The following is a 59,209-nucleotide window of genomic DNA, read 5'->3' as shown; positions in this document are numbered from 1 at the left end:
ATATTTTGGGATGTTACAATTATTTTAATTTATAAAATAAATAAGTTTAGCTTAGTAGTATTTAGAGAATAAAAATGAAAATGTAATTATTTTAATTTAAAATATGGGTTACTTATAGGATAAAATTGAAAAAAAAAATGTACCCAAAAAATAAATCATCTTCATCTATAGATATAGATTCATAACATTTAATTAATATTATATTTTGAACAAAATAATTAATAAAATTTAACATAGCTACAGTGACAAAATATTTTCTTTTTGAATTTCCATAGGTTTAAAATTTCTTGGTTTCTAAAATTTTCTTACATTGAAATTCCAGCTAGTGTATTAACTGATAGAAAACAATAGCTTGACTTACGCTATTCCCTTTCAAGCTTCTGTGCCCACTAGATTAGTGATATATCCTTACACCCCGCAATCCATGCTTTTGGAAAACTTTACGGATAGATAATTGGTATGAATATATGCGGATTTGTTAGTGAGTTTGAATTTTCCTCCTCAGACCATTATAAAATCAAAACGATTCTAGAACCGAATCAGATGCAAATTTCCATGGAAAATAACGTGCAGATTTTCTTCTTTTCCACTTAGAAGATCGATTTAAGTCTTGCCAAGGAAAAGGATACGTTGTACACCATAGTTGTAATACTGTGCAACTTACTTTGAGATTCTAAACTATAATTTTAATACCATAATGGCACAACCTAAACATACATTTTAAGTGACTGATATTTTGGAACATAGATTAATATTATCAAACAATCTCTATCCGACGCATTAATTAATGATTGCAATTGAGACTAAAGGTTATATGTTCGAGAAAGGACATATTGAATTACTTACAAGAAACATGGTTAAAAGGATAGAAGAAGAAGGAGTTTTAAAAACACTAGTGGAGAATCATCGATTAATTTTCTTCTTTTATTTTAACATCTTTTGTAAATATATAAAATAGTTTCATTAGGTCTTCTATTTGATCAAGACATTTTGCTTAGACATTTTGTTTTGTTTTGTTTAGAAGGCTTGGTGCCTTAATTAAGAGGGAAGATGAGCGCATTATTAAACATATTCTAGAATATTAGCATCTAAAAATGGGTTTAGAAGAGTTTAGAAGGGTTTGAAAGATATCAACGTCAAGAGAAGCTCTCCTACATTGAATGTGGATGGTTAGTTAGAGGAAAGACTCACATTCCTCTCTCTTTCCATAGGAACCTTCTAGTCTCCTTTCAAATACACTCACTATAAGAAAAGCGTGAAATACCAACGAACTATTACCGACATCCTTTAAGCCGTCAGTAATTTTGCATTACCGACGGATTTATCGACAGACTAGACTGAGTCACTTATTGACATATGTGCGTCGGTATTGGGCTGGTGACATAAATTACTAACAGATCATGGGCCTCTAGTAATGTTCTCGCTGATTTAGGTTCGAAATTGAGGGTTTTCCTTCCCCAAATTAATTTCAGATAATTGCCTCCCTTTCTTCCCACTTTGTTGTTGTTTTCCCTTTCTTTCCCAACCATTGTCTCCTCTCCAATTCTCGGTTAGAATATCGTAGCATTCGAGGTGGATAGTTGATTAGTTCATTGATGGCGCTTCCTTCACGGTGCATCATGGTTTGGGGTTCTTTGGCTACGAATTCACAGTGCAAAGGTATAGACATTTATTGGCAAATATATCCTTTGGTAATTACCACATATATATTTGTCGGTAAAATCAACGGATATATCCTTCAGTAATTACCAACGGATCATTACCGATGACATATATCTCTCAATAATGGTTACCACACTATTATTACCAACGAAATAATAGACGTCGGTTATCCATCGATAATACATTTTTACCGACAGATTATGACTGCTATCGACGAATTATGGTAGTCGGTAATACCAGTGTTTTTAGCGGTGATTAATGTATTTTAGCCTACTCCTTCACTTATAAAATGGGAGATATCCTTTGTATTTTATTTAGAACTTGATTGAATGTAAAGTCGCTTTGTCAAAATTGTAAGACTTCTCTTCTTGAGTTCTCACTTTATGAGTTGTCTTCTCTTAGACTTCTTCATGCTTTTTCCTTGAAGGTTGGCCTAACCTCCTTATTAGATGAACCTTTACGAAAATCGCACATCATTAAGCATCAACATCTCTTCATCTTATATTTTCTGCTTCATTCATCTCTTCCATGGAGTTCACCACTTTTGAAGAAGTTTCATCAACCAATTTGGAGATCATTATTTATTGAAGAAACCTCCTCAAAGTATTCTCCACCATTATAATAAACAAAGTTGAGACAAAACAAAAATTAACAAATCTTCATCTTTACATTAGTCTTCTTTCATAATGATAAATGGATGATTGCTACCAAATTAAGAAATTTTAGACGCTACACGAACTTACTTCTAGAAATAGGCTTGGTGAGCATCTTAATTGAATACTTGTACCAATTCTTTTGCACTTGGATTCTCTCTTATGTGAGAAAGAAATTATACATAACCTTCACATATGCTTGGTTTAGTTATGATGAACTCGATCTATAAGAAAATTGATTGCACTAAGACTAGCATGTAAAATACTAGCTCTTTAGGTTCTACTAGCACATAAGTCTTTCCAAGAGTAGAATACATTTTAAGCTCATAAGGAAAAACTTCACAAAAATGAACTATTACACAATATTCTCTTAGTTCCAAAAGACATTAAGAATTATAAGATATGAAATTGTATTGCAGATGTTGTTGTATCTTCATTATTCATAGTGTAATTCGTAGTTCTTCAAGAGATGAGTGTTCTTGATCAAAATCTATGGTTTTTCATGCTTTCCTTACATGTCCATATGTGTTTGTATTGAGTGATATATGTTTTTCATTTTGTCTTTAAATTAGAGTTCAAATTTGTTGATTCTTCTTGAACCTTCTATGTGTGTAGTAAGATTATGGTTGTCTTAATAGATTATAAATTGATTAAATTATGCAGTATTTTGTGTTTCAAATTCTTTCTCTTTTACGATTTTATGAACCTTCTTTGTTTAAACACTTTTATTTTCATTTTATATAATTAAAATCTAAAATCTATAAAGTATTTGAGTCTTGTTGAGTTCTTTGTGTTTTTTTGTTATATCTTTGAGTTTATGCTTGCTCTTAGTTTCGTAAAAAGTTCTTTAAAGTTAGGTTTCTAATGTGTCTCCTTCATCTTTTCTGAATATTTCTATTCTTAGGATTTTCTTCCTTTATATATTGTTCTTTGTCTTTGATCATGAGAAACTTAAAGTCCAAATCAAATATTATATGCTAGTTGTTGTTGGTTTTGAAGTTGATAAAAAAAGAAAGGAAAATTCCCTCTAGAAAATTGAAAAGAAGAAAAGAAAAAGCAAAAAGGAAGGGGAAAAAAATTGAAAATAAGTGTGACAATGCATTTTAATCAATTAACAACAGTACCTAATCAATTAAAACAAAACTAAAATCAATTACAAATTGAATATATTCTTGGAAGTGAACCTTCACGCTTATATAACCTTTTTTGGTTAAATTTGTGTGCAGTGGGGATCTTGCCTTGAATTCATTGTTCCTTCACTTGTGACACTCAGACTAGTCGTGTTGACTAGATGAATTAGGAGTGCTGAGAATACTCGTTGTAAACCTGGAGAGGTAAAACTCGTGTAATCTTTTAGAGGATTAGAAAGGAGAGAAAGGTTGTCTTGAAAGTTGGTGGGCTCTACGGCATTAATTAGAGAAAGTGTAGAATGAATCTTTTGGTGTTTTGGATGCATTTTTCTATCATTTAAGTACATGACTAGGTGATTTTCCTTTTGTAGAATTTTTGGTGGTCCTATGTGGGGTCCACTTAGGGTACATGTTGGGTTTGGGTTGTTTTAATGAAAAAGAGGGGTGTACCTAGTAAATGGTTGACTATGATTTATGATTAGACTTGGTTAATGAAAAGAGGGGTGCACTTAGCCAATGTTTGGTTATTCTTTGTGTTTGATTTATGACTACCTATTATTGTGAGATATGTATGGCTTTTTGATGTGGTTAAGTGAGAATAAGCATTGTTGTTTCCTTGTAGTTTTGTCGAATGAGAGACTTTTTGTATAGTCATATGTTTAGGAGGCTGGATCTTGCGTGGAGACAGAGATTCGAGTGTCACCCTTCCTCTTGCAAGAGGAAAGGGTTGGATGTCTTGCCCAATGACTTTGACTTATGCTGAGTATAGTGTAGTGGTACATGTAGTATCAGTGTTTTTACTCGTTAGTCCTTAAGGAGTTAGGGAGATAGGTTTGAAGTCGCGATGAAGGACAACTCAAATCGCCTTGTTTGTAGGACAAAGTTCAAGGAAACAAAAAGGGTTTGTGTATGATTTAGCGGTTATCTTATTACAATGATGTAAAATAATGTGATGTCATGTCTTGGATTGTGATTATTGTTCTTATACTTTATTGTATGTTTTATGATAAGTATTTTGGTTGCTCACCCTTTCATGTTGTGGTTATGGTTTCCACCTACGATGATCGTACCTGTTTGGGAGTAGATAGCGTTGCAGATGAGACAATAATGGAGTAGATTGACGAGAGTGCAAAAAATAATTACTTTACGAGATTTTTTACATTTTACTTTTCGTACACTTAATTTTATGTTTTTGTAAAGGACATGTTAGGATTTAATTTGCGTCCTTTGGACATCGTTTTAATTTGTGGTTATTGCTTTCACGTTATATTTCGTAAAGCTTTTTTTTTTTATTTAAATGACGAGAACATTTTTATATGATTTATGTCGAATGACAATTATTATTTTATTATTCGTGTCATTCCACTAAGGGTGTTACACATGTCATCCAATCTAGGAATGGGATGTATATGTTTGATGGTAATGTTGTTGAAGATCCTACAACTTGTACACATTCTCCAAGACCCATCTTTCTTAGGGACCAACAACAGTGGCACTACAAAAGGACTAAGGCTCTTTTGTATCCACCCTTTTTTAATAAATCATCAATATGTGTCTTTATTTCCTTGGTTTCAAGAGGGTTGGTCCTATAGGCAAGCCTATTGGGAAAGCTAACCTTATGTACTAAATCTATTTAAGGGTCTATTTCCTTAAAAGGTGGCAAACCACTTGCCACCTCTTTAGGAAACAACACCAAATTCTTTCAAAAATGTTTTCCATCCTTTAGGAAGAGAGACAAGTTCATAATTTATGGAAGTAAGTGCCTCTTTGCAATAGAGAAGAAAGAGAGATTGCCCAAACAAAAAGAGTTTTGGAATTTTCCAAAGTTTGGTGGTTGACCAAATTCTTTGGAAGGGACACTAGCTTCCAAACCCAAATTCTTTTCTTTCCCTCTCTTTTTTCTCCATCCTATTTATTTTTCAAACATAGTTGGTACTCTCTCACTTGTTGAGGCTTCTAAATACTCCATGTACTCTAGCCTTCTCTTTCACCTATAAAAGGAGAGACACTCTTTTGTAATCCTTAGAACTTGATTGAACGTAAGTCTTTTTGCCAAAACTGTTAGACTTCTCTTCTTGAGTTCTCACATATGAATTGTCTTCTTCTAGACCTCTTCATATCTTTTTCTTCATGGTTGGCCTAACCTCCTAGAGGGACATCTATCAAGACCATTCAACACCAACATCTCATCTATTCATCTCTATTTACTTTCGCTACTATCATTGGTCAAATGAAGTTCATCCTTTGAAGAAGATTCATTAACCTAATTGGAACATCATTTATGTTGAAGAAGAATCCTCAGAGCAACCTCCATCATTTGATATGAGAGTTATGATCACTATCTTGGAAGTTTTTAAGAGATAAGTGTCTAAAAGTTCTTACCCATTTTGTTTACCAATTTGTGTTCTTGGAATTTCTTGTTGTTTCCTCTTTTCGAACATGTCTAATATGTTTCTTGACTCATGAGTATGTGTTGTATGTCTTGTATCATGGGATTGGAAAATCTTTTTAGTCATTTTCTTTGATTTTATGATGCTATTGTTTTGTCCTAAGTCTTGTATATCCATATATGTCATCACATCTTTGTTAACTTAAAAGAATAAAATGAAACATTGAAAATTTGAAGCCTACCCATTTTATTAAATCTAATGCAAAGAGTGGTATGAACTTCAATTTTCGAAAACTAACTTCAATGTACTAGAGGTCCAAATGCAACATTCTATATGTCAATGGAAAACTCTTTTGAATCTATTTTCCAGAAGAAAGAAAACCATCTCATTTAAAACTCTTAAGAAAAAGTTATGGATAAAACATTGAAAAAAAAATACTTACTCATAAAAGTGGTTTTCAATATTACTCATTCAAATCTTTTAATCATTATAAAATAACACTATTTGAGCAAACTTCATTTTATATTATTCAAAAATTAAATAAAAAATTATGAAATATTTAGAACCCTTATGGACTTGGTGTACTCATAAACCAAATAAAAGTAAGAATTCTTGTATAGTATTTGAGCCAAAATTGATCATTTAATGCATGCATGATGCATGATTTATCGCAAACAAAATCTTGAGTTTTGTTAAATATAAAACAAAACTTTCAATTAAGCCTAAAATCATTTGAGGAATATCTTTTGACATAGTTCATATATAAGGATGCGATTCACGACACTATGTTGTTAAAATTCAGTTGAATTGTGTGAAAAATTCGTTAATAATAATTCAATCAAATTAAAAATAATTTAATTTAATTTAGTTCAATAAAAAAATTGAATATATTTAAACTATTATATAATTTAATTTAGTTTCACTAATCAACTTTAAAGTTTAGTCTTACACCAGACCAATAGCATAAGTCTTTCATTTTCATGGAACCAACTGTTCCTTGTCTACGTTGAAAAAATCCCTCCCATCAAGATGTTTCTCTGCTTTCTTCTTATGGCATTTTGATACACAGGTTTGTTCATATTGATAGTTTTTCCTTTCACTCGTAATGAATGTGAATTGAGTTTGTAAAATTTTTCACTCTGGTAGAGCCCACAAAATTGGAAGCATCTATTTAGGTCAATTTACGCTTCTATCTCTTTTCTTATCCTAATATTTTCTTCTTTTTCCCATTCTTTTCCTAATTTCTACGCTTAGTTTCTTCTCTACCTCATTGCTGTGTAATCTGTATTCGTTAAGGTTCAGCACTTAATTTATTTTCGGTTACTGTTTTTGGCGTTAACGTTTTCTGTGTCGCTGATATTGTGTTGCTTTAGTTTTGTGTAATTGGAATTCTGATCCTGACATGGATGGCAAAGGAAGTTCTGCGGAAAGGGAAGAACAGAGAAAACAGAAGGGAAAAGCAGAGACGGTACCGTTTCGCAAGTTGTTCGCGTTTGCAGACTGCGCAGACATTATGTTGATGGTAGTTGGAAGCATTGGCGCCATTGGAAACGGTTTGGGATTTCCTCTGATGACATTACTGTTTGGTGAAATAATCCACTCCTTCGGATCTAACCAGAACAGCTCCGGCATAGTAGAAAAAGTGTCTCAGGTGAACAAATTTCTCCCTAATCATGTTTATAGATTAATAAAAAAATTACAATTTTATTATAAATATTTTAATTTTATTAATTTACACAAACTTTAATTTTATCAATTTAGTTTAAATTCTATTAATGATTCAAATAATTATTCTAATTAGACAAATGTTTAGATTTGAGTAACTGTATTCACACGTGACATGTATTTATTAAAAAAACATTAATATGATGTGGAGTTGATTTTTAAAAAGACTTTTACTCTGTGGTTCACTCACTATATTTTATAAATTTAAAAATTATTGTTGAACATAACTGTTAGAAATATTATATTTTTTATCTTTATCTTTTATCTTTTATCTTTCGTTTGTTATTATTTCTTATTTGTATTTTGGGCTTAGCTCATATTTCTTCTTTTATCTTTCAGTTAGTTTGTTATTATTTTTTATTTCTATTCTATTAAAAATAGAGAATTTTATGTGTGTTTAACATAAGGGAGATTAATCCTATATATAATTTTCATTATATTTAACATGGTATCAGAGCAGGTTTTCTGATCCCTTCCGGTGGTCTTTGCTGTCTGTCGGCGGTCGGCCGTGCTGTCTGTCGGCGGCCGGCCGTCATGGCCGCCGGCAGCCCCTAAAAATTTCATAAGATTCATTTTCTCTTCTTCTTAAATCTCAGCACCCAGAATCAAAGAGACAAGTCTCTTGGGAACCACTGCCTCCTCTGAACCAGCCGCCTTCTCGCAGGCCACCGTCACAGTTCCGACCGGTGACCAATGGATCTGGACCGTCTCTTCAAGCGCGACCTAACCTTGGCGGTCGCCGTCTTTGTCTCGTCTGCATGCGCTGTCACGCGCATCCACTCTCCGGAAATAGATCTCGAACGCGTGTTCATCACGCGCCGCCTTTTCAGCGTAGGTATCAAACCTAGTCGTCTCACCGAACCTCCCTCTCTCTGTTCAGACATTCCAGAGCAGCCATTGCTGCCATCGACGTCTGTCTTCTTCTCGCCGCATGCTTCCACATCTTCGGACCTCCTTCTTCTTTTTGCGTTTTTTTGTGCTTCGCCTCTGTAGTAGAGGGTTTCGCCTATATATTGCTGTTCTTGCCTTGTTCTTCCTTTCTTATTGTATATGCCACACAAATCTGCTGCGTTTATTGCGTCCTTCTCCACTGCTCTCCTTCATCCACTTCTGAAGTTGAAGTGTTTATTGCCTCCTTCTCCGCTGCTCTCCTTCATCCACTTTTGAAGTTGAAGTGTTTATTGCCTCCTTCTCCACTGCTGTTTGTTCATTGAGATGTGATAACCCATCTCTGCTTGCCTCACACTCTTGAAGACAAATCATCTAGTTCAAAATCAAGTTCAATTATTTCAAGCTTGGTTCATACAATTTGTATGCTCCAGGTTGAGGGGGAGTGTTAGAAATATTATATCTTTTATCTTTATCTTTTATCTTTCAGTTAGTTTGTTATTATTTCTTATTTGTATTTTGGGCTTAACCCATATTTCTTCTTTTATCTTTCAGTTAGTTTGTTATTATTTCTTATTTGTATTCTATTATAAATAGAGAACCTTATGTGTGTTTAACATAAGGGAGATTAATCCTATATATAATTTTCACTATATCTAACAATAACAATTATTAAAAGTTAAATGTGAGTTCAATTATTTTAATTATTAATGGAATTTAATAAAAACAGAATTAAAGTTTAAGTTGTATTAAGAATATAATGTTCTAATTATTATACTAAAATTAAAATATAATTGTACTTAAACAATCCTTTACTTTATCGTTTATAAATTAACTTATACAGCATTTAGAAAAATTGTTGATAAAAAAATTAGTTCCATTAAAGTTTATTCCAAGCTCTGTGCTAGTCATGGTTTGGTTCATGTTAAAATTTCCAGGTTTCTCTCAAATTTGTGTACTTGGCAGTAGGATCTGGGGTGGCAGCTTTCCTTCGTAAGTTCTCCCTGTTAAAAAATTATACATTTGTATATGTAAAATAATATTTTAAAAAACTTATAACTACCGGAGAGATTGCTTTTACTGTTATTTTTTTTAGTTTGATTAAGTTTTTGTAGTGTGTTTTTAATCTCACATTGCTTAGTATTGTGAGATGGTGTTTTTCACTTTGCTATATAAGAAAGTTTATGTAAAGTTTACAAATGTACCAAAACAAATACTTCTTAGTGTTGTTTATTTTTCTCTTCTCTTTTTTATTACCCTTGTTCCCAACAATTGGTATCAAGAGTCCATTTCTTAGTATGCTCTGTGGTTGCAACAACGTTTGATCTTTCACATCAAAAAAGATTTGGTCAGAGTAAATTTTCTTAGTATGCTCAGTGGCTGCAGCTGTGTCTGATCTTCCACATTAGAAAAGATTTTTTCTCTTGTTCTTGGGATCTCAGTTTAGAGAACTAGTGGGGGCTTTTCTTCAAAAGCAGTACGAGTAATAGCAATGGACGAAGGCAAGATGAAGATTGAAAAGTTCAATGGTGCAGACTTCGGCTTTTGGAAGATGCAAATAGAGGACTACCTGTATCAGAAAGGCATGCAATAACCTCTCACAGGCAGGAAACCAAAAGCTATGAAGGAAGATGAGTGGAGCTTTCTAGACATAAAAGCTCTCAGAGTCATCCGTTTTACGTTATCTCGTAATGTTGCTTTCAACATTGCAAAAGAAAAGACTATAGTTAGTCTTATGGCGGCCCTTTCCAGCATGTACGAAAAGTCGTCAACCGCAAACAAAGTTCACTTGATGAGGCGGTTGTTCAACCTACGGATGACAGAAGGCGAATCAACAACACAACATATAAACGAACTCAACACAATTACAATCCAGTTGTGTTCAGTTGGAATCAATTTCGATGAAGAAGTACGAGCTCTAATACTTCTTTCTTCCGTACTAGAGAGTTGGAATGCTACTGTCACAACTGTGAGTAGCTCCTTAGGAAGCAACAAGTTAAAGTTTGATAATGTTCGTGACGGATAGAGACGGGTGAATCAACAACCTCTTCAGTATTGCATACAGAGTCAAGAGGTAGAAGTTCAACCAGAGGAACCGGACGCGGCAAATCAAAGGGTAGTCCAAATCCAGAAATCATCAAAGCTCTAACAAATTGAAAACTATCAAATGTTGGAATTGCAGGAAGACTGGTCACTACAAAAATCAATGCAGGAGTGTCTCGAAGAAACAGGAGGTGAAAGATGAAGCAAACGTTGCTGTGACCTCAAGAGGAGGTGATGTGCTGATATGTTCGTTGGAAAACAAGGAAGAGTCTTGGGTGTTAGACTCTAGAGCATCCTTCCATGCAACCTCACAGAAAGAACTATTCGAGAATTATGTTCCTGGAAACCTTGGTAAGGTTTACCTTGGTAATGAGCAATCATGTGAGATTGTAGGTAAATGTGTAGTAAAGATTAAGTTAAATGGGTCTGTATGGGAATTGAAAAATGTCAGACATATTCCCGACCTGACGAAGAACTTAGTCTCAATGGGCCAGCTAGCCAGTGAAGGCTACACGACAATCTTCCACAGTGATGATTGAAAGATTTCAAAGGGTGCGATGACAATTGCTCGAGGCAAAAAGAGTGGTACTCTTTACAAGACAGCAGGAGCATGTCATTTGATTGCAGTTGCAGCAAATGAAAATCCCAATTTATGGCACCAAAGACTTGGGCATATGAGTGAGAAAGGGATGAAGGTCATGCACTCAAAAGGAAAGTTACCAAGTCTTCAGTTAGTAGAAATTGACATGTGTGCAGATTGTATACTTGGAAAGCAAAAGAGAGTCAGCTTTCCGACAAGTAGAAGAACCCCAAAGAAAGAGAAGCTTGAGCTTATCCACTCTGATGTTTGGGGACCAACGACTGTCCCATCCGTTGGTGGGAAGCAATACTTCGTGACTTTTATTGATGATCACTCCAGAAAGGTATGAGTTTACTTTCTGAAACACAAGTTTGAAGTATTTGAAGCTTTTAAGATTTGGAAAGCCATGGTGGAGAATGAGACAGGATTGAAGATTAAGAAGCTCAGATCCGACAATGGTGGTGAGTATGTAAACACTAGATTGAAGAAGTTTTGTTATGAGCACGAAATCAGAATGGAGAGAACCGTGACAGGTACGCCTCAACACAACGGTGTAGCTGAGCGTATGAATCGAACGTTGACTGAAAGAGCCAAAAGCATGCGTGTATAGTCATGCTTACCAAAACAGTTTTGGGCAGAAGCAATCAACACAACAACTTACTTGATCAACCGAAGTCCATCGGTACCATTGGAGCACAAGATATCGGAAGAGGTATGGAGCGAAAAAAAGGTAAAACTCTCACATCTTAGAGTTTTCGGCTATGTAGCATATGTGCATATTAGCAATCAAGTTAGAAACAAACTTGATCCAAAATCAAAGAAGTGTACTTTTCTTGGTTTTGGTGAAGATGAGTTTGGCTACCGCATATGGGATGATGAAAACAAAAAGATGATCCGTAGCAGAGATGTAATCTTCAATGAAAAAGTGATGTACAAGAACATGCATAATACTGGCACCAGAAACTCAGAAACGAGTGGACCAGTTTATGCAGAGGTGGAAGATATCCTAGAAAGTCCTATATTGAGGAGTCCTCAGCTAGAGGAATCAAATGAAGAAAACAATGAGCAATCAGAACCTCTTACTCCAACTCCTGTATTGAGAAGATCCTCTCGGCCCCATGTGCCTAACAAGAGATACATAGACTACATGTTACTGACTGATGGAGGGGAGCCTGAAGATTATATGGAAGCTTGTCAAACCACGGATGCCGACAAGTGGGAGCTTGCTATGAAAGACGAGATAAAGTCTTTGATCTCAAATCAGACATGACAACTAGTTGAGTTACCTATGGGAAAGAAAGCACTTCACAACAAATAGGTGTATCGGGTGAAGGAAGACCATGATGGTTCCAAGCGATACAAGGCTCGACTGGTTGTCAAAGGATTTCAGTAGAAAGAAGGAGTTGACTACACTGAAATCTTTGCTCCAGTTGTCAAGCTCAATACTATCAGGATTGTGCTATGTATTGTGGCTAGTGAGGAACTCTACCTAAAGCAATTAGATGTGAAGACTGCATTTCTTCATGGAGATCTATATGAGGAGATTTAAATGCACCAGCCTGAAGGTTTTTCAGAAGGAAAGAAGAAAAACATGGTGTGCAAATTGAAGAAGAGCCTGTATGGCCTGAATCAAGCTCCAAGACAGTGGTATAGAAAGTTTGAAAGCTTCATGCACAAGGAAGGTTTCCAGAAGTGCAATGTTGATCATTGTTGTTTCTTCAAGAGGTACAAGTCTAGCTATGTCATTTTGCTACTTTATGTTGATGACATGTTAGTAGCAAGATCAAATATAACAGACATCAGAAATTTGAAGATGCAATTGTCAAAAGAATTTGACATGAAGGACTTAGGCCCATCAAAGAAGATTCTTGGAATGCAAATCACGAAAGATAAGCAAAAAGGAGTTTTGTAGTTATCTCAGATAGAGTACATCAACCGTGTTGTGCAGAGATTTAACGTGGACAAGGCCAAACCAGTTAGTACTCCTTTGGCCAGTCATTTTCGTCTATCCAAGGATCAGTCTCCTCAGACAAAAGAAGAATAAGAGATTATGGCTAAGATTCAGTATGTTTCAACCATTGGAAGTCTGATGTACGCGATGGTATGCACAAGGCCAGACATTGGCTATGTAGTGGGAGTTGTAAGCAGGTTTATGTCAAGTCCAGGTAAAGCTCACTGGGAAGCTGTGAAATGGATTTTGCGATATCTACGAGAAACTAAGGAGAAGTGTTTGTGCTTTAGTAAAGGTGAACTAAAAGTACAAGGTTACGTAGATGCAGACTTTGCTGGAGAAATTGATTATCGAAGAAGTACCACTGGCTACATATTTACTGTTGGAACTACAACTGTTAGTTGGATGTCACAAATACAAAAGATCGTTGCTCTATCCACTATAGAGGCTGAATATGTAGCAGTAACAGAAGCTAGGAAAGGATTGTTGACATAGTTGGGATCCAGGAAAGGACTGTTTTGCACAGTGATAGTCAAAGTGCAATACATCTGGCTAAGAATTCAACTTTTCACTCCAGAACGAAGCATATTGATCTCCGTTATCACTTCATCAGATCTCTGCTTGAGGATGAAGTACTAACGTTGAGAAAGATACTAGGAAGTAAGAACCCAACGGATATGTTGACAAAGGTTGTCACAATAGAAAAATTGAGGCTTTAACTGATGATGAAGGCAGTTACACTATGTGGTAATCAAACTCCAAGTGAGAGAATTGTTAGTTTTTTGTAATTTGATTAAGTTTTTGTAGTGTGTTTTTAGTCCCACATTGCTTAGTATTGTGAGATGATGTTCTACTATATAAGAAAGCTTATCTAAGGTTTACAAATGTACCAAAACAAATACTTCTTAGTGTTGTTTATTTCTCTCTTCTCTCCTTTATTACTCTTGTTCCCAACATTTACAATAATATAGAGATTATAAAGTAAATTTTTATAATTATAAATAAAATAAAAGGTATAATTCTTTTTTATAATTATAAGAGAAATAATAAGTATCAAATGGTTATGTAAACTTATTTGATTTATAAAATGTGATTACTCAAATTTTTTTTTTCTTCTCGTCAGGGTAAAAAATTACTAATATTTTAACAAGATATAAATTATCAAATTAAAACATTAAAAATGGATAAAAAATATATAGTATCAATAATACCTATAATATTGTATACTGCTCTTTTCATAACAAAAATGCCACTTAAAAACTAAAAGTGAACTTTTTAATTTTTTTTACTGTGAGCTATTTATTAGGTTATTCAATCAATGCCGGAAACAAATTTATATTAATTATTGAAAAGAAATTAACTAACTTTTGGGATTTGCTTGACAGACAGGAAAATTAAAGGGTTGGAAGAGATTTAACTTTGTTATTTTGAAAGATAACAAAAAATAATTTTAAAAAATTGTGTCACTCATTTTACTTTTTTTCTCATAACTTTTTTATCAAATTAATTAAATCACATAGTTTTTTCAATATTTTATCTTTATATTGTATTTATTTATGCTTCACTCAACAAAAGTCAATTTTATTTAGTTTTAATTATTATTTAATTTCGTTATTTCTGTTTTTTCTTTTCTTAAAACCAAACACATCTAACTTTATTAGAAGAGATATATACAGTCATTACACACAAATTGGAATTTAAAATATCACGAAATAAAAGTGAGATATATTTGCTAAGCAAAATGGTAATGGAAGTTGAAAACAAAAATTACTGAGTTTTATAGAAATTTTGCCAAACTTGAAAAATAAAGATTAATTTTTCAGAGGTGACTTGCTGGATGGTGACTGGGGAAAGACAGGCGGCGAGAATAAGGGAATTGTATCTGAAAACTATACTAAGACAAGACATTGCTTTCTTTGACAAGGCGACAAACACTGGTGAAGTGATAGGAAGAATATCAGGTGATACTGTTCTCATTCAAGATGCCATGGGAGAGAAGGTATGTATTTAAACTATGTTACTTTGATTAAGATAATTATGCTTCACATTATGGTTATTTTTATAGAAGGATTGGGTAAATGTAAAATTGATGAATAAAGAGTGTCTACGGTAGGGGATAAACTAATATCACTCAACTTTTTTTTTTATGGTTTTTCGTGTGAGAGTATTTGGAGGAGATAATTTGGGGAGAGTAATTAATTGAATTTGAGGAGATTTGAAGGTAAATTATTTATTATTTGTTTGAGTAGATTTGGAGGTAATTAAGAGTGGATTTGGAAGTAAACTGTGAAAGGGCTTAGAACACAATAGAACCGAGTACAATAGACAGAACTGAATACGTTGTAAGCAATTTCTTGTAAGCACTGGAACCGGATACACCATATTTGGAATCGAATACACCATTGGGAACCGAATAGTTCATCTTCAGAAATTCTTCACCCTCTAGAACCGAATACTGCTACAAAGTAATCGAATACACCTCCAGTTCTTCCTCTTCAAATGCTTCGAACTGGTCTTCATCTTCAACCATCAGCCATGACTGGAGTTGAAATTATAAAATATGTAAATAGTAAATTAAATATTGTACGTAAATCCTTGCAAATCGCTCCACTCTAACGGGTGATGAAAAATACCTCAATCCCACAAATCCGCGCCTTTCCATAGTTGTATTTACGTTAAAGTGAACACGGATCGTCCTGCATATCTGTGCTCTCATCCTCTACAAAATCAGCTTAAACGTTAATAAGTTGTCCAATATTTTTATCAATTGTTTAAGGGTTTAGATAATGAGTGAACGTCCATATGAGTTGGGTACACAGCTATAGTATTGAATATTTGAAAGGAAAACTTTTATTGAAATTATTAGCATTTTAGTAAGATCATGATTTCTTTAACAACTTTTTTATATACAATTTTTTTGACAATAAATTATGTGTCTTTTGTACGTATTCTAAAAAATTTGTATTGAAAGTAAACACTCAACATTAGCATATCTGCAGGAGAACAACTACAGACAAATGGTTGGTAAGGCCACTAACAAGGTCATTCTAAGAGGTCAAACAAAAGATTATTAATGACTAAAGGAAGATGACCAAAAAAGGTTTCCCGAGTATTGTGGTCATACCATATTGAATCTGTATCAACTACTCAGGAGACGCTGTTCAATTTAGTGTATAGAGTCAACGTCATCCCTACAAATTTCAAAGTATTTTACCGTGTTACGAAAAGCACAAGCAAATCAGATAGGAAACAAACTTTCACCAAAATGGTCGGACCATACTGAATGAAGGAAGAGATCGACAGGAGAATAGGCCTTTTCTTTCTACCTACGCCCCATTTTTTCTTCTTTCACCCCATAAAAGTTTTAATCTCTAAACTATCTCTTCTTAAAATTGTAATAAAAATCTCAACACCTCCTTATTTCCGAATCTAATAAATGCTTTTCAAAATACTTGATCTGAAAAAAAAAATTAAATTTAAAATTAAATGTTTCTCAAGATATTTTTCGAAAATATAATATTTTTTTAAAAATTGAACATTTTATAAATCATTTCAGATCTGAAAATACATCTCAGAAAATTAATCTAAAATATGTAAAATAATTATATTCTAAAATAACTTTGGTAGACAAAGAGTAATCTCATACTCCTTTCCATACAGTTAGTATGTGAGAGTGAAACAAATAAGTTACAATTTTATCTTGTTAGATTAATTGCATCTTTAATCGCGTTTAGTTTACTTTTTGGAACAGGTTGGGAAATTTGTGCAGTTGATAGCAACATTCGTAGGGGGCTTCGCAATATCCTTTGCCAAAGGGTGGCTTCTGACACTTGTCATGTTGTGCCTTTTTCCGCTTCTTGTTGCGTCAGGGGCTGCTATGGCCATCATGCAAGGCAGGATGGCTTCTAGAGGTCAAGTTGCCTATGCAAAAGCTGCACACATTGTTCAGCAGACAATTGCCTCAATAAGAACAGTAAGAAGTTTAACATATCTACAGACTTATACTCATGATTCCTTAATTACTGTCAATTATATATTTTTTTTTGTTTTAATATTTACAGTAATCTTCTTTACACGTAATATGAAAATGCAGGATAAAAACTGTCGATAAAATGTTGTGCAAATACTTAAAAGGTTTGTGTAAAAGAACAGAAAACATTATATAATTTTACGAAACTTCAATATTAATTAATCAAATTTACTCATGTGTTTATTTTTTCATGCAAAAAGGAACAGAGGCTGGTTTTAGTTAAGTGATTCTATTGATTTATTTAGAAATATTTTTAAATGTCATAAATTTTAACTTTTGAAAAATATTGATTCGCTATATTAATTTTAAAATTAATCTATAATAATAATAATAATAATTCAGTGTCATGTCATGTCATGAAAAAGATTCGACGTTCAACTAAATTTATAATTTGCTTTTGTTTCTGAAACTTATCTAAATCACTTTATGTGAAAGTTCAAATCACTGTCTAAATTGTTTCTGAGTAAATTAAGGTTGTGTTCATATGGGTTAATTTACTGTTAACGATGATTGGGGAGCGAAGAAACGAAGTGAATGTCGTGTTCGTTTGATAAGAACTGCGCGGAAGGAATAGGAGGCAATTGCGAGACGGGCACCTTTTTCGTCACCCGGAGGAAAGCGACGATTTGGAGGGAATTTAGACAAAATATCTCGTGTACCCCTCAAATATTTCCTAACTCCCCAAAATCCTTCACTCTCTCTCTCTGGCCCCACCACCCTTCTCTCTCTCACAACTCTCACACCAATCTCAATCTTCATCAACATTCCATATACTCACCATTTTTTTACTCAACCTTCCAAGCATATAGAAACAAGAAAAATTGAAAAAGCGAAAGCAGGTAGCTATTTGGTGTGTGAAGGAGAGATCTGAGTGAGAAGGTTTGTGAAAGGAAGGTGGTAGCAGAAGTGTTTTAATTATATTTTTTAAATTATTTTTAATAATTATTCCAAATTTTTAATTTTTAATAAACATTTTTACAATTAAATATAACATTAATAAATATAATTTTATATTACTTTAATACCTAGGGACATTTTGGTAATCTTTAATTTCTACTAATTAAATTAATTTTTTAAAATCGTCACATCAATCAAATTCTACACTAATTCTCACAAACTTCAACCCAAAATTCACTCTTAATTACCTTCAAATCTCCTCAAATAAACACACAAAAAAATCACCCTCAAATCCCCTCAAATCCACTCAATCACTCTTCCCCAATCACTCTCCCCCAATTACCTCCAACTAAACACACCCTAAAAGAAATTAGAAAGGATGAAAAAGTTAAAGAAGAAAGATTAATAATTAACAAAAGGTTCAATAATCTAATAGAGACCTAGAAGTATATTTAAGTTATTTTTTAAATATCTTCTACATCAGAGATACTTTAGTGGTTAATATCATTAGCCATATGATAGGAAGAATATTAATAACTTTAAGGGTGATACATAGACCCTAATTTCTATTATACATCTATAGAACACCAATAAAACTATATTTTTATTTTAAAATCTAAAATAATAAAAAAATAAAAAAATAGAAAAATAAAAATATTAGCTTTTATTAGGTGTCAAATAGGAGTGAAAAACTTTATGTTGTATATCTAAAATTTTCCTAACTTTAAATGGATAAATCACTCTTTTCTTCATGTATCATTTTGAGATGATATTGAACAACGTGGTATTTTTAACATATGTATCATTTTCTAAATTCAAATTTTTATTTAAACAAAAATAATATAATCCTTCTATTTAAACTGTACGAATTTAAAAAAAACCAAATTATTACTTGTCATCTGTTTTCGACTATTATTATTGGAAAACACATTCTTAACATTTATAATTTATAAATTACATGAATATATTGTTATCTGATATAAAAATAATCTATTTCTTCTATATAAAGTTAAAAACTAAAAAGAGAATAAAGTTACATTTCTGCAAACTTAACCATTGTCTCTAGAAAATACATTCCCGACAAAGTTCATCTAAAACTGATTTAACAACTTCAAATTGTTTTACGACATATAAAGATATCATACCAAAAATATACGAATATAATTTTATTTATACAAAAAATAATATAATCCTTCTATTTAGACTCTACAAATTTAAAAAAAAAATATTACTTGTTTTTTATTATCTTTGGAAAACATATGCGTCTAACTTACCATATTTTAACCCAACTTTGATATTCAAAATACATATTAAGCTAAATATTTTTACTTATTTATACCATTGTTATGTTGGAGTTATGTCAAAGTTGTATCATAACTTTCATAGACTAAAAAAAGTACTATTGTATTGTGGTACACAAGTTAGCATTACATAGATATGATACAATTATTTATGGTAATATCATGAGGGAGAAATTATATAAACTGTGACGTGTCTAAAACTTATCTTTTTTTAAACCAAAATTTTGAGACATTTTATTTATAGCTTATATGGTGTTTAACTTTGTTATTGTTGTGATAAACAAAAACCAAAAAAACAGAATCAGTTTATGCTTTCGTATATAAATGTTGTAATTCAAACTTTTAGTTTTTTATCAGAAATACAGAAGTTATTCAGTACCTTGTGTGTGCCTTCCTTTGCTCTGTGTGTGTTCATCTTCTTCATTTGTCCGGCGTGGTGTGAGGAGTGTGCCCTGGAACCCTAAGAAGCATTTCTCTGGCTTCTCTCTAGAAAGATCAGAGTGTGAAATGTGTCTTCTCTCTCTTACCTTTGTGATTAATACGTTGTGGTGTGATTTCTCTCTTTTACCCCTCAAGTCTTAATAGTTATAAGTATTCAACGTGGGATTTATGTTAACATTTGAATTTAATAATCTTCCCAAGTCTCTATTTTTCGTCAAATATAGAGTAACCTTTACTTACGCAGTTCTTATAGTTATGATGTTGTGTTTTGTTGTTGGTATAATGGTCTAAATTGGTTACTGAGACACATCATATTTGTTACCGTATATGAGTACTTTTATTAGAATGTCATGAGGTTATATAAATGTGACACAAGCTCAATCCAACAAGAGATTGACATAATTTTTAATCCAAAATTTGAAAACAATGAATTTATGATCATGTTTAATTTTGTCATTTATATTTTGTTTTAGAACTTAGATCATTATCATGGTAAGTTAATTTTGAAACATGTTGCATTCTCAATATATATGTACCATGTGGTAGTTGTAACCCTACGTTTCAGTTTTTGAATATTGCATTATGTGATAATATCCTTTCAAACCGTCATGTAAGAAATTAGAGTGATTTAAGTTAATGTCAAGTGGTTTGAACTGGCAATATTATAAATCTAGAAGTCCTGTAGGCAACAACATAAAGCATAATCGAGGCTTTAATATGAATATAATAATCCTACACATACTTTACTGCGATAATTTTCAGGTTGCTTCTTTTACTGGGGAGAAACAAGCAGTGTCTGACTACAGAAAATTTCTTGTAGAAGCTTACGTAACTGGCGTTCATGAAGGTTCTGTTGCTGGCGTGGCCCTTGGCACAGTTATGCTTCTTGTTTTCAGCGGTTATGCTTTGGCAGTGTGGTTTGGCGCAAAGATGATTATTGAAAATGGAGAAAAATATAATGGGGGCACGGTGCTCAATGTGATTGCTTCTTTATTAACTGCTTCAATGTAAGTAAGCATCATCTTAATGTATTTATGAACCAAAACTTCATTGATATGACTTGTTCTTGTATTTGCCATACCTTAGGTCTCTTGGGGAGGCATCCCCTATCATGAGTGCTTTTGCTGCGGGTCAAGCTGCTGCATACAAAATGTTTGAAACAATTGCGAGGAAGCCAGAGATAGATGCTTATGATCCAAATGGGAAAATATTAGAGGATATTGAAGGTGAAATAGAGTTGAGGGATGTTTGCTTCAGTTATCCAGCGAGGCCTGAGGAGTTGGTACTCAATAGGTTCTCTCTTGATATACCTAGTGGTACGAGTGCTGCACTGGTGGGACAAAGCGGGAGTGGAAAATCCACGGTTATCAGTTTGATAGAGAGATTCTATGATCCTCAAGAAGGTCAAGTTCTTATTGATGGCATTAACCTGAAAGAGTTTCAGCTTAGGTGGATGAGGGGGAAAATTGGCCTTGTTAATCAGGAGCCAGTGTTGTTTGCATCAAGCATTAAGGATAACATTGCATATGGAAAGGAAGGAGCCACAACTGAAGAGATTAGATCAGCATCTGAACTTGCAAATGCTGCTAAATTCATTGATAAACTGCCACAGGTTCTACATTTTTTCCAGAGACTGGATTTTTTACTGTATTCTTAGAAATTGTTATAAACTTTTAAATTTTACATTGCCAAGCTTGCAGGGATTGAACACAATGGTTGGTGAACAAGGAACTCAACTCTCTGGTGGACAAAAACAGCGCATTGCCATAGCAAGAGCAATCCTAAAGGATCCAAGAATTCTTCTTCTGGACGAAGCTACAAGTGCCCTTGATGCAGAGTCCGAAAGAACAGTGCAAGAGGCTCTAGACAGGGTCATGGTTAATCGAACTACTGTTGTTGTGGCACATCGGTTGAGCACAGTGAGGAATGCTGATACGATTGTTGTAATTCATAGAGGGAAGGTGGTTGAAAAAGGTATCATACATGTTTATCCAAACATATGGTTAATTTCTTTTCATTTATTCAACCTTTCATCACGAAAAGATGATTAATTATTATGATTTTGATGCACACTTTAGTAATTTTCAATATTTTTATTTATAATATGATTAAAAGAGTGTGCTATTAGCATTTCAGTAGAATGCAAAGCGTAAAAATTGTTTGTATGTATAACTTCGAGTGTTTGCTAATTAGGAACACACTCAGAACTGGTGAAGGATCTCGAGGGAGCTTACTCTCAATTGATACGTTTACAAGAAGTAAACAAAGAATCAGAAGAAACTACAAGCTTTCACAGCAAGAGCGAACTTTCTACGGAATCCTCTACACTGTTAAACAAAAAGATATCAACTCGGAGATCTATCAGTAGGGGATCATCTTTGGGGAGTAGTAGCCGACACTCATTTTCGCTTTCTGGTTTACCCAAAGGTGTTAGTGTCCCTGATACTGAAAGTGATGACGCATTACTCGAAACACAAGCACAAGTGGTTTCACTCCGCCGGCTTGCTTCCCTCAACAAACCAGAGGTTCCAGTTCTTCTGATTGGATGTCTAGCTGCCATAGCAAATGGTGTTATACTTCCCATATTTGGGGTGTTGATTTCCACTGCGGTCAAAATATTTTATGAGCCAGTTGATGAGATGAAAAAGGACTCCAAATTTTGGGCACTTATGTTCGTGGTTCTTGGTCTTGCATCATTTTTGGTAATTCCAGCTCGAGCATACTTTTTTTCTGTGGCTGGATGCAAGTTAATCCAACGTATCAGGGTAATATGTTTTGAGAAAGTGGTGAACATGGAGGTTGGTTGGTTTGATGAGCCTAGCAACTCAAGTGGTGCTATAAGTGCAAGGCTCTCAGCAATTGCTACTTCTGTGCGCACCCTTGTTGGTGATGCACTGGGGCTGTTGGTCCAAAATTTAACATGTGCCTTGGCAGGTTTGATTATTGCTTTCATTGCATGCTGGCAATTGGCTTTGATTATTCTTGTCTTGATTCCCCTTATTGGCGCAAATGGCTATGTTCAAACGAAGTTCATGAAGGGGTTCAGCAAAGACGCAAAGGTGAGTTGGGATTTTTTCCACGCCATGCATTGTTTAAATTCCTAGAAATGGTCTATTTAGTCATGGATTCTGGCACACAGATGATGTACGAGGAAGCAAGCCAAGTTGCCAAGGATGCAGTTGGAAATATAAGAACAGTAGCTTCTTTCTGTGCAGAAGATAAGGTAATGGAATTGTATAGGAAGAAATGTGAAGACCCCATGAAAACAGGGATATGGCAAGGGTTGATCAGCGGATTAGGATTTGGGGTTTCATTTTTCTTACTATTTTGTGTCTATGCAACTAGTTTCTATGCAGGAGCTAGACTAGTGGCCGCTGGAGAAACATCATTCTCCAATGTTTTTCGGGTACAAATTAACTTTTTCATTTCATTATTAACTTGGGACAAAAAGCAAGTGCAGTGCTAGTTGTCAACACTGCATATGTCCTTGAAAATGAAAAGACATGTTTTGCAGGTTTTCTTTGCTTTAACTATGGCAGCTATTGGGGTTTCCCAGTTTAGCACAATTTCTCCTGATTCTGGCAAAGCCAAGTCAGTAACTGCGGCCATATTTGGAATAATTGATAAGAAGTCAGAGATAGATCCAAGTGACGAGACTGGTACCACATTGGATATAGTTGAGGGAGAAATTGAGCTTCATCAAGTGAGTTTCAACTACCCGTCAAGGCCAAAGATACAGATTTTTCGAGACCTTAACTTGGTTATCCATTCTGGCAAGGTAAAATTTAAGTTCTATATTTAAACATGGTTTCATTGCAAAAGGAAGCTAAAGCACGTATATATATTGTAACTTGTAACTAATGGTTACGAACAAAACTTATGTTCCAGACAGTGGCCCTTGTTGGTGAAAGTGGATGTGGAAAATCGACAGTGATTTCGTTGTTGCAGAGATTTTATATTCCAAATTCAGGTGAAATCAAACTTGACGGTGTACCAATTGAGGAGTTACAATTGAAGTGGTTTAGGCAGCAAATGGGTTTGGTAAGCCAAGAGCCAGTATTGTTCAATGACACTATTCGTGGTAACATTGCTTATGGGAAGGGAGGTGAAGCAAGTGAAGCAGAAATCATAACAGCCGCAGAACAAGCTAATGCCCATGTATTTATCAGTGCCTTACAACAGGTAAAGTTAACAGAAAGTTTTATAATGTGTGAATTTTCAACCAAATTTAAAGCTTTAATACATTACACATTTAATGAATTTTCTTTTCGTCTAAATTACTGAATGAAATTTCAAATCTGATCATTTATTGAACAGTACAAACAGTAGCTATGATATTATATTCAAGTATAGTAAAATTTTCGACTGAAATGAGATACTCCTGAACCGGGTATCATGATAAACCTGGTTCTGATACTACTATTGAAATATATATATTTTTGGAATAAATTAGATAAATAGACCATACTTGAGCAATGAGTTGTCGAAACTTGATAACTTTTTAACATAAAAACATTAAGACTTAATATTTGTGGTCATGTTTTTAGGATTTTAATGGTCTTCGTTTTTTTATAGGAAAATGATACTTGAACAACCATTTTTGACAACATTTAGACACGCGCACACGTGTCAAAATCTGAGTGGTCCAGTTGGAAAAATTAAATGAAAATGGACCACTCAGATTTTGACACGTGTGCGCGTGTCTAAATGTTGTCAAAAATGGTTGTTCAAGTGTCATTTTCCTTTTTTATAAGTTTCATTTCTACTCAATTTGGATTTTCAGTTCATAACTAAAATCCTAACAACTGTCAACTTTTGTGCTTTATTTCTTGTGTTCAGTTTGCAACCGTCTCAAAGTATATTTGTCGAAGAGTTGAACTTTTCATATGTATTTCGTGCTTTGGTAACGTTTTCTCATTTATGACAGAGTTATAACACCGTAGTGGGAGAAAGGGGAACACAATTATCTGGTGGGCAGAAGCAAAGGGTAGCCATTGCCCGTGCTTTGATTAAAAGTCCAAAGATATTGCTATTAGACGAAGCCACAAGTGCATTAGACGCTGAGTCAGAGAGAGTTGTTCAGGATGCATTGGACAAAGTCATTGTGAATAGAACCACTGTGGTTGTGGCTCATCGCCTATCTGCAATAAAAAATGCAGATTTGATTGCTGTTGTTAAAGATGGAGTCATCGTGGAGAAGGGAAGCCATGAAACACTCGTTAAAGTCACCAACGGGTTTTACGCTTCCTTAGTCCAACTTCACTCAAATGGTTCAAAAACTAGAGTACCCTGAGAAACAAGAACGAGAAAATATTGTAAGTTAATAAATTCATGAACTCGTGTTACGTTAAGGATAGTATGACATTTACTATTAGTTGGCTAATTCCTTAAAATACAGCCCTGTGTGATCACAAGCCACTATTATACTTAGAACATGTGTTGTTTTTTTAGGAGCTTCTAAAACTTAAAAATATCAAGTTAAATTTAATTAGTGCTAAATTAAAATTAGTTTATAGATAAGTGGAAAATAAAAATTTTAAATAATTACATTTGTAAGATATATTATGTTTATCTTATCTTTTATCTTTTATTTTTAGTTAGTTTTTATTATTTCTTATTTGTATTTTGGGTTTAACCTATTATAAATGGAGGATCTTATGTGTATATTTAATACAAGAGAAATTAATCTTATATATAATTTTAACTATATTCAACATGGTATTAGAGTCTAGTTCTTTTGAGGAAAATTTTTTTGCCTTTGCCACTACACTCCTTTCTGCCACTACCAGAGTTCTAGTTTCGACGAACGATTATACAGTTTTGATCGTCTCGGCCAGGTGACCATCGTGCCGTCAACGACGCCTTCATTGGAGCTCTTATACGCTCTCGATGCTTTTTGAAGTCATGGATATGTTCCTTTTTTCGTCGTGTATGGTGGCATGTTTTGTCTCCTCTTATGCAACGATTTAGAGCGTCAAGATCGCACTTTTTCCTCTTTCAGGTTCGTCATATGTGGTTGCACGTGTAACGCTCCAAATTCTGCGATGCCACATGTTTACAAAAACCGAATATTTATAAACTTTCTTATAGCGCGAAACGTATTTTTCAAAAACCTTAACTTTTAACATGCATAATTTACTCAAAACATAGTAGTTCCAAAAGCCTTGTCTAATTACATTATTCCAAAAGTCATAAAACTGACTAAGGAAATAAAACAACTATAATTACATTATTTCAAAAGTCTATACCATAAGAACTTTTTAAAGAGACCCAAATATTTCTCCCGTCATCTCACAAATCTATCATGCCTCTGTAACATCTATAATATCCTCTATTCACGTAAACATCATCGTCGATAATATCATTCACAAACACAAACAAAAACATGTATGTGATAAGCTATCGATAAAACAATCATAATAACAAAATATAAACATATTGATTATATCAACAATAATCAAACACTGCATACATTGTAGTAATACCAATAGGAGTTGTTTAACATAATTAACACTATGTGTAGAATATACCTAAGGTACTCTATTTATAATAAAAGACCTTAAGAAGTAATAACAACCAATTAAAATAAAAGATATAAATAAGATAAAATAAATTTATCTTTAACTTAATTAATTATGATAAGTTCTTAGATACTATATTATATCTTAATTTTTTATTTTAATTTATTATGATAAGTTCCTAAATAATGCATTATATTTTATTGGGTTAAATAATTTTTTAGTTCCTAAACTATCAAACGATTTTGGTTTTCGTCCCTTTTTGAAAGGTTTGTTCATTTTAGTCCTCTTAGTTTTGAAACTCTTATGTTTAGTCCTTAAAAAGTAACGGTGTTAAGTTTTCTTTGATGTGGCAAACGAGCGAGCCCACGGTGATGCCACGTTTCTCTTTTTTTCTTCTCTTTTACTCTTAAACGGAGCAGTGTCCACCACCTCCCACAACCACCACCACATCGGCCTTCACTACAGTTGCCTGAAGCAGCCTCCTATCAGTAGAAGAAATCCATCTGGCCAGACAACACCACCATCACCACCGACATTGTTCTCCTCAGCCACGAGCTTTCTATTAAGGTCAACGTTGTTGTCTTAGAACTTCGTGCTCTGTTCGAATTTGGCAATGTCGGTGTCGGTCACCTGAAACTCTCATATCTCCTTCTCAAACACTACTTGAGTTATCTGAGAGTTTGTTACCATATGATGGAGTTTCATTTGATTTTGATTCATCAAGGTCACCAGTAGATGCATCTGCTTTAATTATAATAGGATAGATATCGTCGTCCCCCACATTCAATAACTCAGACTCCTCAAATATCGAAAAATCAATATCAGTTAGAGCTGGTTGTTTAAACCTCAGGCTAAGACCTTGCTGGAAATTTACAGTCACGGGTGGAAGAACATTTTCCTTCATTGGGGTTAGGATGCAACCTTCCCCTTCTTTTGCAAAGAAAAGTATCGTGATGCTGTTATGAGGGTAAAAGGAAACAAACCATTTATATCAAACAAATAAAAGAACTATCCCACAAATATTCACATTCATAGTCTTTAACCAACACATACACAATTTTAATCTTAAAGATCACTATCCAAAAAATTAGGGTTTCTGATTTTGGGGGAATGCTGCTTCTGCTTATGGTGCGAGAACAAGGTTTCTCCCTCTCCTTCATGGCGACTTCACTTAGTTTAGGGACGAATTCTTGATCTGGTTTTTGTTTTTGCTTCTTTGGTTTCCTTGCAGGTTTGTGTTGGCTCTGTGCGTGAAGGGAAATCTTTTGCGCCACGAATGAGATGAAGGTTGCGCGAGAAGATGGATTTGCAATCAGGGTACCTGAATTGAGATTCTTGGTTTCTCTGTTTAGGTTTCTACGTTTAACTCGCCGTTGTTGATGGCAGCCTGAGGTTGTGCATGAGAAACGACGTTGTTCTCGATCAAAGTTCTTCTTCTGCAGGTTTATAGAGGTTGAAGCTTGTTGGAGATGGTGGCTATGGCGCATTCGCGGCGGCTTTGCAACAACCATGATGGTTACGCATGTGACGGCAGCTGGTAGTTCGTTAAGGCTTTGCGGCATTGATGGTGTGAATGGCGGCGGCACAGTTGCGGCGTGGTGTCAAAGGCGGTGGATGTTGCTCCATTGAAGAGTAAAAAAAAAACAACGTGGCACACGCTGGCATCACACATGGACTCGCCGTTTGCCACATCAAAAATACTTAACACCGTTACTTTTTAAGGACTAAACATAAGAGTTTCAAAACTAAGAGGACTAAAATGAACGAACCTTTCGAAGAGGGACGAAAACCAAAATCGTTTGATAGTTTAGGGACTAAAAACATATTTAACCCTATTTTATTATTATTATCAAACAATAATATCTAATAATACCTCAAGATATATTTTAATTAACAATATCTCAAAATATATTTTAAAATATCTAATAATGATTTTTCTAATAATAATATCTCTTTTAATCAAAAAAATCCACCAAGAAGATTATATCTCTTATTTTCTTTCAACTATTTTTTTAGGATAACAACTAAATATGCTAAAAGATTTCTATAATATCTTTTTATTAAATTTTCATATTATTTAATTTGCATGCTTTTTCTTTCTACACTTTTCTATTTTAATTTCTACACATAATTAATAAAATGTAAAAGAACCTTTTACCCCTAGACAAAATATAAATATAATAAAAGAAAATAATATAATAATTATGTCTTAATAAATATGTACACACAAGAGCATTAATTACCAAACTAAAACACCAAAGTCTCAAGACTAACTTATTTCTAATACCCATTTTTCTTGGATCTTACATTCATCACTCCTCAAAAGAATTTTCGTCCTCGAAAATTGCACTCACAAAGAAGCATACACCATGCAAAACTTCAAATGTTTTCCTAAAAATTACATAATTTTTCATAATACAATAACATCAACAATTTTCGAACCGATCAAAAGAACATCATAACAAATTTAATGTATTCTAAATTATACAAAACAAAAACCACAATCTATTTATAACTATAGATAAAAAGAAAGATTGAATAAATATTCTCATCATGCAAACAACGAGCTACAAAGATCCACAATAAAAACTAAATCAATTCTAGAACAATTTACACATATATTGCCAAACCCTATAAAAATAGAAACATTAAATTGACTCAACAACAATCCATACATTCAAATATACGTATGCAATCTACACAGTCATACACATACACATGCATTACAATCACACAACAAAAAGATAGACGAGATCACTCCCCAAGACCCCAAAGTTAGTTCAAAAACCTGGTCTGATACCAAATATATAACGCCCCAAATTCTAGGATGCTACAAGTTTACAAAGTCGAATATTTATAAATTTTCTTATAGTGCGGAAACGTATTTTTCAAAAACCGTAACTTTTAACATGAATAATTTATTCAAAACATAGTAGTTCCAAAAACCTTGTCCAATTACATTATTCCAAAAGTCATTAAAATGACTATGGAAATAAAACAACTACAATTCCATTGTTTCGAAAGTCTACACCAAAAGAACTTTTTAAAGAGACCAAAATCTTTCATCCATCCATCTTCTCACGAATCTATAATTTCTCTAGAACATCTACAATATCATTTGCTCACGTATAACACATTATACGATCATCACCGATAATATGATTCACAAACATATAAACACACAAACACAAACACATATTGGGGTAAGCCATTGATAAAATAATCATAATAACAAGATATAAATGTTAGGAAATTATGCACAATTTCTCTTAATCAAATTTGTGAGAGAAAGTACAATCGCGGAATAATAACACTCAGATTGAACTTTTGAAATTATACTGCAAATATATTATTGATAAAGAAAAATTTACAACAAATTCACTTTTCTCTCTCTTAGCTTATTCTTGCCTACGTTTCTTCTCTACTTGTTGGAATGAATTACAAAGGAATACGCAACATGTATTTATAAGTGTACATAAGCAATATTCTCCATTCACTTCGTTTTTCTATTTTTAAGCTTTCTAAAATGTGGTTGATTTTCTCTTTTGTGAAACCAAGAATTAAGCATCCTTAATTTTCTCTCAGCGGAGGAAGCAATTCTCTTTGTTTAGTTGACCAATTCTAACCATAAACATAATGATTATATCAACAATAATCAAACACCCCATACACAGTAATAATAACAATAAGATTCCTAATTTTTTAACATAAACAATTCAATCATATTGAATTACTCAATCATCCCCGAACTTCAATTCTCGATCCTTGATCTCTAACCTTTGATGTCATCACTAACATTCTCACCACTCAATCATCCTCAATCCTAGTCTTAGTTAGCGAATAATCACCTTTTACCTTAAACTAAATGAATATTTTTATCACGTGAATCACTGCAGATCCGAAAAAACACAAGTACGTTGTTCCATCAATACGCCGTCGTTGGTACACCACAAGAAGTCATCGTTGCCACCGATATTCCGATGGAAGTCGCTGGGAAACAAATCGTTGGAGGAAAAATGGAGACACAGGGAGAGTTAGCTATCTGAGAGGCACGATGATGTGAGACTTAGGAGAAATGAATAGTTAAATTTAAGTTTGTTAAAAAATTAGCTGACATAAAAATAACACTTTAACTCTATTAAAAAATTAAACAGATTTAAAATTTAAATTTGTTTATCTTTGAACCGACTTAAAACAAAAATCTAATCTGTTACTAAATTAACAGACATAAAGTAACGTATTTTATTTTAAAAAATAGCATAGGCATTTTTTAATTATGGTTCCTTGTACACAGATTAAAATGGACAGAGTTAAAAGTTTTTTTTCTTTTTTTATTAGTGATCCAAAATTTCAGTGATAAGATTTTAAAATTTTCCACAGCGTTTCTGAAAAATTTTCGTAAAGATTTTTTGTCTGCTGAGATTAGCATTTTTTACGCAAATATTCCATTTTCATGACTTGAGCGTTTGATCTGCAGTAAGCGAAAAATGAGTTTCACGATTTGAATTTATTAATAATTCGAGTTGTTTGATGCAAAGTAGTGGTTAAAGTATTAAATTTTGTTTCAAGCAACGTAACGATTCCTAGTTGTTTGTTTTTCCCGAATCGTGTCATGCTCCAAGCCACACAATAACAACGTTAACTGCTCCTGAATAATTAAAAGTTTATCAATCATCAATGATTGAAGCAAATCCACGTCATTTAAAGCTCAATTATGTATAGTGTAATTCAACGGTGACTAGTTAAAATACTAATATTTAGTTTCTTAATTTTCAAGTCAAAATTAAAATTAGTTTATTTTTAAAATTTTAAAATAATTTGGTCTTTTAATTTTAAAAATAAATATATTTAGTTCCTCTAGTCAAATTTAATTTAATTTATTTAACGTTTAAAATTTGTTTTTCAACTAATACTAAAACAAAAATTTCTGTAAACTTAAATGTTATTCGAACGTATATTTAAAACGTTAAATAAATTTTTAAAAAAATATTAAAAGGAGTAAATTCAGATAGAGAATTAAATTAAACAAAAAATTCCAAAGAGAAAGTAATTCTAACTTTTACTTAATTTAAAAAACAAATTTATTACTTAATTAATTTATTTAGTGGAGAACATAATTCATTTTTAATGTGAAAGATGTAAAAAACCATATTCAACTCGGGAGGTCAAAACATGGAAAAGTAAAAGCCAAACTTAAGAAATTTTAAAGACAAACCAAGAACATATCAAATCAAGAAATTGACTAAACCAAATAAGAGTAGGATGGGAGACAAAACTTAAGAAAGACGGATAAAAAAAACACTTTAAAATAGAATACAAATAATTTAAAACAATGTATTTAAAATAACCACTAGAAATTTGTATATCGAAGAAGAAACTAAGTTAAACAATTAAAAAATCTTAAGTTGTAAAAATTGAATCAAGAATAGCTATGAAAATGAAACTGCGTTGAACATTAATAGAAAACTCAATTAAAAATAAAATAAATCTTAAGAAATATAAAATCTAATATATTTTTTTACTTATCACACTTACACGGATATGAATGAAAACTACTTAGACATTGATGTAAGGTTTAAACCCTTCGTTGGTCCTCAAGTTTGTATGAAAATCTCAGTTGGGTCCTCAAGTTTTTTTCTGTCTCAATTGGGTCATATTTTTTGTAAAAGTGAGCACATTTTGCCATAACCGTTAAGTGTTGTGAAACGGCGTTAAAATGGTGTGAGCTGGATTTTTCAATTTACGGACGTGGCATTGTGCATTAAAATTGACTGTTTGTTGTTTTTATCCACGTAGGCTACGAAGCCCTAACATTTAAGGGCATCCCATCTCATCCAAAGTATATTCTCCTGTTGGAGAGGATCGTGTTTCGTCTTGGTGAACCAGAGCTGGTGTCTTACGTCTTGGGCAAGCACTGTTGAGGAGGTGGTAAGGATGTCTCGTTCATCTTCCTCTTGCCAATGTTTGGGTTCGGCCATGCAACGCAGTAGTGGCAGTGTTAGGAGCTTCGATGGAAACCCAAGATGCCTCTGTGGTCACAGTGCAGTGTTTCTTACTGCGAGAACCCCTAAGAACAAGGGGAAAAAATTCTGGGGTTGCCCTAACTTCAAGGTCAGTTTGATATCACAATAAATCTATGTCTATTTATTTGGGTTTTGACGAAGGTGTGTGTGTTGGTGTTGAACAGGGTGGGAGTGGAGAATTAGTTGGTTGCAACTTCTTCAAGTGGTGCATTGACGAAGGAAATGAAGGAAAATGGCTGAATGTAGAAGAAAGGACTGATAGTGAAAGAACTGAAGAAGTGGGTGTGATGAGCATGGAAGACAGTGTGTTGCAAAATGGAAGAAACATATTGTCCAAAGATCAGACTGGGTTGTATAGAGAAAAGTTTAGTTAAGTTAGATAAGTGGTTTAAATTGTTGGTGGGGATGATCTTTGTCATATTTGTTTTGAATGTAATTGTATTAGCAATGTTGGTGAAAGTTGGTTGATGCTGTGTCATCTGTGATCAGATTTCAAACTTGGGTTATATGTAATGTGTTTTTTATTAATGTTATCAGACTTGAAACTTGGCTTATATGTAATGTGTGTTTTATTAATGTTGGTGAGTTATTACAGTGATAATGTGTGTCATTTAATTTCATTTAATTGTATTGTTACTTTAAGTGGAATAATGATAAAGCAATGAGCAATAAAGTAATGAGAAATAAAGTTGATGAGTGATAACAAAATTGGGCAGTAATCACTTTCTGATAACCACAAACATTGTATTAGATGATAACAGAAGCTGTTCAATTGTCTTAGATGATAACAGAAGTTGTTCAAAATGATAACAACATTGTCTTACATATCCAAAATACATCATAACAATACATTTGCACAGACTGTGTTCAAAATGATAGAGCAAACATTTGCTACAAAATATAAATTTAGGATCAGTACATTAGATCATTGATCAGTACATCATTCATCAGATAAAGGCATAGTTGCTGGAGGTTGGGTGACTTGAGAAGATTGGTCACCAATAGGAACATGTGTTGCTGGAGGTTGGGTGACTTGAGAAGATTGGGCTGTAGGAACCTCTACTGTTGGAGGTCTTTGTGGACAGCCTTTTCTGTTGTGTCCAAGTTGTTTGCAGATGCCACATGTTTTCCTCTGGCCACCCTTTCTTAATTCACTGTTATTCTTCTTCAACTCCCACTCCTCTAGCCTTCGTTTCTTCTTGGGCCTTCCTGGCATTGTCCTCTTCTTTGGTGGTAATATATCTGCATAGGGTGTAACATCCCAGACATGTTGTCAATTGATAGGGTTAATTATTGTGTTGTAAGTCTCTTCATAAGTAGACTTCCTAAACCAGTTGCCAATGTAGTCTTCTGCATTTATATTCAAAAACTTCATTGTAGTGATGGCATGAGTACACGGAATGCCAGTAATTGCCCATTTTCTACATGTGCAGTCCATGGTGTCAATATTCACAACAAATTGCTGACCAAATTCTGAAAGATGTTTCACTTCAAATAATTTTTCTCTTGACCACCTATATGTAATACACAATTGAAAACACAATTAGATGGATCACAATAAATGGAAAGAAAGTTAACATGAATGGAAACACACATCATAAAAGTTACCTTGGTAACCAATGTCTAGTTAACCAGGACTCCTTTTGAAATCTGCTAAAAATCTTGGGGCATATTGAACCTTGATATGATGTGATCTTTGTCCTGTTGGCAGCCCATCTCTTCATTATGTAAACCCTTATGTCTTCTAACATGGTAATAATAGGCTTAGACCTACTATCAACTAGCACACTATTAAAGGCCTCACTCATGTTGTTGACAAGAGTGTCACATTGTGATCTAGAGGTGAATCTAGATCTTGACCAAAACCTGGGATAAGTGAATATAAGTAGTCAACTATGTGTCATGGCAAGGAAGCAAATATTGAAATATGGTTAAGAGTTAATAACTAGAAGACTTAATGCATACCTAGGTGGGATGGCAATCAGATATTTAAATGCGTCAAGATTTATGTCTCTAATATTCCTCATTTCAGTCTCCCATTGTTGTGGGTGTGTTGCTGTTGCTGCCCGCCACATCAGACGTTTAAGGTTTTTTCCAGGAAATTTTTTTCTGAAGTTTGAATATAAATGCCTAACACAAAATCTTTGTTCTACACCAGGTAGAAGATCCTGGATTGCTGGCAAAAGACCCTGACATATTCAACATATTGTAATTAACATTTGTTTAATGAAGATATTCAGTTATATGTAAACCATGATGGTTACGCATGTGACGGCAGCTGGTAGTTCGTTAAGGCTTTGCGGCATTGATGGTGTGAATGGCGGCGGCACAGTTGCGGCGTGGTGTCAAAGGCGGTGGATGTTGCTCCATTGAAGAGTAAAAAAAAAACAACGTGGCACACGTTGGCATCACACATGGACTCGCCGTTTGCCACATCAAAAATACTTAACACCGTTACTTTTTAAGGACTAAACATAAGAGTTTCAAAACTAAGAGGACTAAAATGAACGAACCTTTCGAAGAGGGACGAAAACCAAAATCGTTTGATAGTTTAGGGACTAAAAACATATTTAACCCTATTTTATTATTATTATCAAACAATAATATCTAATAATACCTCAAGATATATTTTAATTAACAATATCTCAAAATATATTTTAAAATATCTAATAATGATTTTTCTAATAATAATATCTCTTTTAATCAAAAAAATCCATCAAGAAGATTATATCTCTTATTTTCTTTCAACTATTTTTTTAGGATAACAACTAAATATGCTAAAAGATTTCTATAATATCTTTTTATTAAATTTTCATATTATTTAATTTGCATGCTTTTTCTTTCTACACTTTTCTATTTTAATTTCTACACATAATTAATAAAATGTAAAAGAACCTTTTACCCTAGACAAAATATAAATATAATAAAAGAAAATAATATAATAATTATGTCTTAATAAATATGTACACACAAGAGCATTAATTACCAAACTAAAACACCAAAGTCTCAAGACTAACTTATTTCTAATACCCATTTTTCTTGGATCTTACATTCATCACTCCTCAAAAGAATTTTCGTCCTCGAAAATTGCACTCACAAAGAAGCATACACCATGCAAAACTTCAAATGTTTTCCTAAAAATTACATAATTTTTCATAATACAATAACATCAACAATTTTCGAACCGATCAAAAGAACATCATAACAAATTTAATGTATTCTAAATTATACAAAACAAAAACCACAATCTATTTATAACTATAGATAAAAAGAAAGATTGAATAAATATTCTCATCATGCAAACAACGAGCTACAAAGATCCACAATAAAAACTAAATCAATTCTAGAACAATTTACACATATATTGCCAAACCTATAAAAATAGAAACATTGAATTGACTCAACAACAATCCATACATTCAAATATACGTATGCAATCTACACAGTCATACACATACACATGCATTACAATCACACAACAAAAAGATAGACGAGATCACTCCCCAAGACCCCAAAGTTAGTTCAAAAACCTGGTCTGATACCAAATATATAACGCCCCAAATTCTAGGATGCTACAAGTTTACAAAGTCGAATATTTATAAATTTTCTTATAGTGCGGAAACGTATTTTTCAAAAACCGTAACTTTTAACATGAATAATTTATTCAAAACATAGTAGTTCCAAAAACCTTGTCCAATTACATTATTCCAAAAGTCATTAAAATGACTATGGAAATAAAACAACTACAATTCCATTGTTTCGAAAGTCTACACCAAAAGAACTTTTTAAAGAGACCAAAATCTTTCATCCATCCATCTTCTCACGAATCTATAATTTCTCTAGAACATCTGCAATATCATTTGCTCACGTATAACACATTATACGATCATCACCGATAATATGATTCACAAACATATAAACACACAAACACAAACACATATTGGGGTAAGCCATTGATAAAATAATCATAATAACAAGATATAAATGTTAGGAAATTATGCACAATTTCTCTTAATCAAATTTGTGAGAGAAAGTACAATCGCGGAATAATAACACTCAGATTGAACTTTTGAAATTATACTGCAAATATATTATTGATAAAGAAAAATTTACAACAAATTCACTTTTCTCTCTCTTAGCTTATTCTTGCCTACGTTTCTTCTCTACTTGTTGGAATGAATTACAAAGGAATACGCAACATGTATTTATAAGTGTACATAAGCAATATTCTCCATTCACTTCGTTTTTCTATTTTTAAGCTTTCTAAAATGTGGTTGATTTTCTCTTTTGTGAAACCAAGAATTAAGCATCCTTAATTTTCTCTCAGCGGAGGAAGCAATTCTCTTTGTTTAGTTGACCAATTCTAACCATAAACATAATGATTATATCAACAATAATCAAACACCCCATACACAGTAATAATAACAATAAGATTCCTAATTTTTTAACATAAACAATTCAATCATATTGAATTACTCAATCATCCCCGAACTTCAATTCTCGATCCTTGATCTCTAACCTTTGATGTCATCACTAACATTCTCACCACTCAATCATCCTCAATCCTAGTCTTAGTTAGCGAATAATCACCTTTTACCTTAAACTAAATGAATATTTTTATCACGTGAATCACTGCAGATCCGAAAAAACACAAGTACGTTGTTCCATCAATACGCCGTCGTTGGTACACCACAAGAAGTCATCGTTGCCACCGATATTCCGATGGAAGTCGCTGGGAAACAAATCGTTGGAGGAAAAATGGAGACACAGGGAGAGTTAGCTATCTGAGAGGCACGATGATGTGAGACTTAGGAGAAATGAATAGTTAAATTTAAGTTTGTTAAAAAATTAGCTGACATAAAAATAACACTTTAACTCTATTAAAAAATTAAACAGATTTAAAATTTAAATTTGTTTATCTTTGAACCGACTTAAAACAAAAATCTAATCTGTTACTAAATTAACAGACATAAAGTAACGTATTTTATTTTAAAAAATAGCATAGGCATTTTTTAATTATGGTTCCTTGTACACAGATTAAAATGGACAGAGTTAAAAGTTTTTTTTCTTTTTTTATTAGTGATCCAAAATTTCAGTGATAAGATTTTAAAATTTTCCACAGCGTTTCTGAAAAATTTTCGTAAAGATTTTTTGTCTGCTGAGATTAGCATTTTTTACGCAAATATTCCATTTTCATGACTTGAGCGTTTGATCTGCAGTAAGCGAAAAATGAGTTTCACGATTTGAATTTATTAATAATTCGAGTTGTTTGATGCAAAGTAGTGGTTAAAGTATTAAATTTTGTTTCAAGCAACGTAACGATTCCTAGTTGTTTGTTTTTCCCGAATCGTGTCATGCTCCAAGCCACACAATAACAACGTTAACTGCTCCTGAATAATTAAAAGTTTATCAATCATCAATGATTGAAGCAAATCCACGTCATTTAAAGCTCAATTATGTATAGTGTAATTCAACGGTGACTAGTTAAAATACTAATATTTAGTTTCTTAATTTTCAAGTCAAAATTAAAATTAGTTTATTTTTAAAATTTTAAAATAATTTGGTCTTTTAATTTTAAAAATAAATATATTTAGTTCCTCTAGTCAAATTTAATTTAATTTATTTAACGTTTAAAATTTGTTTTTCAACTAATACTAAAACAAAAATTTCTGTAAACTTAAATGTTATTCGAACGTATATTTAAAACGTTAAATAAATTTTTAAAAAAATATTAAAAGGAGTAAATTCAGATAGAGAATTAAATTAAACAAAAAATTCCAAAGAGAAAGTAATTCTAACTTTTACTTAATTTAAAAAACAAATTTATTACTTAATTAATTTATTTAGTGGAGAACATAATTCATTTTTAATGTGAAAGATGTAAAAAACCATATTCAACTCGGGAGGTCAAAACATGGAAAAGTAAAAGCCAAACTTAAGAAATTTTAAAGACAAACCAAGAACATATCAAATCAAGAAATTGACTAAACCAAATAAGAGTAGGATGGGAGACAAAACTTAAGAAAGACGGATAAAAAAAACACTTTAAAATAGAATACAAATAATTTAAAACAATGTATTTAAAATAACCACTAGAAATTTGTATATCGAAGAAGAAACTAAGTTAAACAATTAAAAAATCTTAAGTTGTAAAAATTGAATCAAGAATAGCTATGAAAATGAAACTGCGTTGAACATTAATAGAAAACTCAATTAAAAATAAAATAAATCTTAAGAAATATAAAATCTAATATATTTTTTTTACTTATCACACTTAAACGGATATGAATGAAAACTACTTAGACATTGATGTAATTTGCTTAATTATGTTGTGAATAAAACTAAACTGTAACGACTTTAACTGTCAAATGATAGTCTGTTCATTCAATTCTTTGTTATATGTTGTACATATATACATTATTGTTAATGAGAAAAGTTGTTACTCATTTTCTCTACTTTTAGTGTTTCGTACTCTACATTTCTCTCTATTACTTTTCCTCAAACACATAGCAGTGTTAACAGTGGTATCAAGAGCTACAGGTTCTGAAACCTAGTGAAGTTGAAAGGCCAAAGAAGACGCTTCAAGAAGAAAATCTCATGGAGTAGTGATGGCTGGGATGGTTCACAGTAATTTGCTAGTGTTTGATGGTAAAGGCTACGACGATTGGTGCGTTAAGATGGACACTATTCTAGGTTTCCAAGAACTGGATGAGATAGTCAAGAAAGGCTTCAAAGAATTGTTGAAGGGAGATTAAGAAGAAGCAAAAGTGTGTGTTGCACTACAAGGCTCGAATTCTGTTGCACCAGTGTGTGTTGGCTGTTATCTTCCATAAAGTCTCGAAAGTTGTTACGGCGAAGGAGGTTTGGGATATCCTGCAAGAAGGATATAACAATTCTGGAAAAGTCAAGAAGATCAAATTGCAATCTCTTCAGAGACAGTATGAACTCGTAGGCATGGGAGAGCAAGAACTAGTCGTTGAGTACATTGGAAGGATCAAAGTAGTGGTGAATGCCATGAGAGCCTGTGACAAGATCGTGAAAAATAAGAAAATTGTGGAGAAAATACTCAGAACGTTAACCCCACAGTATGACCATATAGTTGTGGCCATAGAAGAATGTAGAGATCTTGAGAATGTGAGAGTCGAGGAATTACAGAATTCTCTGGAGGCACATAAGCAGAGGTTGGTTGAAAGGAGAAATGCCGAAGAGGTGGTGGTTCAAGGCACAAATCAAGCCTTGCAAGCCAGAAATAATCAAAGCTACAAGGATCGTGGAGCTGGAAGAGGAAGAGGTCAATCACGATGGGGACGATCGAGAGGCAAAAATACAAATGCTTCTGATCAAGTTGCCGAAGAAAATGGCAACGAGCATAAAGGAGGAAACAAGAGAGGTGGAAGACAATCGAGAGGAAGAGGAAGAAAGAACTTTGATAAAAAGAACATTCAGTGTTATACCTGCAGCAAATATGGACATTACTTCTCAGAATGTTGGCACAATGAAGCCGGGAAGAAGATAAAGAATGATGAGGCGGCGAATCTTGCTCAAGACGCATGCGATTCAGAGTCTGACCATGTTCTTTTAATGAGCACAACCGAAAGATTGTTGTGTTTTAACGGAACGGGTGTCGATGAAGAAAACAAACAGTTGTTGTCTAAATACCAAATAGGTGTTGACAAACGAACGAGTATTGACAATCCAACGGATGTTGATAAAGGAACCGGACGACTATTGTCTTCAGACCGAATCAGAGTCGATGAGGAAACCGGACGACTGTTGTCGTTCAAATGAACGAGAGTTAATAAAGAAACGGAACGGTCGTTGCTATCAAGTGAAAATGGGAGCTAGGCACTGAACATGTGTGAAAAAGCTTCAAACCACGTGTTGCTTTCCAGTGAGATGAGCCATGCAGAAGATGAAACGAGGACAAGGTTTGTGAAGGTTGTGCATTATAGATTCGGACATTTCAATTTTAAAAGCTTGGGTAAGTTGAAAAGCAAAGGACTGGTGAAGGGAGTTCCTCTGATCATTGCACGGAACAAGGTTTGTGGAGGTTGTGCAGTTGGGAAACAAGTCAGGAAGAAGTTTAAAAGATTTGCTCCCAAGAGAGCAAGATAGTTGTTGGATGTTGTGCATTCAGACGTGTGCGGTCCTCTTGACGTGTCATCCCTTGGAGGTAACACATACTTTTATATTTTTGTAGATGAATGGTCTAAAAAAATTTGGGTTTATCTGTTAAAAGAAAAGAAAGAAGTATACACTTACTTTGTGAAATTTTGGTCTATGGTGGAGAGGCAATCCGGCCTACAAATCAGAATCTTCAAGACTGATGGTGGAGGTGAATTTAACTTTGGTGAAATGGGTAGATTCTGTGATGACAAAGGAATTATGCATGAAGTTATAACTTCTTACACACCCCAACACAACGGGTTAGCAGAGAGAAGAAACAAAATGCTCTTGGATATGACTAGGTGCATGATCAAGGGAAGGAAGCTACCTCATTATCTATGGGGAGAAGCGGCTTCCACTACAGCTTATTTGTTGAACCCCAGAAGAGGCTTGGTTGGGAAGCAAACCTGATGTGCATCATTTGAGGATCTTTGGATCAGTTTGCTACAAGCACGTCCCATATGAAAGAAGGAAGAAGCTAGATGACAGGAGTGAGATTTTCATCCTATAGTTGGCTACCATCCGACAGGTGCTTACAGGTTATGTGATCCAAAAACGAAGCAAGTTGTGATCAGCCGAGACATGTTAGTAGATGAAGCTGTTACATTTGATTGGGTGAGAGCAGAAGCAGGTTTGAAACCAGATGAGGTTGTGTCTAACTGGTTGGATGAAAAGAAGCCGAATATGGTTGATCAGATTGTTGCTCATACAAAAATCAATAACAGAAAACCGCAAAGAGCTAGATTTCCTTCAACCAGACTTGCAAGTCATGAGGTGTCCACAAAGAATGAAATTATAGATTCAGGGGATCTTGTCCATTTTGCCTTCTTAGCCGATGCTGAAACACTCATGTGGAAGCAAACCATTGATATAGAAGAATGGAAAGAAGCTATGATAGAGGAGTTGAGAGCAATTGAGAAGAACAAAACTTGGGAAATGGTGTAGCTGCCTCGACACAAACAGGCCATTGAGGTCAAATTGGTGTTTAAAACAAAGTATAAACCGGATGGTAGCATAGCAAAGTTGAAAGCTAGACTAGTTGCAAAGGCTTCCTACAGAAACCTGGAATTGATTTCACTGATGTCTTTGTACCAGTTGCAAGACTTGAAACAACGCGGCTTGTATTCGCAATGGCTAACTCCAATGATTGGAAAATTTGCCAGATGGATGTCAAATCTGCATTTCTGAATGGCCATCTTGAAGAGGAAGTTTTTGTGAGACAACCACCTGGGTTTGTGAAGAAAGGCCAAGAGTTGAAGGTATACAAACTGAACAAAGCATTATATGGACTTCATCAGGCACCTCGAGCCTGGAATAAGCATATAAACGCGTTCCTAATCAGACTAGGCTTCCAAAAATGCAAGGTTGAATTTAGAGTCTACATGAAACTTGTTGGACAATAGGGTGCTTTGTTGGTGTGCTTGTACGTAGATGACTTGTTGGTTACTGGAAGTTCTACAGAGGCAATTGAAGAATTCAAGTTGAAAATGAAAGAAGAGTTTGAGATGACAGATCTCGGTAGTCTGAGCTACTTCCTTGGGCTGGAACTTGTGCAGACAGTAGATGGAGTTTTCCTTCATCAAAGAAGGTATGTTAACGAGATCCTGAGGAGATTTAATATGAAAGACTATAATTGCACGTCAACTCCAGTCATGGTGAATTTGAAGTTGTCTAACCAGGAAGAAGAAAGTAAGGTGGATGCAACCTTGTTCAAACAAATCGTAGGATCTCTTAGATATATCTGTAACAACAGGCTTGACATCAATTTTGGAATTGGTTTAGTTAGTAGATTCATGCATGATCCTGGGCAGACTCATCTTGCTGCAGCCAAGCACATTCTGCGATACTTGAAGGGATCAACAGATTACGGTCTGCTCTTTCCCAAGAAGTTTCACAGCACAATGGAATTTTGAAAGCATGGTGTGATTCAAATTAGAGTGGTGATCAGGTGGATAGGAAGATCACTTATGGTTACTTGTTTAAGTGTATGGGAGTATCAATATCTTGGTGTTCAAAGAAGTAGAATGTTGTTGCACTTTCGTTCTGTGAAGTGGAATTTATAGCCTCTACAGAGACTGCCTGCCAATGCGCATGGCTAGAAGCAATTCTATGCGAACTGAAGATTGAGCGAAGCAAGCCAATACAACTAATGGTGGATAACAGATCAACTATCAACCTATCCAGAAATCCAGTCTCTCATGACAGAAGCAAGCACATAGAGACCAAGTTTCACTACCTAAGAGATCAAGTTAGTAAAGGGAAGTTGGAATTGGTGTACGTCCCACAGAAGAACAAGTTGCAGACATTTTCACCAAAGCTTTAAGGCAGAACATGTTTGAGAAGTTGAGGGATTCTCTTGGAGTTAAATCCCTGGAGAGTTTAGTTTTAGAGGGATGTGTTGTGAATAAAACTAAACTGTAACGACTTTAACTGTCAGATGACATCCTGTTCATTCTATTCTCTATTATATGTTGTACATATATACGTTGTTGTTAATGAGAAAAGTTGTTACTCGTTTTCTCTACTTTCAGTGTTTCGTTCTCTACATTTTTCTCTGTTACTTTTCCTCAAACACATAACAGTGTTAAAAAAATCGTGCTCTTAATTATATAATCTCAAAAGTAATTTATAGTTCATCTCATAAAACTATACCTCATAAATAAGATCAAGAGGTTAAGAACATACAAAATTAAGAAACAATACTCAGTTTAAAACATAGATATAGAAGAAAGGATTAAATAACAAGAATTTCGGGAAAAAAAAATTACAATTTTATATTGAACAAAACAAATTGCCATAACAACTTTCACTAAATTTTACAATCTTGCTGTACATCTGAAAAATAAACATTTGATTCTATTTAAAATTCAAGAATTCAGTGTTAGATTTCCAAGTCTTCAGCAAAACAAACGGGAACACTTTCTAATAAATTCAATTGATACACCAAAATAATCTACTATATAGAAGTTTTTTTTTTCGGTTAAAAACCAAGAATAAAACCAAGAACTCAAAGTCAATTATTAACTAATTGAACGCGCAATCATATTTATAGAATAAAATCCACCAATCTCACTTGCTTAGACAAAATACAAGCATGATATCGATAAATCAAAGAAAACAAGAATAGAGAAATTTGTATTTATATTTTATTAATTCAACCAAAATGAATTGATATGTGGAGGAAGAGGTTAGGGTTTAGTCCTTTGTTCATCTTCACCACTTATATGTCTAACTGATATATAAAATCTTCTACTTATTTGTCTAACTTGGTATATAAAATCTTTTACTTAATTATAAAAATATTACTGCATTAACTTTTTTATCTTTGATCTAACCGATATAAAAAAAATTTACTTAATTATTTGAATGGTATTACGTCAACTTTCTATATCACTTTCTAGTCTAACTAATACAGGAAATCTTATTATATTTATAGAATTATAATTAAATGTTGGATGAATTATAATCAACATAAATAATTCATTATAAAATCACGTTTTCACTTGTGACAATTCTATTCACAAATATTAATGCTCGATGTGAAATGTGATTGTGTCAATAAATTGAAATATTAATTTCTATCCCAATTAGCCCTTTTGGTATTAAGATCTGAGCCACATGCACTGAATTAAATAATTGTACTTGTTGTGCTTGATGATATGCTTCACCCAGTTGTCTCACAAACTTGATATATCAATACGGAAGAGAAAACAAAATCAATTGCTTCTATTTGTTAATTCAAACTGGTTGAATTCACATAATAGACAAAATCTCTAATGAAACTCAAATGTTGTTTTATGTGAATTTTAAATATAGATAGAAAATATTACTTTATGAAAACAACACATCCGTCAACTTCAATTTCCCTTTCAAATTAATTTCAATTTTCAACAGTGATGCTATTAAATTGCAGGTGGTTCTGCTTAACTGATTTGATTCAATCAAATTCAACTAATCAGCATTGTTTAACACTATTGCACCTGTTTCAGCTACTTCAAAGATTTGCTCTAATAAAATTCAATTAATCAGCATTGTGTAACACTATATATTTCACCTATTTCAGCTACTTCAAGATTTGCTTTTTAATCAAATTCACCTAATCAGCGTTGTTTAACACAACTACAATCACTGCTTCAATTCTTTAATAAAACACCTTATGTCACACGCCATGAGTCAACAATTGTTCGACTTTTTTAAGCACTGAAACGGCTGTTTGCAATTGTTTAATGTCAGAATTATTGGAAATTCAAGTGTTACTCGAAGTTCAATATTGGATAGAAATGAGAAAATAGAACACCTTATAAAGATGAAAGATCATTAATTCATTACCTTAAAGTTTTTTGGTAGAGAGTGGTCTCAATCCCTTATATGGTTGGACTTAGTTGACATTAGTATTTGTATCTTCTTGATGAACTTTCTCTTTGATAGATCTAACAAGAATATGAATTCTACAAAATGAGAGCAATTTATTTAACTTTCAACTTATGATTTTAAGTTTAATGGTACCAGAAAGTACTTCCAAAATTTTATAAATTTATCTGCTTATGAACATCATTATTGTTAAAACATTAAAACTTAATGTTAGTGGGTCTTTTTTCATATATCATAGATTTACTATGCAATAGTGGAAAAGAAAGCTGATAAAGGGGAGAAAAGAGAAGAGAGAAGCCAGAGAAAAGTAGGCTGAGAAAGATATGAAGTTTATTGAATCTTGAAAGAGATACAGGAAAAGAAATATATAGGAAAAGAAACTAAAACAGAATAACAGAAACTAAAAGCCTAACTGTAAACCAAGCAGTGCAGGTCAGTGAGATCGAACGGTGTAATAAATCAACACAATCAAGCGGTTCAGGTTAGTGATACCGAACAGTGCATTGAATCAATACAAGAGCGATTGTCACAATACAAGAGCGATTGACACAACAGTATAACGGAACGGTGTAATGAATCAACACAACCGAGCGGTTCAAGTCAGTGATACCGAATGATGCATTGAATCAATACAAGAGCGATCAACACAATACAAGAGCGATCGACACAATAGTATAACCGAACGATATAACTGTTATCAACCCCCTTCAAGCTGGGCGTAAAGATTTTGAAGACCTAGCTTGGAACAAAAAAGTTGAAAAGTAGGAGCAGGTAACAATTTAGTTAATATGTCAGCTATTTGCATGGTAGTCGAGATAGGAAGTAACTTGATCAATCCTGCGGTAACCTTTTCGCGAACAATGTGGCAATCAATATCAATATGCTTTGTGCGTTCATGAAAAACTTGATTAGAGGCAATTTGTATTGTAGATTGGTTGTCACAGTAGATAAGAGCGGGAGATATGTAGGGAACTTGTTGATCATGAAGTAGATACGTGAGCCATTGTAATTCACACACAATGTTGGCGAGCGAACAATATTCAGCCTCAGAAGAACTACGGGAAACAGTTGGTTGTTTCTTGGAACGCCATGAAATGAGAGAACTTCCGAGGTAGATAATGAATCCAGTGACCGATCGACGAGTATCAGGATAGGTGGCCTAGTCAGAGTCACAAAAGGCTTTAAGTTGAACGGTAGAATTGCATGGGAGAAAGATGTCAGCACCAGGGGTACCTTTGAGGTATCGTAGAATACGAGTAGCAGCTTGTTGGTGGGTAGAGGTAGGGGCAGACATGAACTGACTGAGTGATTGACAATAAAGGTAATGTCCGGACGGGTGGTGGTAAGGTAGATAAGTTTTCCAATGAGTCGGCAATAGGAAGCAGCGACAACATCATCCAAAGACCGAACGGTTTGTGAAAGGGATTGTTTGTGAACCATGGGATTAGGGACAGGAGAGTTGTCAAGCAAGCTGGTTTATGACTTTTGCTAATTTGACTTGAGTTGCAATCTGATAGCTGGAATTTATTTGAACCCAAAGAAAAATGTTGCTGAATAAATGTGAAGATAGAAGAGGAAGGATGCCCAAGTCTATGGTGCCATGACGAATATGAGTATGTGCGAATAGAGTGGACAGACGGAGAGTTGGCTGGCCAGAGATAAAGTCCATCCACACATGAGCCATTATGGGTTGTTTGACCCATCTGCAAGTTCTTCACATAAAAAGAGTTTGGCAAGTAAACAACAACAGAGTTAGTTTGTTTGGTGAGTTGAGAGACAGAAAGGATTTTCTGTTGCATGGAAGGAACGCACAAAGTATGTGAGAGGGATAAATCATTAAGTCAATGTGAAGGGTTTTGATGGCTCATGAGGGTTGCTAATAGATGAAGAGTTGTCGTTGGCCATGGGAGGTAAAAAGAAAGGAAGGAACGGCGTCCTGTGTTGAAGAAGAAAAAAAAAAACGAAGAGGATCGTGTTAGGTTGATACCATATAAAAAGTATTTGAATGAATTGATTTCATCATTTGATTATAGTGGTATAAATATGCAAAATTGATAACCTAAATGAAAAGTGTAATGGGAATAAACTTCACAAATTTAGCTCTAACAGTTAACCTAAACAAATGGCTAAGATTAATTATTATAATAAAGATTAATAATTTAAAGCTAATTATTATAATTGATATATATATATATATATATATATATATATATATATATATATATATATATATATATATATATATATATGGGGTTTGCTAACGCGCGTACGCCTGTTTTTCAGTTGGTACATTTTAGCAATGTGTACCGGATTTTAGTAGACAAAAATATCCTTATATACCATGGATTCTAAGTTCTAAGGTTAAGGGTATTTTAATAATTTTCATTCTCAAAACTAAAAAAAAAAAAAAAAGAAACCCCCAAACCCTTACTCACCTCTCTCATTCCTATCAACCCTTTCTCTTTCATCTTTCTCACTCCAATCTTTTCTCTGTCATCCCTACAGTAGCCCCAATTGAAAAAATCAGAAACACCCTACTGTAGCCCCAATTAAAAAAATCAGAAACACTTGCCATTAAACAATCTTACAAAAAAATGATTTGTTTTGATCTTATAATTTTTGTCTTATCTAATTTTATCCAATTTTCACAAGTATAAAGGAATTGGTAATTGACCTGGAAAAAATCAGAAATACTTGTTGTTAAACAATTTCTTACAAAAAATGATTTTATAATGAGTTTTTATTTTATAATTTTTGTTATCCGAAAAAATTGGTAATTGGCCTGGAGGGATTTTTTTAGAGATGATGATTCAACATATGCAGATGATGAAATTAGAGAAATTAGTGAAGATGGTAAAATTGAAGAAATCTTGAATGAACCTTTGCCTCAAGGTGAATATGTCAATGACTCAACTCTTTAGAAAGACAAATTGTTTAAAGGCAAGTGTTTCTGATTTTTTTCAATTAGGGCTACACTAGGGATGACAGAGAAAAGGTTGGAGTGAGAGAGATGAAAGAGAAAGGATTGAGAGGAATGAGAGAGGTGAGTAAGGATTTCGGGGGTTTTTTTTTTTTTTTAAGTTTTGAGAATGAAAATTATTAAAATACCCTCAACCTTAAAACTTGAATCCATGATATATAAGAGTATTTTTGTCTACTAAAATCCGGTACACATTGCTAAAATGTACCAACTATATATATATATATATATATATATATATATATATATATATATATATATATATATATATATATATATATATATATATATATATATATATATTATATTATATTATGTACTTATGAAGTTGAGCATGTCGAGTTCCATGTATTTTGTCAATCTCTGTGAAGTGGTTTTTCTATGCCTGACACCTCCACGTTCTTCATGAATTAAACGTCGTAATCATAGTTGGTTGATCTAAAACGCCACTCAATGGTAGATCCGTGTGGGATTGTGTTGCTCGTAGTAAAACATAAAATTAGAAAAATAAAATTAATTCCCATAAAAACTAAAATTAATTTATAAAAACATTATCGTATGAAATTTAAAAAGTGTTACTTTGAATTTCTATATAAATTACAAATGGAAAAAAAGGTTAATCTATTTTAAATTTGTCTAATTTTTCCATCACTAAAAAAATCAAATGAGTTCATTCATTATATTTTTTATTTTTAAAATATTGTTATTAACTTTAAAAGAATTATTATGTTATTTTCATTACGGTTATCTTTTCTCTCTAATACTAATTTACACCTGTTAAAGTTATATTGTTTATGCTTATTCTATTACGGTTCGTCTTTGTATTTTATAGCTATTTTTTTTATATTCGTCCTACGTTATTTTATTTGTTTTATATTAATTTGAAGAATATAATATTTACTTAAAAAATATATTTATTTTTATGATTTGAAAAATTAAATATTAAATTAAATACTAAGGTGTAAAATAATTGTTAAGTATAAATTCTATGGCATTAATAATTGGCCAACTACTTGAATAGAGCCGGTAGCTGCGACACGGGTAGCTGCGGACGCACCTTTATGCATGACACCTAGACGTGATAGCTACTTTTTTTTGTCTTGTAAAAATTAATACCAATGGATACTAATAATATATCTATTATTCTTGTCTAAACAATTTATTGTACCCAAATAATACCAATCATAGTAATACTACACTTTAAGTACCCAACAACACCCATTATAGTATCCATTTTTCTTGACCAACAACCTATTTTACCAATAACATAGCTACTTTTATTATCCAGCACCCAAATAATACTAACAACAGTAATAAATAGTTTAATTTTAACTGCTTTTATTTTAAAATCATTCAGAATAAATATTTCTTCTCTTAAAAATTTTCATGGGTGCGTCTTCATGTGCAAAACTTTTTAGACATGAGTACTCACTTATTTAAAGGGTGTTTCTCACCCAACTATGTAGATTTTTTTTCGTCATCCTGTTAATAAATTTTGTTTATTATGTGGTGTTAATTTCCATTATTGATGACTTTACATGAAAGTGAATTTTCTTTAAAGTTTGTCAATATGTCAACATTCCTATGCAATGTTGTATAAAAGTTGACGAAAATCACAAAGAGTATTTTCTGAGATATGTAGTTTCACTATTTTTAAAAACTTATCTGTGATGTATTATGCAAGTCTCTCAGTAATTTCTTTGAAAAATTTGAGGATTTCAGAACTAACAAGAAATTCTAATAAAAGTTAATACCCAGATAATTTTTAGAAGAGAAAAGAGAGTGAAAGAATGAAACTAAGAGAGAAGAGAATTTTATGATGTTCTGGAATGAAATGGGTTGTTCTATTTATAGAACATGTAAAACACTATTGCAACAAACATATGAACATTAGCATCAGCCAACATTCTTTTGCATAAATGTAATTTTATTACACATTAATGTAATAATATTATAACAATCCCCCACATATTGCAAAAGAAAGTTGAAAGAAAAAGTCATCGACCCACAATATAGTTTGTATAGAAAGCTATATGAACTAAAAACACTTGATGTGTGTTACAGGTTTATCGAACACAATACACTCTCATAATCCTTGTTGTTGTCTCTGTGTTGCGCTTACTAACCATGTGCATGTCCGATATTTATGAGTGCTCTAGAGGTCATGTCAAGACCTCATACAAGCAGCCTCACTGGACACTCATATAGGTGATTTCATCATGTGTGTGATGTAAATCATACACCACCCATAAGGAATATGAAAATTATTAAAAACTTTCTTTAGGCTAAAATTCTTTCACCACATAAAATTTTAATGACAAATTTTAACCTCTTAATAATGCAATCTTTATAACTTTCACACACACCATAAGAATGGAAATAATTCATTAAAATGAATTTAGTGTTATCAAAACTAACAAGTAAATTATTTTTACCCATATGAACCTTATTCATGGGATCTCCAATTGCAAAGGTTGGATTACCACCACTTGTTTGTTTGGAGTGGCTTAAGTCTCATTCCCCTCGATGTTTGTAATATCATTTGTCTTCCAAGGTGTCTTGTCAAAAGATCTGCTAGATTTCGTTCTGACTTCACATAATCAATGGAAATAGTTTCACTCTTTAGCAGTTACTTCAATTGTATATGTCTATTCTTTCCATTGCAGTTCTTGTTTTTAGCTACTATTGTCGATTGAAAATCATAATGTATTGGTACTGATGTGATTCGTTTCATTCCTAGTTTAATATTCGCTAAGAAGTTTTTCAACCACTCAGCCTCATTATCAGTCATCTCAAGGGCAAAAAACTCAGATTCCATTGTTGATCTTACAATAATTGTTTGTCTGACTGATCTCCATGTAATCACACCATCCCAAGTGTGAATACATAACCACTAGTGAATTTTGTCTCATCTGAATCAGAAATCCAGTTAGCATCACTGTACCTTTTTAATACAACAAGAAATGCACTATATTCAATGGCATAATCCATTAAACCACTTAAGTATCTCATAATCCTATTAAGTGCATCCCAATGTTCCTAATTTGAACATTGAGTGTACCTACTCAATCTATCTACTTCATAAGCAATATCATGTCTAGAAAAGCTCATCAAGTGTAGTAAGCTCCCAATTATGTAGGCATACTGAGGCTGAGATATAGACTCTCCTTTATTTTTCAGTAATTTGGAATTAACATCATAAGGAGTACTCACTCGTATTAAGTCATAAAACGCAAACTTCTTAAGAAGTTTCTCAACATATTGTTCTTGGAATAATAATGTACTATCTCCCTTCCTTATGATTCTAGTACCTAAAATCGCATTGGCTTCACCCATATCTATCATTTTAAAATTTGATCCTAGAAACAATTTAGTTCTAGCTACAATTTCATTGCATGTACCAAAAATTAACATGTCATCCATATACAAACATATACGGACACAATCACCATTTTCGGATTTAGAGTACACACATTTATCAACATTGTTAGGTGAAAAACCATCACAAAGCAACAAATTATCAAGTTTTTGATGTCATTGTTTTGGTGCTTGTTTCAACCCATACAAGGATTTTAAAAGTTGGTATATTTTATCCTCTTGTTTAGGTACAACACACTCTTGAGGTTGATTCATATAAATTTCCTCCTCCAAATCACTATTCAAAAAAGTTGTTTTAACATTCATTTGTTGTATCACTAGCTATGGATAATAGAGCTAACAACACTTGAATGGCGAAAATCCTTGTCACAAGAACAAAAGTATCAAAGTAATCTATGTTTGGTTTTTTAGTGAAACATTTTGTCACTAATCTTGCCTTATTTCTCTATGGATCCATCAGGGGAACACTTTTTCTTAAATATCCACTTACAACCAATGCGTTTTGCTACTTTAGGAAAATTTACTAAAGTCTAAGTATTGTTTTTCTAAATTCATCCAATTTCAATCTTAATGGCCTTATCTCACTGCTTTGCATCAGGAGCACTAATAGCTTCTACAAAGCTGGTTGGATCATTATCAACAAGATAAGTATAAAAGTCATCTCCAAAGGAAGTTTCATTTCTTTGTCTTTTACTTTTTCTCAAATCTTTTTTCATGGTATCATTATTATTATTATCATCAACAAGTTAAGACATCTCACTAACCTTTAAGCGAAACACATGTTAAAAAACTCATCATTTTTCGTTTCCATTATAGAATTTCTCTCAAGTATGTTACTTTTAAGAACTAGAAACCTATAGGCAACATTATGTTCAGCATACCCTAAGAACATGCAATCAGAGGTTTTAGAACTCATTTTTCTTTTCTTAGGATCGGGTAAAATCACCTTAGCTAGGCACTCTCACAGTATTAGATATTTAAGATTAGGTTGGTAACTTTTCCACAACTCATAGGGAGTTTTATCAGTTTTCTTATGGGGTGTTCTATTTTGTAAAAAAAACATACAGTAAGAAGGACTTATCCCTAAAGGTTATCAGGTGCACCAGAGCTAACAAGTATAACATTCATTGTTTCCATAAGAGTTATATTATTTCTCTCAGTTACTCCATTTAACTTAGGTGAATATATGGTGGGGTCACTTCATAGATAATTCCTTCTTTAATCCAAAATTCATTAAACAACACATACTTACCACTTTATATGATATAATCCTCTGAATTTTTTAATCCATTTCATAGACTCTTGCTTTAAAGTGTGCCATTATCCATAAAAAAATTATTAAAGTTATAGTTAAGTAAGCTGAAATGGAATCCATAGCTACTGTTAATTGTAGTAACATTTATCTGGATCAATTGTTGCAAATTATTGTATTTCGTTATTTTCTTTAGAGTTTAATAATAAATATAAAATCAAGTTTTGAGATATTAATTAAGTTGGTTGAAGTCATTTAATCATCTTAATGTTCATAAAATGCAGAATAATGTTAACTATTCTTATTATAGACGCATCCAAATTAAAAGAGATTTTTCAAAATTGAGACTTGTAGTTTACTTGTTATAATTTTGATTGAAAATATGTTTTTATATAATGCAAAGGAGTAACGATAGGTTCAACTCTAACAATTAAAAAAAGCATCTAAATTACAAATAAAGAACATTTTAATTATATTTATTTTATTTACTAATTACTTTTTATTATATTTTTTTATTATTTTTTCTCTTTATTATATTTAATTATTTTTAAAATTAAAATAATTATCTTATCATTTTATATTTTAAAATAATTATTTGTTTAAATTTAACTATTTTTAGAATTTAAATTAGTTAGATAATTATTTTTATAATTTAAATTAATTAGTTATGGTAAAAAATTATGTGTCCATAACTAACTTGTTTTCAGTAGTATTTATTAAAAAAAATGTTTAAATATGTTTTCAGTACTTAATTTATAATATGAAATTGAATTTTGTATTTTTATCACAAACTTTAATAGAGTTTAATCTCTAAACATTAAAAATGAATGGTTGATATACATGTAATAATACCATTAATCATATTAATAAATATTTAACTTCTTATAATGACAAAGATTACATCTATTTAATTTATAATTGAATAAATAAATTATATTAAAATTTGAAATAAGACTAATTCAATAAGCAAAAACCAAATTCAGCCCTTAAAAAGAAAGAACAAAATGCATGTACTTTATTTAAGGAGATGTGAAAGTATAAGTTTTCTATTTAGTTAGGTATACATAAAGAAGTCTCAGTACAGACCCTACTTACCCGTGCACCACTTGAAGGCAAATCACCGTAGTGTACACAATCCCAGTCAGGAAAGAATCCAACGCCAAATCCAATTATGAGATTTGTCATTTTCCCTTTGAAGGAGTGGTTATGTTCATACTAAAAAAATAAGAAGATAAATTTTACGTGGCAACCCAAAGTTTCTTATCCCAACGAAACCTTAATAGAAAAATGGTATACTTTTAATTTTATAGTTGATTTTTGTTAGATTATTTTATTAATGTTGCATGGACGTTGCATGAAATATGGGATGTTGGTTTATCTTCTCTCAAATTAAAAAAAAAAAAAACTATTTTATAACTTCAAATAATAATATTTGAATTATTTTTTAATCTTAAATTTTAATATATAATTTTAGAGAGGGTATTACTATTCAATCAACAACCCTATGCCCCGTCATATTTTATTAACTTTTTCTTTTTCCTATTTCCATTAAGCCTTATAAATTGACATGCATGGTAATGAAAATGAGAGCCAACAATCAACAGCACAAGCAAATCTTCAAGCATGGCTCTGTTGTATTTTGCTTTGGTCATTCTGCTCTTTCTCTTTTCTCTTAAGCTCTTGTTCCAAACAAGAAGATTTAGAAACCTTCCTCCAGGGCCAATTTCTTACCCTATAATCGGAAACCTCTTCCAACTCAAACAGCCTTTCCATCGCACATTCACTCAAATGTCGCAAAAATACGGTCCAGTCTTCTCTCTCTGGTTCGGTTCCCGACTCGTTGTCGTCGTTTGTTCACAATCCGCGGTGCAAGAATGCTTCACCAAAAACGACATCGTGTTGGCGAACCGACCTCACTTTCTGTTTGGCAAATACATCAGCTACAATAACAGCACCATCCTTCACTCCTCCTACGGCGACCACTGGCGCCACCTCCGCCGCATCTTGTCGCTGGAGGTTGTCTCAACGAACCGTTTAAACTCCTTCTACGAGGTCCGAAGGGACGAGATCATGAGGCTGGTGCAAAAGCTCGCTAACCTCTCATCGAACCACTTCACCAAAGTGGATCTAAAAGCCATGTGAGTTTTCATCAAGTCAAACAAACTTTGTTTTACGTAACATGGTTAAAGAGTCTTATATAGAAGTCAACATAAAATAGCCCATTCTAAGAACTTGAGATTAAATATTTTTTTTCGAAATAAGTAAATTAAAATTCTACATTAAAAATATAGTGACTATAAATGCCTTTCAGCTATACTGCTATTCTTATAACACTCTAATTAATAAAAGAAAATGTTTTTATTACTAATATAATTTTAATTAAATGATATTGGTCATGAATGAAGTTTGCTGAAGTTACACAAATGTTATCTGGAATTTTTAATACTTAGTAATCTCACTTGTAAACAATACACAATACTTAAATGAGTTATTATAATGTGAAATATGTGTCCTTCTGAGTTACTATAATGTGAAAAATGTGTCGTTATAATGTTTCTAAACCATTCTCCATGCAAAGAGAATCAAAGAAAAATAAATAAATAAATAAGAAGTGGTTATACACTGAGTTGACGTAACTAAACAAAACATGTTCTATATTTTTTATAAATTCTAATGCTAATATCTTCTAATTAAGGTTTATGGAAATGTCATTTAATACTATGATGAGAATCGTGTCTGGAAAGAGACTCTTTGGTGATGATTGTGATGTGAATGATGTGGAGAAAGCAAAAGAATTCCAAGGTATCATCAAAGAATTAGTGATACTAGCAGGAGTTAATAACCGTGGAGATTTCTTACCTTTTGTGAGATGGTTTGATTTTGATAATTTGGAGATGAAGTTAAAAGGAATTGGTAAGAGAACCGATGCATTTTTACAAGAACTCATCGAAGAGCATCGTAATGGAAATAACAATGGAAATACTATGATAGATCATCTTCTTGCTCAACAACAATCACAACCTGAACAATACACCGACCAAATCATCAAAGGACTTTCTTTGGTAACTATTTCTTTCAATATGGCTTTTCTTATTTTTATATGTTCTTGAGAGTGATAAAAAATATCATGATGGACATAGTTACCCAAATAATTAATAAAAATATGTGAATATACAATATATATATATATATAATATTTACTTAATAAGAAATTTTTCAAAAGAGAATAAACTTTTTGGTTATCTAATAGTTAATTTTAAAGAAACTAAGAAGGATCTTTTTTCCCTTTTATATTGATACTCTTTTTTATTGATTTTACAGAGTTTGTTACTTGCCGGAACAGATACATCAGCTTTAACTTTAGAATGGACAATGGCTAATTTATTGAACCATCCAGAAGTTATAAAGAAGGCAAAAAATGAAATAGACACTCATGTAGGATCTAATCATCTTGTAGAGGAATCTGACATGTCAAAACTTCCTTACATTCAATGCATTGTTTATGAGACGCTACGATTGCATCCTGCTGCTCCAATTTGGTCACCACATTTATCTTCAGAAGATTGCACCGTAGGAAGATATAATCTCCCAAAAGACACAATTGTGTTGGTGAATGCCTGGTCTGCTCATATGGATCCAAAAATGTGGATTGACCCTACGCACTTTAAGCCTGAAAGGTTTGAAAACGAAAATGAAATAAACAGGTTACTTTCATTTGGGTTAGGACGGAGGGCTTGTCCGGGATCAAACTTGGCTCAACGGACAGTTGGTTTATCCATAGCTTTATTACTTCAATGTTTTGAGTGGAAACGAATTGGTAAGGAAAAAATTGATATGTCTGAAGCAAATGGTATTACTATTTCGAGAAAAAATCCATTGGAAGCTATGTGTCAACTTCGTCAATCACCAGCATAAAGGATATGTAGTGATTTATGATATTATTTAAACAATAAATGGATTGTGTGGAGCATATATACTATGGTGTTATAAAATATTTTTGTAATGCTTGGAGAATAAATGTATCTAAAATTAAGATTACGTAGTGATTATGTAATGGATTGAAAATAAATGTGTTTTTATTCATTGTGATAAGTTATAAGTTCTTATTTTATTTACATGATCTGCTAGTTGTTTTTATAAATATGTGATTGTAATTTAAGGTTTCATATAACTCTAAAAATTATGATGATTAAAATAAATCTTTTATAATTTTAATTTATTTTATTTTTAATAATAAATTATTATGAATGATTTTAATAATCTGAATAGATTAATATATAAGATAATATTCATTTAAAGAAAATTAATATATCTATTAATTTGTTTATTTTATTAATTTATGTTTATAGATGATACACATATAAACTTAGAAGACATAAATATGACAATGTAATGATTAATATTACATACTTTCTTAGACATAGTATTGTCATGTTAATTAACAATATAATTTTATATATTTTAATTTTAGACATTTAAAGAAGTATATGGAAAACACTACAATGGAGGTTGAATATTGTTAATGTAAAATTTTTCGCAACCCTTTCGAATTAGCATGTTATCGAGCTCTAAAATTTTCTATTAAATGCTTAGACACTCGACTTGATAAATATGAATAAACGACAATGGTTTTTGACGTGCTATTCAGAATAGATCCGGTAGAGTTTTGTAAGAACTTCCTTTATGAAAAATGAACGTTGTAATTTGGAAGATTCTTATGTATAAAATTTAAAGGCAACAACAGATTTTTGTAAGAGGATCATTTAGATAAGAGAAGAGATAGTTGCACAAGTGCTTATATACTAGTTCGCTCCAAGGAGCTACGTCTAGTTTCCTCCGCAGAAGGTTCCCCTATAATCTTCACATGATTACAAATGAGTATTAGCACTATTTCTGGTACTCAACAACCCCACCGAGATTTCCCTTGACTATTCGCACCACTCCTAGTACTCAGCAACCCTGCCGAGATTTCCTTTAACTATCCGTACCGCTCTTGGTACTCAGCAACCTTTCCAAGATTGCTGAACTTAAACACAGTTCAGTTGTAAGTATTTTAATTCTCTTCATAATTGCAATCAACGATTGCTTACAAGATGTTCAGACTATATCTCTCGTAGAGAGGATTTCATTACAATACAAAGCAGTCTAAACACTCGCAGGTGTTTCTCTCTTTTCTCTTACAATAGTAAGCAATATGACAATGAAGCGTGAGAGTATTTCTTTTTCTCTTTTTCTCTTTTTCTCTTTTTCTCTTCTCTTCTCTTTTCTTCTTTTCTTTTTTCTTCAGCTCATATGTATTCTTTTTCTTGAGCTATTTTTCTTTAGCTTCTCACGATGAATATTACATTGTGAGCTTCTTTCTTGACTATCCTCTTAAGTTATCCTCTTGATTTTCCTTTCAAGAGATCTTCTATTTAAAAGCTTGATGGATATTTGTCCGTTAGACCGAGTTTATTGCCTTGATATTCGTGCTTTCTCTTTCTTCTTCGTATAGCAGTCGTTGGGTAAGTCAACTTGTCAGAGCAGACATACTATTTCAGAACTTTCCTTAAAGTAGGTTGTACAATCTCTTCAAGTATGATTTCAAGTGCAAAACATTTTGTGAATATTGTTACCAATGAGGAGCATTGGTTTCTTGAAGATATTATAGTTTTGATGATGTTACAAGATGAAGACTTGAAGACTCTTGTTGTAGTTTCTTTAAAAGCATTTTGTAGAATCAATTGTATAGGAATAACTCTGTTTATGTAACAACACTAATAAGCTTTCCTTATTAGAAGATATTTGCACAGATAATCGATTATTTGGTGTAATAATCGATTATCAATTGGCTCCTTACTTGGTTAATTAGAAAAGAGTTGCTCACGCAAATAATCGATTATTGCTCAGAATAATCGATTATCTCTGTCTGATTCAGTATTGCGTACGTCGCGCAAATAATCGATTATCACTCAGGATAATCGATTATAACTTTTTGAAAATCCCACAACGGAGACAAATAATCAATTATCACTTATGATAATAGATTATATTTGGCAGTTAGGAGTTGTCTTTTCATTTTTTGAACCTTGGGCTATAAATATTATTTTCTACAGCTCTTAGAAAAAACTTTTCATTTTGAGAGTATTAGAGTTGTGTGCCTAAGGGAAGCTCTCTTAGAGTGAAAAGAAATCTACGCGATTTGAGAATACAAAATATTTTTGAGGAATAGTTCTCAAGTGATATTGTGCTCTTGTCAAGTCTTGTGAATAGGAAAATCTAATGAAACCCTCTAAAAAGTCTTAGACGATAATTGGATGTAGCTTAGTTGAGTGAACCAGTATAAAATGATTGTGTTTATTGTCTTAGCTTCAGAAACACCTTATTTATAAACATTGTAGTTGTTTGCAAAGTCAACCACTAATAAACACTTTTGTCATCAGACACATTATTCCTTAAGAGTCATTTCTCCTAAATGTTGTAGCAAATTTGCTAATCGCTTGGAAAACACTTAAGGTATGAACATTCTAATTTAAATGGCATTTTATAAATTAAATGTCTAACAATCTATGTAAATCATCCAATCACTACCAAGGTTGTTAAATGTCATTTGCAAAAAAATTTCCATAACATTATTCAAACCCCTCCCCCCACCCCACCAACCCCCCCCCCCCCCTCTGTTTCCTTTCTAGTGTTTTCCCGCAATTTCACAAGCAAGAGGCAATCACACAAAGACTCAATGTATCCAAGAAGAGAAAGATCTAAATAATTTGGCATGTTTCAAAGCTATATATTCTGTGAATTTATGATAGTAGAAGTTCAAATGAGGATGTCAAACCTTTAGTTTT

At 32.8% G+C, this 59,209-nt stretch overlaps 3 protein-coding genes across 5 annotated transcripts; 2 read left to right on the top strand and 1 right to left on the bottom strand.

The window, feature by feature from the left end:
- The first annotated feature begins 6,779 nt into the window (after positions 1-6,779).
- LOC124822500 (ABC transporter B family member 11-like) lies at positions 6,780-25,141 on the top strand. 3 transcript variants are annotated; one of them, XM_088102641.1, is made up of 13 exons: positions 6,780-6,904; positions 7,209-7,486; positions 9,387-9,441; positions 14,846-15,021; positions 16,774-16,995; positions 20,454-20,698; positions 20,778-21,303; positions 21,392-21,665; positions 21,885-22,750; positions 22,831-23,097; positions 23,206-23,469; positions 23,580-23,873; positions 24,619-25,141. In XM_088102641.1, exons 2-13 carry the CDS (start codon positions 7,238-7,240, stop codon positions 24,982-24,984), a joined length of 3,804 nt encoding a protein of 1,267 aa, XP_087958767.1. In that variant the 5' UTR covers positions 6,780-6,904; positions 7,209-7,237; the 3' UTR covers positions 24,985-25,141. The 3 variants fall into 3 exon arrangements, with proteins under 3 accessions (XP_087958767.1, XP_087958766.1, XP_087958765.1); XM_088102640.1 differs by having other exon boundaries at positions 6,892-7,010; XM_088102639.1 differs by lacking the exon at positions 6,780-6,904 and adding an exon at positions 7,041-7,131.
- Positions 25,142-33,175: 8,034 nt separating this feature from the next.
- On the bottom strand, positions 33,176-34,541 carry LOC148190740 (uncharacterized). Its single transcript, XM_088102099.1, has 5 exons — positions 34,488-34,541; positions 34,201-34,424; positions 33,844-34,101; positions 33,574-33,749; positions 33,176-33,477 (listed from the first exon to the last, which is right to left on the bottom strand). The coding sequence occupies exons 1-5, from the start codon at positions 34,539-34,541 to the stop codon at positions 33,176-33,178; spliced, it is 1,014 nt and encodes a 337-aa protein (XP_087958225.1).
- Positions 34,542-53,973: 19,432 nt separating this feature from the next.
- Positions 53,974-56,497, top strand: LOC124831492 (cytochrome P450 81E8-like). The gene is made up of 3 exons (XM_088101845.1): positions 53,974-54,520; positions 55,078-55,444; positions 55,704-56,497. The coding sequence occupies exons 1-3, from the start codon at positions 54,006-54,008 to the stop codon at positions 56,295-56,297; spliced, it is 1,476 nt and encodes a 491-aa protein (XP_087957971.1). The 5' UTR covers positions 53,974-54,005; the 3' UTR covers positions 56,298-56,497.
- Positions 56,498-59,209: the final 2,712 nt, after the last annotated feature.

Source organism: Vigna umbellata, chromosome 11 (assembly GCF_029865625.1).
Source record: "Vigna umbellata cultivar VRB3 chromosome 11, Vumbellata_1.0, whole genome shotgun sequence".
Taxonomy (NCBI): Eukaryota; Viridiplantae; Streptophyta; class Magnoliopsida; order Fabales; family Fabaceae; genus Vigna; species Vigna umbellata.
Note: the sequence above shows the minus strand (reverse complement) of the source record. Positions and strands in the feature narration are given on the sequence as shown.

Excerpts from the sequence above, each read along its gene's own strand:
- LOC124822500 (XM_088102641.1), top strand. The coding sequence starts at position 7,238 with ATGGATGGCAAAGGAAGTTCTGCGGAAAGGGAAGAACAGAGAAAACAG. Across the intron at positions 7,487-9,386 it reads TAGTAGAAAAAGTGTCTCAG|GTTTCTCTCAAATTTGTGTA; the intron begins GTGAACAAATTT and ends TAAAATTTCCAG. Across the intron at positions 16,996-20,453 it reads CAATTGCCTCAATAAGAACA|GTTGCTTCTTTTACTGGGGA; the intron begins GTAAGAAGTTTA and ends GATAATTTTCAG.
- LOC148190740 (XM_088102099.1), bottom strand. The coding sequence starts at position 34,541 with ATGCCGCAAAGCCTTAACGAACTACCAGCTGCCGTCACATGCGTAACC. Across the intron at positions 33,750-33,843 it reads ACTAGACATTGGTTACCAAG|GTGGTCAAGAGAAAAATTAT; the intron begins GTAACTTTTATG and ends TATTACATATAG. Across the intron at positions 33,478-33,573 it reads AAATGCAGAAGACTACATTG|ATATATTACCACCAAAGAAG; the intron begins GCAACTGGTTTA and ends CACCCTATGCAG.
- LOC124831492 (XM_088101845.1), top strand. The coding sequence starts at position 54,006 with ATGGCTCTGTTGTATTTTGCTTTGGTCATTCTGCTCTTTCTCTTTTCT. Across the intron at positions 54,521-55,077 it reads AAAGTGGATCTAAAAGCCAT|GTTTATGGAAATGTCATTTA; the intron begins GTGAGTTTTCAT and ends CTTCTAATTAAG. Across the intron at positions 55,445-55,703 it reads TCATCAAAGGACTTTCTTTG|AGTTTGTTACTTGCCGGAAC; the intron begins GTAACTATTTCT and ends TTGATTTTACAG.